Source organism: Sceloporus undulatus, chromosome 3 (genome assembly GCF_019175285.1).
Source record: "Sceloporus undulatus isolate JIND9_A2432 ecotype Alabama chromosome 3, SceUnd_v1.1, whole genome shotgun sequence".
Taxonomy (NCBI): domain Eukaryota; kingdom Metazoa; phylum Chordata; class Lepidosauria; order Squamata; family Phrynosomatidae; genus Sceloporus; species Sceloporus undulatus.
Window position 1 is genome coordinate 102,126,796 of NC_056524.1, and position 53,280 is coordinate 102,180,075.

General features: G+C 39.6%; 1 protein-coding gene across 2 annotated transcripts; it reads left to right on the forward strand.

Annotated features, from left to right (window-relative positions):
* Positions 1-13,899: 13,899 nt before the first annotated feature.
* Positions 13,900-32,159, forward strand: IL1R2 (interleukin 1 receptor type 2). 2 transcript variants are annotated; one of them, XM_042456419.1, is made up of 8 exons: positions 13,900-14,452; positions 14,568-14,826; positions 16,916-17,087; positions 19,054-19,228; positions 24,890-24,955; positions 28,488-28,623; positions 29,492-29,637; positions 31,398-32,159. In XM_042456419.1, exons 1-8 carry the CDS (start codon positions 14,440-14,442, stop codon positions 31,529-31,531), a joined length of 1,101 nt encoding a protein of 366 aa, XP_042312353.1. In that variant the 5' UTR covers positions 13,900-14,439; the 3' UTR covers positions 31,532-32,159. The 2 variants fall into 2 exon arrangements, with proteins under 2 accessions (XP_042312353.1, XP_042312352.1); XM_042456418.1 differs by having other exon boundaries at positions 13,900-14,826.
* Positions 32,160-53,280: the final 21,121 nt, after the last annotated feature.

Consider the following 53,280-nt stretch of genomic DNA (forward strand, 5'->3'; position numbering starts at 1 on the left):
TATGGTCTAACAACATCCCAACCCAAAATTGTTCAGTAGGATTAGTATGGTAGTGTTTCTTATCTTCATTAACACTGTACTGTACATCTGAATTTATTTTTTGCAATTTGTGATTGCTATATGTTACAGAGAATAGCACTAGGCTATTTATCCAATACAAGTATCGTCATGTCCCCTTTCAACTGCTTAACTCTATTCTACACTATCTTCCATATAACTTGGAAGTAGCAATATATATATATATTTCCACATTTTTGGTTATTCAGAATGTACAGGATTTCTAAAAATTATCTTTTACATTTCAATTTTTTTAGAGAATTGAAATTGCAAAGTTAATTTTTGGATGGCCTGTTTTTTGGATGGCCTGTATTATTATTATTATTATTATTATTATTATGTTCTGTTACATTTTCAGAAGCACTTTAGGGGAACAAAAGCAGAGGTTTGTAGGCTTGACATGATGACTCAAGAGATATGCTGTCTCCCTGGGGCAAAAATCAGTGATGTAACAGAGATGTTGACAAGACTTGTCAAGCCCATTACCATTACCCATTCCTTTTGGTTCATGTGGAAACAAATGTCACTACAGAGCATAGCCTTGAAGATATCACAAGGCTCTGAGTAGGAAGCTGAAGTTCCTTGGTGCACAGGTTGTCATTTAGTCTCTCTTCCCAATTAAAGAACATGGCCCAGAAAGAGAGAGAAGAAGAATGGAGTTGAACAACTGGCTCCAGAGATGGTGCTGCTGGGAATGATTTGGCTTCTTAGATCGTGGTCTGCAGTTTCATGAAGATGAGCTTCTGGCAAGCTTCTGGCAAGTGATGGATTGCACCATAGAGCAGTTGGCAGGAACATTTTTGCTAAGAGGCTCAAAATTCTAATCAGGCTTTAAACTGAGTTATGTCAGGGAGAGAGACAGTATTTTTGAGTGCAGGTGTTGAAATCCTGGAGATAATAGCACAAATGTTACAGTACAAGAACCCAACGATAGGAGGGTGAGAAACCTTAAATAAGCAGCTGAGGGAAAAACCCGTAGTCTTAGATGTCTCAACACTAATACACAAGATGAACTTGAACTCTCAACACAGCAAAGCTAATATTAGGCATCACTGAAACCTGGGTGGGATCAGTCTCCTGATTTAGAATTTTGTAGTACTAGAGGAATACTACGTATCTATTCTAGAAAAATTGACCAAATAGGAAATGAGGAGTAGCATTATATGTCAAAAAGTGTACACCTGTGAAGAGATCCATTCAATCTTGGAGGGCAGGGTGAGAGCATTTTGGTAAAATGGGGCAGAGGAACAACAGTGTATCATTATGAAGATCTTACAGACACAAAATGATGTTTTCACACATATTGCAAAAAGGTGGCCTTTGTTCATGAAGTAAAAGGAGTGATTATACAATACAGAATAAATTAAGACTGGAGAAAACCTTCCTGAGACAATATGAAGAGATGGAAGGAGAGGATGATGAGTTCCCTGTCAATATGGCTTTGAATCATTTATTGTGATTGCCAGCCAATACACACATCTGCTTGGAAAATCCACTTGTGTCTCAGAAGAAAGTGATGAATATCTGAAAAGTTATAGAATATAGAGTTGGAAGAGCCATCCATCAACCCCTGCCATGCAGGAACTCTGAAAGCATCCTGACAGTTGGACAGTTATGTTGCATCATTTGTTCAGTTAGCTGTATTCCTGTATACCTGATACAGCTGTGCCATAAACTCTAAATCTAAGGACAGCTTATATGATTGAAACCAAAGGTGGGAATTATGTAGCTCTAGAAGTTGTTGGACTTCATTTCCCAAGTGTTTCACCATTGGCTATTCTGACTCAGGGTTCATTCAAGTTTAGTAAAACAACATCTGGAAAGGCCCCATGATTCCCATCCAGATTTAAATTGATCAAGGTTTAATTTGCCAGATGACATTTTTGTCCTCAATCAGTCGTTAGGTCCAAGTGAATCTTGATTGCTAAAACAAAATCTAACATATTTGCAATAATGCTGTCTACAGAAGACTCCACCTTAACACTTTGTAAGATGGCAATAAAAGAATCTCCTCTGAAGAAATAGGAAAACTATCCAGAGTATTCAGTGCAGGGAGCGAGGATTAAAATGTGATTTTAAAAATCAAAGCAGATTGAGACTGAGGCCTGAAAACACTTGTGCCAAAAATGGAAAATGCAAAAACCCACTGTCCTCATACTCGGCATGCTAATCTAGTCTGTTTGCCAAATAGAGATACTATGTTGGAATTAGCAGTTAGAGATCTGGAATTGGGAACCAAAGCCAGTGAATGGTTTCACAGTTTTCAATGCTCTGAGTTGTTTTTGTCTTCCTATTCTTGGTATGCTCAAAGATTCATCTGGCTTTAAAATGAAAATAACAGATGAAAAGGATTTTGTTGACTTGAGTTATATGCAGTAGCACAAACACATTAGAATATAAATTTAAAATAGGAATAAAGATACAAAATACACTCTGGGTTACAATCAGTTGTCTTTTTTCAAAATACACCGTCAGCTAGCTAATACTGAATAGTGACTGCATGTAGCACTCCTTCAAATACGTCACTAATGTTCTGGCTGAATGAAGATACAATCAATTCCATGAATGGAGCAGCTAATACTAGTTATGTCAGTTCACACACAACTCCCATCAATAATGCCTGAAAGAGGCTTATTTAACTTTTGCTATACCTCTCCATCACTTGATGAGAAGGATGTAATCCATATTGCCGATTAATGTCACTGCTTGGATGCACAAGTAGTACTCCTCTGGCTTGAGCAGTGTTGAAGAGCACAAACACACGCACCCCAAAACAGCAAAAATTTGTTTTAGGTAGCCATAATAATAATTGTATTGGACAATCCCTGTCCAGCTCTTCAGAATCAATATTTTTTGGACAAATTTCAAAAGTAGCATCATAAATTACACATGGCAATCATCCAAATGAGAGGTTACCAGAACACAAAGCTGCTATTTATCTGTGTCCAAAATGGTGTACTGGTATATACATTTGAAAATATTTGGGAGTTTTTGGAAACTGAAAGCTGGAGAAAAGGAAAAAACCTATAAACTCGTGGTTGCATTTTCAGTCTGCTCTCATGTCATTATACCCCGAGGCAGACTGTATTTTGAAAGTGATTAGCCTCAGCAGTTCTTGAAACCTCTTTATGATTTTCTCTCACACTTCCAGATTTCACTTCCTTCCTTTTCCTGTTCAGATCCCAAATAACCAGGATCCTGTTTGGTGAATTTTTGTTTGCATTTGATAATGCCAACTCAGCATCCTTGCATATTTTCTCATTGAACTAAGTGAAAGAAAAGATGTTCCGTAGCCAGATAAAGCACAACTGCACCCCATTTTGCTGATGCAAGTCAACTCAGGTGGCTCAGTTCTTGTATCCCACAGGAGAAAACCTGTGGCCCTCCAGATGTGGGTCTCCACTTCCTATCGCGCCCTGCCAATCTAGCTAAACATGAGAAAACAGAGAGGAGGAGTGGGAGATTCATCAATATTTGGGAGCCATAGGCTCCTTGCTCTTACCCTATGAGATTTTCCTACTGCTCTTACTTGCATGCTTTTTCTGTGTTACTTGGACTTACATGTAAACACAACCTTTGTCTGACTTCATGTCTCAATGGCCATTATTTGATTAATCTGATGCATCTACACAGTAGAAATATGCAGTTGACACCACTGGCTGCATCTCACAAGAATTCTGGACTATGTAGTGTTGTGAGGTACCAGCACCCTTTGGCAAGAAGGTTAAAGAGCTTGTAAAGGTACAAATCCCTGGATTCCATAGGATTATTATTTTATGTTTATGTTTTTTATATAACGTCATAGGCTTTACATAGCGCTTTACAAAGGAGAAAAAAGGTGGAGCTACAGCAGTTAAATGGAGTCAAACTGCATTATTTCTACAAAATAAAGCATCCTTTTCTTGCAGGTCTATCTATTTACATGTGCTTAACAAAGAAACTGAAATGATGATCTTTATAATTTTTGCAGGTGGGGCATTCCTAATTTTCCCCCTCCCCCAAAAAAGCTTCCTTTTTTTACACAATTCCATTCACTGTAGAGAATATTCTCTTGTGGTGGGAAATTGAGTAAGATTGTGTAAAAAGCTTTCTTAATTGCTGAGTAACCGCAGCACATGGCTTAGACATGTTCCATTGCAACATTTTAGCATTTTGAAACTCTTGTTAGAAAATGTGGCTGCATGGAAATACATTAACATTTTGCTTCATTCACTTTGACTTTTAGAAGTTAAAGCAAGTTTACTTAAAAAAACATGTAATTGAATAACCATAAATGTTCATAAATTAATTAGAAATGAAGGGGCCGTGAAAGCTTGGAAACTATGGTGGTAATTGATCAGTACAATAAAAATAAAGATAGAAGAAACATAGTATGAATTCAGCTAGGATATACAATTGTGAAATGATGGAGAGTTTCTTTAACAAGCAGTTGCATTCAATAAATAATACTGAATTCAGTACACTCCGAGTAAACAACCAAATGTTTGGGTTGCAGAACAGGGTACTATTTGTGAAGATGCAATGAATTCCGATCTATTTAGTCAGAAGGAAATACAATGAACCTTTGGAGTGGGGAAAGAAGCATCAGCTTTGTTTCAGCTGACTTTTAGCTCACTTGTGTTGATGGTTCGGGTTTAGAATGAGACTACTGATATTCTAAAAAAGGCACTAAAAAGCAAAAATACCCGCACTCTGAGGCTACAGACCGATCCTAGTAGCTTTGTAGATACCCATGACATCTAACACTGTGGGACAAGAATGAAGGGCTGGTCTTCACTTCTAAAGACATGAAGTCAAGTCAGGTTGATCCGTAATAAAGGGGTAGCACTGGGGGGCAGTATGGCCCAGGTGACACCCTTAGGAGGGGTGACACCACTGTTCCCCAAAGATCTGCAAAAATCTTGGGCAAAAATGGGCTGAGGGGTTCATCTGTGCCCCTCTAAATGCTGGACAAATGGTGTGAATGGGATGAGGCTCAGTGAGAAAAGAAAGGAGGGCCTTGTTGTGTTTTTTTAAATTTTAAAAAGTATATTGTTATTTTTTTTAAAAAATCATATCTTACCAAATTTTCACTTTAACTGCATCAAACTATGTACATGTAAGCACATTTAGACCTGTGTGTAGCTGAAGTCAAAGGCTTTCACAGCAGGCTACATAGGTTTTTTGTAGGTTTTTCGGGCTAGCCACAGATGCAGGTGAAACGTCAGGAATAAACCCTTCCAGAACATGGCCACATACCCCAGTAGGCTTTTGACACCACTGTATTCCAATAGCACTGTGTTTTCCATGGGCCGTGACTACCACCCGGGAGCCGACTTGATTGGAAGAGCACTAATGCAAAGCACAGCTACATATTTCCATATCTGTGGTAAGATTTCACATGTTTTCCTAGAGCTAGGACTAAGTAATGGCACCTAAAGGTCCAGGAATCATCAGGAAAATTAAACGGGGCATGTGGCTTCTGTAGATCTTCCAGTGATGGTCACTCTAGTTTAACCAGGACTGATTTTCTGTCTCATATTCAAATGTTGACTCACTATTGAAATGAGTCCAAATAATCAGTTTCATCTGGTTATTTGGATCTGAAACAGGGAAAAGGAAGGAAGTGAAATCTGGAAGTTGAGAGAAAAATCATAAAGAGTTTCAAGAACTGCGATATCACTTTCAAAATACAGTCTGCCTCGGGGTATAATGACATGAGAGCAGACTGAAAATGCAACCACTAGGTTATTTTTTCTCCAGCTTTCAGTTTCCAAAAGACTCCCAAATACAATACGTTTGTATTGTACAATGCAATAACCAATGAGTAAAAAAATGAAATAAAACATAGAACCGCAAAATAGCCACAGGGTTTTTTGTGTGTTTTTTTTGCTTCAGAGAAATAAATGATTAATCTTTAGATTAGATAACTACCCTTCATCCCTGAAGTGCAGCCCATATTTTGTCTGCAAGAGCAGATTATATTTTCTGTAGTATAAATGCCCTGCCCACTGCCTGAATATTCAGCTAAACTGAATTAGGAAAAGATACATGGACCAAACTTCAGTGACTAACTTTATGTTCATCTATAGGAAGATTGCCTACCTAGCAGTCAAAACAATAGATAAAAAGGTACCACTTCGGTGGGAAAGTAACCATGTTCTGTGTGCCTTGGTATTTAGCCACACTGTTGCCATGGAGTCATCTTTAACAATGCTGGCTCTCTCGGCTTAGTAACAGAGATGAGCGCTGCCACCACCCACTCAGATATGACTAGAGAATCACATCAAAGGGGAAACCCTAACATCTATTTTTATAGGAAGATTCTCCTACACAGGAATCATAGAGGTCAGCCAACTCAGAAAATAAGAGCTGATTTAGAATGTCTCCAAATGGCAGGCAAAAAATGTTTACTGAGATATTCTTGTTATGTCTCTTCAAGTTGTTCCTAATTTATGGCAACCTCATGGGATTTTCTTGACAAGATTTGTTCAGGGGGGTTTACTATTGACTCCCTCTGAGGTTGACTGTGCCTTGTGCAAGGTCACTCAGTTGTGTTCCACAAGTGAGCAGGGATTTGAACCTTGGTCTCCAGAAGTCCTAGTCCAACCCTTCAACCACTGCACCACAATGGTTTTCACTGAATTTATTATTGTTGCATTTTTACAACCATTGAAGACAAGCTTTATTTCTACTGTTGGCTTCCATTCCGCAAAACAGTGTAGCTTGATCTAAGGCTTTTTGCTGGGGCAAGGATGCTATTTGCTGCGCTAGAACAGGGAGCCAAATGTCTTAGGCCAACCCTGGGTGGTGTGACAATGGAGTTTATCAGACAAGGGGAATTGGAAGTATAATCCAATGGCAATCTGAACGCAATCAGATTGTTTAACGTTATTGCGTGATAACACACTACACACAAATTCGGGCAATGGGAAGTCAGTCCGAATGCAATCATGTGGTTTCACATTATTGCGTGATAGACTGCCACATGCAAATTCAGGCAATGGCATGCTATTTTCGGGCAATGAGGAGCCAGTTCGAATGCAATGCGTATTCACGTAATTGCGCTAAACTAGCGACTTTAAGTGAATGCATTTTGGCCCCACTTCCTTTTCTTTCAAATTTAAGAGAAATTCCTCTCGTTTGATAAACTCCAATGTGAAGAAAATGCTCAGTAAGGTTTTCACATAAATCTGTTGGCTCTGTGGGACAGCCTGTGAGAAGCTGCCTTTCAAGGAGTCCAGATGGTGCTATTTGTGTTAATCTACGTACTTTAATCTTTAAAAAGACTGACCAAGTCCACTCTCACAATTAAGGAATTCTGTGAATCTGCTGAGATTTTTCATCTTCTGGGTCAAAAGAGATTGTCAGACTGCAGAGCTTAAAAGCCAAAGATAGTGTTCTCCAGTGAATCCAGCTGCACAAAATATCACTGAAAAAAGGAAACAAGAGACTGTGTGAAATTCAGTTCTTGACTGCTCAAGCAGAACTGCACATCCTTCTTTCCTCATTCAGTAAAAAAATAAAAATAATACAGTAGAACTTTGTTTATGAATGAAGGAAAAAAATAAGGCATTATTAAAAGTTCATAAGGACATTCTACTTCTGGTGCCCCTTATGGTTGAGAAAGGTTTAGATAGGACACACAGTTTTCCAAAGGATTCCCATGTGAGTACCTATATAGCAAAAGAAGAGAAGGAACTGGCAAAACCACCTCTGAAGATTCCTTGTCTAAGAAAATCCTATGAAATTCATGGGGTCACCATAAAGTCAACAGGCAACCCTAAGGCAAACCTACCATGGGGTTTTCTTGGCAAAATTTTTCGGAGGTCGCTTCCTGCGAGGCCGAGAGCATGAGACTTGCCCAAAGTCAACCAGTGGGTTTCTTGTCTGAGCTGGAAATTGAATCCTGGTCGCCAGGGTCGTAGTCCAACACTAAAACCACTGTGCCACATGTATGGTGTATAAAATGGGTTGCTCTTGAATATTCTACATAGCTTTCATCATTTCTGTTTGTGTTCATGTGGAACAATCTCCTTGGTGTATGCATTTGCCAGAGATCCTGCTGCGTACTAAGGGAACTGCTATTGCCATCTCTTCAGGATCTGCCTTTGCACTTGCTGCCAATGATCGCGTGAGAAAGCAACAATTTCTGCTGGTAAAGAAGTGTCAGTGGAAATGATCGCCCATGACAAAGCAGACGTGAGGTTTAATCAGCCAAGCACAGTGTGCAGAAACAGATGTGGCAAGAACCATATTATAAAATGTCATTTACACTTTAAAGATGTCTGAGTCATTTGGGGGGTGAGAGCTAATGACATTTTATTTTCCTAGGAACATTTAAACTGAAAATTTTTCTTCCTCAATTCTAGCTCAACATAAAACACTATTTATCCAGAATACAAACATATTGTCTATGAAATTATGAAAACTATGTTTTCCAGTTCTAGGGATCACAATTACATAATACGTTCATAATATTTTTTATCATATTATGAATGAGGAAGATTATGGGACTTGCAGTCCAAGGTGTGATATTTTTATATTGCAAATATTTTTTATATTTGGCAGACAGTGGCCTGAACCCTATTGGAAATCCCAGTAATAGTGTTATTGAGCCAATATTACATAAGTCCCATCAGTTCAACAACTCTGTTCTAGCTGGGACAACCAACTAGATCCTGGCCATTACTTCTACTTTTCCAAGTATCTATTTACAGTTAAATAAATTGAATACCTCTACTGAGATGCTGATCCATTATTTAACTAGGTAGTGAAAATTTTCAAATGATGGTAAGAATGTTGGAGGGCCCAAAGGTCTACCAAATCCAACATTTTGTTCATATAGTGGTTGGCCAACCAATGACCTATGGAGAACCTACAAACAGACATGAGTGCAACAGCACACTTATGGTCCACTAATTGGTATACAGAGACGCTCTCTCTCTGGTACTGGAGAGGGTGTGTGCGTATCCATTGAGTCTACCCAGAGTGACAGCTTCAGTGCCCATGAATTTACTCATTTCTCTTTTAAGGTTCCTTAGGTTAACAGCCATCTAGTGGCAGTGAATTCCACAGTTCAACTATGCACTGTATGAAGAAACATATCCTCTTAACTTTCTTTAATCTCCCACCATTCAACTTCATGGATGACTCTGGCTTCTAATATAGGTTGAGTATCCCTTATCCAAAATGCTTGGAACTAGAAACATTTTGGAGCTGGGATTTATTGGGGGGGGGGTGGTCAGGATTTTGGAATACACAAGTAGCATAGTATATACCTGTAGTATATTTGTGAGGCTAGAAAAAGATGTGAGGATCTGTGAAATGGCAGAAGGCATGGATTTTCACTGAGCACTGTACTTTGATTTCTGCCATTTTTGAGAGAACAAAGTGGGTGCTTGCAGTGTTCTCTCATTCATCTCTCTCCAGCCTCACATCTTGTTCATTCATTACTTGTGTTGTGTATGAGATATGAGGCTAGACAGAGACTGGGGATCTGAGAGACAAACAAGTAGGAGTGCTGCAGCCATTTCCTTGAAGTTGAAACCAGTCAGCCTGTGGCAAAGACCTTCAGGTTTTGGAGGTTTTCAGATTTCACATTTTCGGATACATGTCCTCAACATGTATTATGAAAGGAGAAAAATTTCTCCTCTTTTCCCACATGACAATTTATTTTATGCTTCTACATGCCTCCTCTTACTTGCCTTTTTTCTAAGTTAAACAGCGTCCAAGTTTGACCTTTACTTATGCTCCTTCATCATGTCAGCTCTAGATATCCTTTTTCAGCTATGGTTCCACCGTAGATTTATCCAAGGGCAGTATGATGATACTAGCGGTTTTATTTTAATTTCCTTATCTTATCTTCAATTTTATGGTAATACTGACTAGCAACAGCAAAGGCAATTGGTCTGGGGTTGTTTGCAACTTTGTTCCCCCTCTGGAAACAAGCAGCATAAAAAAAGGGAACTATACTTGTGTGTGTGTATATAGCAGTCATTTCCCTTTGCTTTGAGCAATATACTCACACATAGTCAGTGTTATATTTTCCCCCATAGCTACAGAGCACGGAAAAGGTGTTCCTCAAACTTCACTTGTTCTCACAAATCTTGATTGGGCAAATTGGGAAAATTCCCCTTGCGTTTTAAAAGTTATATATAAAACCATTTACTGAGATCCTTCCATTCAAAAGTGATGTAGTTTACAGATCTTTGAGAAATTCCTAGACAAAAGAATGAGGAGGTACAGGTAAGTGGGCATGGGGAAATGTTATTTTTAGAGGAGAAGGAGGAGAGATCATTGGAATGTACCTTTATAGACACCTTGAGTAACAAATGATGTGGAATTTATCAATTCAAAGATTTAGCAATCTTTTCAGTTATTTAGAGCCAGGTGTAGAAGAACATGGGCAGATGGATTCTTGTACCTATTTAAAAATTATAATAACTAGTCTGAAGCTTTTGTGGCTTCTGGTTTGAGATAGAAATATTAAAAATTAATATTACTATAAAGCAGTAGTATGCAAAACTTTTTACCCTTGGGACCACGTTTACATCTACATGCAGGTATTGTGCCCCCCGCTCCAACATAGTATATGAATTTTAAAAAAATATTTAGCATGCATATTTTCACTTGCACATTCACGTATATTCATATTTTAATGTATTATAAGGAAATAACGTTCAAATTAGAACAGTTTTATTTAAGTAAATTTAATATTTAACTCAATGCATGAATAAATGTTATATATAAAAATTTGGGAAGAGTAGACAAAGGAAAGGTTAGGGTTTCCAAGTGGCATGCCCCTGCTTGAGCAACTCCCCCCCCCTCCCCATGGATCCCATCCCACTGTTTGAGAACCACTGGTATAAAGTCTGACATAAGTCGAAGGATGGTTTTGTTTGGTTGAGGTACAGCATTAAGGCTATTTTGTGTTGCATAAAATTATTTGTTTTTGTCAATTGTAAGAGGTCAGAAAAACCTGGAAAATCAGGCACTCTTTTTAACTGTCGTTTTGGAAAACTTAATGGATTGTTGGACTGACAGTACAAGGCCAAGAAAAAAAAGGACAACTTTGATATTTAAAGGAGAGACACAGACTTCTAGTTTCATGTGTGCTGTCTCATTGATCAAGGATGTCTCTGACATGAAAGGCTGTGATGACATTGTGGAGATAGACAAGTTGAACATGAGTCAACACTGCGATGCGGCAGCTAACAAGGCCAATGTGATTTTAGGCTGCATCAATAGAAGTATAGTGTCTAGATCAAGGGAAGTAATAGTCCCACCCTGTTCTTCTCTGATCACCTGGAATACTGTGTCCAGTTCTGGGCACCACAAATCAAAAAGAATGTTGAGAAACTGGAGCATGTGCAAAGGAGGGCGACTAAAATGGTGAAGGGTCTGGAAACCATGTCTTATGAGAAATGGCTTAGGGAGCTGGGATGTTTAGCCTGGAGAAGAGAAGGTTAAGAGGTGATATGATAGCCCTGTTTAAATACTTGAAGGGATGTCATATTGAGGAGGGAGCTAACTTGTTTTCTGCTGCTCCAGAGACTAGGACCCAGAGCAATGGATGCAAGAGATTCCACCTCAACATTAGGAGGAACTTCCTGACAATAAGACTGTTCAACATTGGAACAAACTCCCTTGGAGTGTGGTGAAGTCTCCTTCCTTCAAAGTTTTTAACCAGAGGCTGGATGGCCATCTGTTGGGGATGCTTTGCTTGTGATTTCCTGCATGGCAGGGGGTTGGACTGGATGGCCCTTGTGGTCTCTTCCAACTCTATTATTCTATGATTCTATGACTGGAAATATATAACAAGAGTAGTGCATATATAAACATTAATTTGAGGGAGGAACAAGTAATTCTAGTACTACATCAGCATAAGATTTGCCTCAAAAATATTGTGACCTAAGTTTCTACACTTGAGAGCTTTTGTACTAGCCATTATCTCTGGGCTGATAGCATACACAGATTCATTTCACACCTGGAAATCTGATGGCATATATTCCAGGTTATTGCATTTTCATATTCTCCTCTAATCCTAGCTTTTTCTAGGGTGTATTTATAAATATTTATATCTCATCTTTCTGTGAATCCTTCTTAACATGGCTTTCAGTTGCTCCACCTCAACAAGCATATCTGCTGTTGTCTTGTTTCCCCAGCTTTCTCTTCTTTTTCTACACTATGTTTAATGACAGTGGCAAGACTTTCCTATATGTAGAGAGGGAAAATGGGGGTGGAGGATGAAGTTAGCCTTGTTAGTTCCACCAACATTTCCTGTTGGTATTAATGCTGAGATGCACACACAAGGCCTTTGGATAAAAGAGGTCCCCTTTGGGAGGCAGAAACAGAAATGGCATAGGCAGGAGACCAGATGGGTACCATTTGGATATAGAGGACTATTTTGACTCCAAAGGATTGAAAAGGAATTGGAATTGCTACTGAGAGCCAAGGTAATGTAGTAGCTACAGTGTTGGATTAGCATCTGGAAGATCCATTCACACCTTCACTGACCCATGAAACCCATTATGTGAGCTTTGACCAATCACTCTCCCTTTCTCTCCCAGTGTGACCTATGTCCACTGGATATTGTGAGGATAAAGTAGGGAAGAAAAGGAACAGGTGCCACACACCCTGACTTGAGTTTATTGGAGAAAATATGGAATATAAATATAAAAAACAAATAAAAAGTGGGAGGATTCTGATTAGGGCCCATATTGAGATGATGTTGAAAGCCACTCAAGCTGATGCCAGTGCTGTCAACATGTTTTACCTGATGCCTCACCCATTAACCTGTTCTACCTGCTTTCTTGAAATGTTTATGGGCTCTTCCTGATCACATTGTCCTAAAACTCCAAGTTGCAAGCTGGGTTTAGAAAAATGTAAAAGCATACATTCTGGACGATCTCCTTTCCTTCTGTCCAGATTTTCCATTTTCACTTGAAATCAGTTAATTTGGTCATCTCATTTGACTATCCCAATGCTAGAATTGACCATCCCAATGAAGTTTCATTCTACTATATTTCCACTTTTTAACACAATGCAAATTGTGTATTGCAAATGTTTTCCTTGTTGAGTTGACACAGGGGCTGTACAAAAAGCCACTAAGGGGCAGCATGCAGTCGTCCCTTCTTCAGCCGGATTGGGGCTGCAGCCCTGATCCAGCCTCTGGAGGGTGCAAAAAGCAGCTCCTCTTTGCATCCCCCAAAGGGCGCCATAGCCACGGTGGTGCGGGTATATGGCACCCCTTTGGTGCTGCTGCATCATCTGGATGCAGCACCAGAGGGGCATCATGGAGCCCTGGTGGCATTGTCCAGGGTGTGCGTCATCTGGAAGCATCACCCTGACTCCGTCTTCAGGCCAGCACAAAGTGCCAGTCTGTACAGGGCCTTGGTCTTAGAAATCATTGTATTCGCATTTGAGTTCTAGTCAATGTAGACATTTCAGACAGCCTTATTTACAATATGCCCCATCCTAAGAGCTCAGGAAGATGGTGGATAACCAGAATTTAAACATTCCAATTAAAGCAAATCCAAGTCTCTCTCCCCCCTCTCCATGCAATCAATTTGGACCAAAAATATTTTATAACTCTTCTAGAAGATGCTCAGCCCCGGGCTTTGGAAAACCTCCAAGTGGCAGTACAGTTGTTATATGGCCACTCAAAGTGTCTCATTCCTTGCTCTAGCAATTGTAACCTGGCAAATAGATGCCATACACTGTTGTGCTCTTTGAAGGATCAGTGGGATATAAATTTAACAATAGTTCCTTCCCATCAGAAGCCAAATCACAGTGTTTTGTACCAGCTGAAACTTCCAAATCAGCATGCAGTATGATTTTAATTCTATGCTACTGCAGATCTAGACTGTGTCACAACTAGAAACAAATACAGATGGCTTAAAAATGAGTAGAAAACCTGTTCACAATCAGCAAGAATAGGGCCTCACAAACCTAGGGAGATTATCAAACTGGGGAAAGTGACGGGAGGCAGCCATAGCAGTTAAAATTGGAATAATAGTGCTATAACAATGTAGTGTGATATTCTACCCAGTCTTGTGAAAAGTCATGTACCTTTGCAGCCCCATCGTCACCCCTGTCTTGGAGTGCTTTTGACTCTGGCCTACTAAGATGAGTGGTGTTTACCTGGAGAGAAAAAACAGAGGCTGGACTATAGCACAGCTAGATAGATTATCACACCGGTGAAAGTGACAGGAGCATACATTTTCCAAAAAGGGAGTCTTCATTATTTCTTTAGAACATGATCCCCTTATTTTCATTTGCAGATTTCCATGGCTCATCCCTCATTGTTCTCTTTCCTGTTTGCTATGGAACGTGGTGCCCAGGCTCCTATATATTTTCAGTGCTAATACACTGGATACATCTGCCTTTCGAATCCAGCCTATGAAAAGTTCAGGTGAAAACTATAATAGTCAAGACCAAATCCCAGGTCAGAATGTTCCACTGTTGTTGCTGCCACTCCTCTCCTCTCTTTTCTTTCACACCAAGGTTTATGTTTGTTTGTTTTGTAGATAACTGCCAAGATCATACCATACATTTTATATGGACCTTTGCAATGACAGGCGAACCTGTGGTCCTGAATTGCCCTCCTTTCAGATACAAACACATGGATGCTTCTGGTCTGCTCTTTAACCTCACCTGGTACAAAAATGGCTCAACAGAAATGATTTCTTCGGAAAGCAGAGGAAACAGAATATGGTCACATGGTGATGCTCTCTGGTTTTTACCAGCTTCTCTGGAGGACTCTGGGGAGTATATCTGCACCCAAAGGTAGGCATCAAAGCCATGAGAATATCAAAACACAGGTTAACTATGCATTGTGTGACTGATCATCTGCAACAGTCACTGAGGACTTACTAGTGACAGATTTTACATGGCAGATCTGACATGCTATATTGTGTGTTGATTTGTTTTTTTCTTTGGAATATTTTGAAGATTCTTGACTTCATAGTGCAAGTAATAATTCTATTGATGCATATCATGGCTGTTCCACATCCACAGTGTGTTCTTAGTTGCTGGGGACAATTCTTCACTTTCTGGCCCACCTTCTGTTGATGTGCTTCACTGTATGCAGTGAGGCTGGTCCTCAGACATCAGAGCCAGGGTTTGCAAGGGTTTGGACTCCTCAGTTCCCTCTGGGTTTAGGAACAGTCTTAGCAGAAGCCAGAGAAGAATTAGATTTTCTTAGCAATGAACGTTTTGTATGAGCTGTCCTTGTTGTAAGTATGCAGTGGTGGCTTGGGTGTTTTTGTAGGTAAGATTAACTAGCTTTGCAAAAGAACTTCTGCTGGAGATAAAAAAACAGCTGGAAATATTTTAGATATACAAACAGACAAATAAACAGATCAGTACACCTCCTTGCATTTTTGGACTGTTCTGGGTGATGTTACTATAGACAAGGAATGCAGAACTAGCAGTCACAGGAAAAGATATTGCAAAGGCTGTGGCACAGATGAATATGGATGTGCTCAACCTCCTGCGGAGTTAGAAAGTACGTAATGTCAAGGAAATATTACCTCACTGATCTCAACAAAACATGTGTAATGGAACGTATGCAAGACTTCCATTTAAATTCAGAGGAAGAGTAAGTGTAGGAAACTTTTGGTGACCAATTCAGCTATTTAGGCCAAACAAACATTGCTTCCATCCTTTGCTTTCCATGGACATTATTTTCTAATGGAAAGCTGAGTCTATGCCAGTCATTCCAGAGTAGTAATAAGCAGGAAAAAAAATATTCCCTTGAGCCTAAACTTCAGTATACAGAGGAAAATAGAGGAGCCACAGAATTAAGCTGGAATTATACCAATTGCCTACTCTGAAAACCACAGTTCTATCAGAGTCTATAAGGATATATATATATATATATATATATATATATATATATATATATATATTAGAGGGGAGTTGTCCTTGCCATCCTTTGAAGCTGAGAGAATGTGGTATGCCCAAGATCACCCAATGGGTTTCCATGGCCTAGTTCAGATTTGACCTCTGGTCTCCAGAATCCTAGTCCTATGCTTAAACCACTACACTATGCTGGCTCTCGTGTGTGTGTGTGTGCGCGCGCGCGCACGTGCACGCACATACACACATATACACATGCATATACTTCAACATCTATATCTATCTACATCAGTACATTTATCAGAACTTGGCTCCTAACTTGGCATATAAACCAATCTAAACATGCCCTGATAGCCATAGGTATGCACTTCTGAAATCTATATTGCTTTTATGATGCACAATGTTTCTTTGTTGTTTCAGATGCATATTTTAAATGGCTGGCTTTCTCAAAATAAAAACAACTTATTAAATCCAGGTTCATATTTTCTAGGGTGGAGGACGAGGAACAGGAGGTGAGTGGGTTGGTGAAAATCAGGTGTCAGGCCTGGATGAGCAAAAGCTTTTTCAGCAAAAGAAAAGTTGCCATTGGATGTGACATATTGGCCACCTGGGCAAGGATAGACAACTGGCAGGGCTGGAGGAGCCACATTAGCCCCCTACAGGGCATGTAAGGGCTGCACCCCCATTCCATTCTCCCACTCTTTATACTAAACATTGCTTTAAAAAAAAAAGACTTTGGAAGCACTTTTGTCATGATTCCTCCAGCTATTTTAGGCCCAGGAAAGGCCTTTGTTTTAAATTAAGAAGCAAACTGGAAGTAGACTGCTGATTTACTCCCTGATTTAAAAAGCACCTTTTCTGGGTCTAAAACAACTGGGGTCACATTTTGCCAACCCACAGCTAGAATATCTAGCATTCATATTTAATTTGGTTTAAAATATTAAACATGAATAGAGAGCAGTGATTTTTGTGTTTGCTGTACTTATCTCCTCTTATATTTTTCTGCTTCCCGCAGGAATTCAACTTATTGTTCTGATGTGTCGCTTCATCTAATAATTGTCAATAAAAGTGCTGCACAAGATATTTCCTACCCACAGAAGGCCTTTGAGTCAAGTTCTGGACATCTTGTTTGTCCTGATCTGGAAGATTTTATACAGGATACAGAGTATGAACTGAGATGGTACAAGGTACAACACTGACTACTTTCTCTGTGGTTATTAGAGGATTTGAACATGGATCACCAGTACTGAAACATACAGGATTAGAGCCATCTCAAGGCATTTTGTTCGCCATGGCTTTCTTGGGTGCTCTTGCCCCACTCATATTGACTTCGTATGTAGTAAAGCCAGTCAATCTATTTTCATATGAAGCAAATTCCATAAATTCCCCTAGCTGTCCCTGGCAGCAAACATGCAATAATAATAATAATAATAATAATAATAATAATAATAATAATAATAACATTAATGCAATAGTAACAAACATGCACTGATAACAATTTCCAGCCGTTTTACGACATCTGAAGCAGCCACATCACTCTGTCTAACATAGAGCACAATGTTGCACAATGGTTGGAATTAAAGGCAGATTAATATAGTAATTGCTTGTATGGTGGACGCCACACATAGTAAAATTCAGATTGCTTTGAAGCATGTCACAGAGCTTGGAAAAATTGCTTTTCTAGGCTGCAATTCCTAGAATCTCCGTAGCCAGCATGGCCCAAAGAGTAACATTTTTGAGCTCTAGACATAGAAAAGTCCATTGGTTTAAATGAATGTTTTAGCTTAGGTGTGCCTAATACTATAATGGATCCAGTTGCCTACTTGGTACAACAGTCAGTCTTTGTATCAACTAAACATTATGAGACAACATCACAGTTTCAAAAGAACTCTCTTTTTGTTTTCTGACACCCTCTGAAACCACAAGGAGTTTGAACCTAGAGTTTCGAGAAGTTAGTTTAGAGTTCTTCTGCTCTGAATATTTATTTTATCTGTTTATATGCTGCCTTCTCCTCAAATTGGACCAAAGGTGGGTCACAGGACCCAAGGTTTTGTGGAAGTGACGCTACTATTGAGGGGAAAAATGGACATGAAACATACCATTTAAAGTAAAACTTATAGCTATAGAAATGCCTTCTGCCCTGCTGTTGAAGGCAACAACTCCCTGTCCTCTTGGCCTTCCAGTCACATTACTCAAGGCTTAGCCATGTGTACATTAATGTCTGGGATTGGCAATGGTTCCCCAACCAGGAGGCACATTTGTGTCCCTATCAGCAGTAACTATAGATTGTGTGAGGATGTGAGAAAGGGCCTTCTCTGTTGTGCATGCCCGGCAGTTATGCCACTATGGAAATGGAGGGTGTGTGGACCACACCAGGTGACACCTAAAGGGTGTGTGTGACACCATTGTTCTTCAAACACCTACCTTTTGGCAGAAACAGGCTGTGGCATCTGCCTGCTTCCCTTTAAAATGCTTTAAGAGATGGTGGGAGTGGGGTGAAGCTCAGTGGGAGGAGAAAGGACAGACTCCAAAAAATTTTAAAATTAAAATTTCAATTATTAAAAAAATATTTTTAAATTTCTCTTTAGAAACATCACATTTTAACCAACTCATTACTATATATATGTAAATACATTTAGGTTGTGTGTATGATATCGTAATTTAAAGGTATAATTTTAATTTTGCTAGATGTTTTATATCACCACTATTAGCATTACATTCAGTGGTGTATGGGAATTACGATTTACGAGTAACATTATTGCTAAAAACATTACTAAGGATTCTGTAAGTGTGAAATGGGAAGAGGTCAATGGGGGGGGGGGTTACATCATGAGTTACTGCACCAGGTGACACCAACCCTAGTGACACTTTCCTTTCAAATATAGCCTATAGCACCCGGTGGGCTCCCATCCAAGTACTAACCAGGGCTGACCCTGCTTAGTATACCAGTATTAAAATAAGACTCAACTGCTAGCTCACTCAGCTTTTGTACATGGGATGAAGAAGAGGCACCATCTTGTCCTTCACTTCAGGGAGCAAACTATAATGAGCTGTCCCTATGTATCAAGAAATTATTTCCAGAAGAGCAAAAAATGAAGACATGTTGGTTGTATTTTAGCATTATCATTTTATTCTTTTTTATTATTGTTTTAGGACTCTACACTTCTGAATATAGACAATAAAAAGTTTAAAACTACAAAGGGCACCAATTACCTCACAATTCTTTCAGTGTCAATGGATGATTCAGGCTTCTATACTTGTCAAATGACCTTTGAGCATGAAACTGTGAAATACAACATCACCAGGACCATTCAGCTACAGATACTTGGTAATGAATTTATTACTGCTTGTACTACTGGAGGGCTGTGCACACTCTACTCTTTTCTTTTTAAACAAATATCCGAATTGTGTATGAAAGCAATTTGTGCTTTCTACCAAGACAAAATGACATCTTCCAGTATGCATGGGAGATATGGGAGACATTTATTCATTGACAGTGCAGAGGTCCTGAGTTCAAACCCTTGCTATTGTTTTCTAAGACAGAAAATGACACATCTTAAAAACCTTGGACAGTTGCTGTCAGTCAGTATGGACCAAGGATGGAGAATATGTAGTCTTCCAAAGGTTTTCAGATGCACCTCCCATGATCCCACTCCAGTGACCATGCTGGCTAGTGCTAATAAGAGCTGTTAGTGAACCACATCCGAAGGACCAAATATTGCCCATTGGTGAGGTAGTAGATTTGGCCTTGATATAAAGCAACTTGCAATAACATCCTCTGTATAGAGGGATGTACAAGACTGGTGTTTGGAAAGATCACTTTTTTGATCTACAACTCCCAGAATCTCCCAGCCAGATCTTTATGTCACAATATACTACACTTGATCTTAGCCAAAAGGCCAAGAAGCAATATGTCACAATATAGAAATGCTAGCTAAAGGGTTCTGGAAATGAAAATTCAAAAAAATAATATTTTCAGTCTTTGCACAGGACCCGCATATTGGCTATTGAGATCTTGCCTGCCCTTGATCTCTCATTTCTGTAGCCATAATAAACTGAATTTTGACTTAATTTAGAAACACAACCTTGAGATCTATGGTTTGCTGAACTGTGTGCCAAATATTCAACCTTGCACTTTTGCAAAGGAATTGCAAATGCATGGGCTATATGTACCCTTGACTATAAATAGAGTTCCTGGAACATGCTGTTCTGTCACTGAACTGTGAAAGAAAGAAAAAAGAAAAGAAAAAGAATCTGCCTACTCTTTCTTAGCATTACAGCTGTTAACTTTCAATGCTATGAACTTACTCAACACAACATTCCAGCTCTGTGTTTCCGATAACATGTGTTTTGAAATTGTACTACAGAGGACAAAAACCATTGGCTAATGGGTCAAGGGCAGTGTTGGGAACAGCCAGCCCTTGTGAGAAGGAGATGAAACAGTTCTGCTGTAAAAAGATGCATCTGTTTATAAAACTGAATAATTTTTCCCACAAGAAAATCCCAGAATGTGGCTTCAAACTGAATGGGAAACTTAATATTATAAGTGAGCAAAGGGGACAAAAGATGCATGTATTGCTTTTCCCTATTAAGAATTTTGGATTTTGTTGATTTTCCTGCCAGTATGCATGCTGACCAGCAGATGGCATTGATGTGTTTTATCTCTTCAAGTTTAGTGAGTAAACAGCACCCGTTTGCAAGAAAACAAACTCATTTTTAATTTCCCTTTAAACATGTTGGGAACCCCTGAAGATTATAGATGATCACATATATACATATACTTAGCAGAGTTTGGAGAATCGTCTTTTTTGGACTGGAGCTTCCAGAATCCCATGACTACTATAAAAGAATAACTTTTGCAAACTTTGATCCTGATTTGGGTGTTTGTGAGATGAAGGGCTCTTTTAAAAGCTGACTCTCCCTCCCTGCAACTTGCAAGATGAAAGGATGGTCCAGAGTTCCTTTTATGTCCTCCCAACTCCCAGCGAATGAAACCCAGATATGGCTTTCCACTTCACTAATGTAGGAAAAGATAATCATGACCACATCAGCTAGAATTGGAAGATGTATGTATTAGCTACATCTCCCTAGTTACGTCTCCTGTCATAACTCCTTCCCTCCAATCCACCTTGTAAGCAGCGCAGCTTTCAGTTACTTAAATCATATTCTCCATTAATCCACCTACATATTATAACCACAATTCTTAACCCTGCCTAGTCTACAACAATGTGTGTCTGTGTATTCTGACATATACACCAACAATACTTCATTTTAAATGGTTCTTTTAAAGATCTTAACATAAAATGCATTTCAGTTCTTTTAACTATATTTTCCATTAATCCATGTTGCAGCCAAAATTCTCAGTCCCTTTTATCCTACCATCCTTAACTTTTTTTTCCACTGTATACATAACCCATGGTTTCCCCCCTGCTATGCAAATTTAAACACATCCCTTTGCCTTTGCTTGTATATTATTTACCTAAATTGGTAGTATCTGAAGCAGAAACATAATCCTAAACAAAACAAACATTTTCCCCACAGACGTTTTCCCCAACAATGACAAATTTCATTTCTCCCTCTTAGCATATTTTTTTCAGTTTCACTTCACATCTTAACATACACTTGTTAGTCTTTAAAGTGCCACATGATTCTTTGCTGATTTACGTTACAACTGGGAAACTGGGACTGTAATATCTCCAACTAAATTTCTTCAATATAAATGATATATTCATAAAATCTTATTTTTGAAGCTGTATCAAGGTGATGATTTTGCTGTGAAAGAAACAGATTTACTAGTTATCTTATGCTTTAGGTTTCCATTAGTAAAGGTACTGAACCATATAGTTGACACTATTATCTAAAGCTGTGGTTCCCTAACTTTGGTCCCCCAGGTGTTTTGGGCTTTAGTTCCCATAATTCCTGACTGTTGGCCAAGCTGGCAGAGGTTTCTAGGAGCTGAAGTCCAAAACACCTGGATGATCAAAGTTTGGAAGCTACTGATCTAAAGATTCAACATCACAGCACTTTATTTCCTATCCTGTGGTCACACCAGGGACGTAGCCAGGATTTTAGGAAGGGGGGGGGGGTCCAGACTAAGTGCCACCATTATAATGGGGCTTGGGTGTGGTAGGGCAGCAGCACACATCATTCATTTTTCTAATGGAAGGGGGGTTCAGCTATGTCCCTGAACAATGTAATGCTTATGTCAGAGTTAGTATTATACAGCGCGCCCGCGCATACACGGGCGCGCCATACGCAGCCTTGAGTATATGCGCTCAAGCCGCAGGGCATGCACGGGGCAGAAGGGGCGGCGCGTCCCATTCAATTGAATGGGCGTGCACGCCTGTTGCGCCTCGCGCGCTCCCGTGCCGCCGCGCATGAGCCCCATTGTTTCCAATGGGGCTTGAGCATAGGTGGAATTCGCCTTACGCAGCGGGATCTGGAATGGATCCCCCACGTAAGGCAAGGACGGACTGTATATTAAAACGTAAAACTAACTTAGCCTCTCATTGACCAGTTGACAAACCAGTATATTTTATTACACTATAGATTTACACTTTTATTGTAATTGTGAGTACAGTAATAAAAGTCTTCAAAAGAGTAAAATATAATTCTTCCACTACAAATGATTTTATTTCTATATGCCAATTTGACAACTTTCACTTCTTTTCCTATAATGAAGTTGTGATACATTTAATGTGCTTACCTCTTTTGGTTTGCTGTCAGAACTTATTTTCTTTCTGATCACAAACACATCCATCTTGAACACTCAATATAAAAACTGTTAAACTATTTTAATATCACATCGCTCAGAAAAACATACGATGTGGTTATGCAACAAACATGGCAGGTCAGCAATAATGCACTGGATATCATTAAAACATAAACAAGACAGTCCAACAGGCCAAGGGATGAAGAGGGGAAAGATGTATGTCCTCCAGTGGAATTCCTGGCTGCAGTGTGTGTTTGTACCATACAGTTCCCAGAATTCCCTAGCACTGAGCCAGCCAGGGCAGTCTCAAAGTAGATTATTGCTGCAGGTTGGCTTAATAAAGTTACTGCAAATGTATGGGTTTTGGTATTTGTCATGTAAGACCCACAAGGTAAAATTTGTTGTAGTGGTTTGGGTGTTGGACTATGACTCTGAAGTCTGGAGACCAGGGTTTGATTTCCACCTCAGCCATGAAACCCAGTGTGTGACCTTGGGGAGTAAGTCACACTCTCTCAGCTTCAGAGGAAGGCAATGGCACAGCTCTTCTGAACAAATCTTGCCAAGAAAACCCCAGGATAGGTTCATTTTAGGGTTGCCATAAGTTGGAAAGGGCTTGAAGGCACACAACAACAACAACCACCCAGATCACAATGCACTGTAATGGAACTATATTCTGTTTTAACTTTAGCAGTGGCAACACTGTGAGCTACTACATTGTAGAAATAATGCAGTTTGACACCACTTTTAACTTCCAGGGCTACTAAAAAAAACAACCCCAAACCCCTGGGATTTGTAGTTTTGTGAGGCACCAGTACTCTTTTAGAAAGGAAAAAAATGCTTGTAAAAAATACAAATCCCAGGATTCCACAGAATTGAGCAACAACACTTAAAGTGGTATCAAAGGGTATTATATCAACAGTGTAGATTCCCCCATGCTATAGAATTGTGGGCTTTGCAGTTTGGTGAGGGGCATTTGGAAAGCTCAGCCAGAGATAGAGAGATGGGGGAGGTCACTGAACTACAACACCCATAATCCCACAGCACGTTGCCATGGCAATCACTCTACAACAGCCTAGTATGATAAAGTACTCAAGTTGCAGAGTTGGAGTGGAAGCCAGACTCCTATGGAAATGAAAGGGAAAGAGCTTGCTTTGTCTTTCCCCCTTTCCCTCTCCGAGCTCCGTGGTTTTAATGGAGAGGAGGAGGGGGGGGAGGAAGGAGCTTGAATGCCCCCAGGCCTGAGGGGGGACCAGACCCCCAACCCCCCTCTAGCTACGTCCTGGGCCACACCCAACCATTGGTTACATGTATATTTCACCTTTCCTCTGATTTGCTCAAGGTAGCTTACATGAAACTTTCATCCACTCCATGTTATCCTCACAACAGCCCTGTGAAGTAGATCAAAAAGGGAGAGAATGCCTGTCCCAAGGTTACCCAATGAACTCCATGGCTCAGTGGGAATTTGAAGCTAGATCTTCTAGCACTAGTCCAGTATTTTAACTATTACACTATACTAGTACCATGAAAGAGAACTTGAAAGACACTTCATTGCATGTTTTAAATACTCAGGATCAGACTTCAGATTTTATATGACCCCAACCCAGGGTTGCACAGTTTATTCTGAACTTTGAGTTTAGAACAGTCCTCTTTCCTCTCATGCTACACGACAAACCAGGGATTCCACTTTAACAGAGAAAAGACCAGAAGGTGTTGTTTTTTTATTGTTTCAGTTTGCTGTTTTGTTGGTCAGTGGGCTGCGTCACCTACCTGATTTGTTCTTCCTACAAAACACACATGAACAAAAGAAAGAAGCCCAAAACAAACCCTGCAATCTTTCTCTAGGGAAAAAAGACCCCTAAAATTGTCTGCTATACTGTATTCCAGTGAACCAACCCTGGGGTGAAGCTCCAATGGTTTGTTTAGGTGTTTTTGCTGAAAACAGCAGTGATTTAATGGTGCTTACTAGTACTCTACTTGTTCATGACATGCCAGTTTTCCTTTTTCATGTCATATGGATGAGCCAGTAGCTTTATTTAGTAGAATCACAAAGGTTTGTACTCAAAACTCAGTGCTGGCAGAGCAATATATTTTGACAGGGAATGATTCGATGTAACTTTATGGCACAACTCTTGATTTTTTACCATGTTGTGTCTTCTTGATAACGTACAGTAATTGTTCTTTTTGCAGTGAACAATGAGAAATGTGTATTGCGGTGAGTTTTTAACCTGTTGATTCACAGATCTAATGCATTTCTTCTCCACTGTGAATTCTTGCTAGGTCAGAAAAAGAAAAGCATACCCATGATTGTCTATCCAACTCAAAAGGTTACACTTGCAGTTCTTGGTAAGACCACAAACTTATTCAAGAGATTTCTAAATGCAAAGTGATGTTACTGGTTAATTACTTAATGTAAAGTAATTCTTTTTGGTGGAAGTATAGCATTAGAATTATAATGGGTCACACTGTCCAGTAAAATTCACTTCAAGTGTCTTAAGTTGTCGAACTATAACTCTCACCCTTGGCTGCTGGCCATGCTGGCACAATGACCTTGAATTGCACATGATCTGTTGTGAAGATTGTTGCCATCTTCTCCTCCTGCTCTCATACCCTCCAACATATTACAGATGAAAACCAAGGCATGCGTGGCCAAGCAGCATCAGAGTGTGGTCAAGGTGGCAAAAGGTATAAATGAGGAGGAACACATAAGCTAGGAGAGGCTATAGCAGTGTGCTTTTGCCTGAGTCTACAGGGAAGGACAAGATACTAGCCCTTCCTCTCTTCTGCCCATTGCCAAGTTAAGTGAGTGCAAGTCACTTTTACATTTTGAACTCAGTTTGCAGCAGTTGAAATAAGCTAAGGGCAAAGGGGGAAAGTGGAGCGAAAGAGAAACTGTAACATTTTAAAAGTAGCTGAAAAAGCAGGACAGTTGTAAAGTATGTACTGAGAGTAATACAGACTCAGGCAAATGAAGCAAATAGCAAGTGAACCAAGTCTATATAAAACCCATATCAAGTCTTGTGAGAGGAGGGCTGTCATAAAAGTTCCACGCTCCCATGAGATCTCTGATCCTGTGGAAGCCTGGAGTTTTTGTGAAATAACCTCCACTTCTGAGACAGGGACATAGCCAAGCGGGGGGGTTCTTGGGGTCCGGACCCCCTCCTTCCATTACAAAAATGAATGGTGTGTGCTGCTGCGCTGCCGCACTCAAGCCCCATTATAATGGTGGCACTTAGTCTGGACCCCCTCCCCCCTTCCCAAAATCCTAGCTATGTCCCTGTCTGAGATTTGAGGGAAGCTTTATATTGACCCACCTTATTAGTAATAGTCAGTTCTGAGCTGGCTTGGCAAACGACAGGGCCATCCTGTATTGCTGGTTGTAAAACTTGGTATAATTTGTGCCCCTCATATATACCATCAAGTATCTCTTTTCTTTCTTCTTTTGTCTGGATCAATATTAACATCTCTTCCTTTCTTGAGAAATAGATGTAGCTCATGGCAAAGGATAAGCACAATGCTAAACTGATCTCTACTATACTTTTTCCAGTTGCTGTTGCTGCTGTTGTTGTGTGCTTTCAAGTAATTTCTGTCTTATAGCAACCCTAATGTAAACCTATCACAGAGTTTTCTGAGGGCTGAGAGTACATGACTTGCCCAAGGTCACCCAGTGAGTTTTCATGACCAAACTGGGATTCAAACCCTGGTCTCCAAAACTGTAGTCCAACACTACACTACACTGACATTTTCTTAAGTGTCATTGAAAAAAAGGTCTTGAGGAAGTAAGACTGCTGACTATTTTGTATTAGAGTCAGGTGGGGTAATTGTCTGTAGATTGCTGGGGTTTTATTTGGCATACCTAAGCAATTTTTTCTTATCTTTGCCTTTTTGTCATTCTGATAACTCTAGTATTTGATGCCCTTTTTAAAGAGCTGTCTTCAACTAGTATTGCATCTGTAGAGGACTGATTACATAAGAGGCTCTGCTGATGTCATAGAACATTCTTATGCAGCAATGAAATATTCCCGGACACAAACCACCACACTTGACTCAGGCCAATCTGGATTATTGGAAGGCAGCCCTGACTCAAGAAGGATGTGGTTAAACCCAATATTGCTAGCCAAGATAAACAGAGAGGGAGATCAGTTCAACTATCTTGATTTGTTTGCCACAGTTCTACAAGGATTGTATAATCATTACAGACACAAATAATGCAAAGTTTTGTATCATCTTAAAAACTAATGGCATTTTTATTTTTGTTCATTTGTTTCTGCATATGCTGTTTTATGTTCTGTAGTCCATTTAATTGTGCACATGATCAAGCAGGCTTCAGTCCATTGAAAGCTTACACAAACTCTATAAGATGTCCCAAGATTTTGCCCTACCTCACCTCACAAAATCACAGCTAAAGGCGCTTACCAAATTTAGATGCTGATTTTTCCAGCTACTTGCCAACATTCTCTTACAGAAAAGGATGGATGGAGAAGTGTTTACTTCTGAGACTTTGGCCTGTTACAGACAGCCAAAATAAAGCTGCTTCGAGTCACAGTGGAGGTATGGTGTTTCAATGATGCATGCGTCCTAAGAGTCCAGAAGTCGCACCAAAGCCATGCTCCAGCCCTAAGGACTGGAGTGTGGCTTTGGTGTGGATTCTGGACTCTTAGGACGCATGCATCATTGAAACGCCATACTTCCACTGTGACTCGAAGCAGCTTTATTTTGGCTGTCTGTAACAGGCCTTAGAAATATTGTGGGTTTTGGGGGGCTCTACTAGTCTGTGACCCTGTTTATATGACTGAAGCATAATTCTCACTTTAATATAAACAGTGTATGGTATTTAATATAATTCCTTCAGAGAAATTATGGGATCTACTGACTTTTCTTTGCCTCACCATAACACACTATAAGTGGCTTTCTGATTTTCCTTCAAACCCCACTTCTCTGCTAGTGCTGCTTTTTTCTGTGAGGTCTATACATGCTGCCAAACCTTATTCGTACCCTTGGGGTGGGTATTTGAAAAAGATTTGAGCAACCAACTGGTCAGTTGGTTTTGAATAATACTTTAGTATAGTAAAAGCATAAGTTTTATCAAAACATACATACAGACTGCGAATAGAGGATACAATTTAAGATTGTAATAAAGCAAAGTGACATAATAGGTAGTCATATGAGGCTCCCTGAATCTTGCAACACAGTGTGGAGTAAATGGAGTGCAAAGGTGGCTTCCATGTCAATGGGGCAGGTAAACCACTTTGATTTTCCTAAATCGGATAGCTTCCTTACAGCTACTTAAATCCTGGAATGGATTGCCTGATCTTTGCCGTGGACCATTGTTTGTGTTTCTGTTCTCAGGTTGGGAGATGACTGCAGTCATAACAGGTTGCTGTAGGCTCAGTGGCAAGCAGCCTTTGACCCTTGCCCTTGATAATTATTGACACAACAACAACAGCAACAACATTTATTTATAATGCCCTTTCCACCAAAGGGTGGTACATCAGAACATATACAATAAAAAAGAATGATAAAATACCCCACTATAAAATGCTAAAATACTAAAATAATATACTAATATGCTAAAAACAAAACAAACAAAATTCTCACCAGTCGCTACCTATCTTGGCCACCTTAGGTGCACTCAGCAACCTAATCTGGTGAATCAAAGAGGAAGGTCTGCAGTCCTTTATGAAAGTGAATCAGATCTTCCTCCAGCCAGAGTTGCAAAGTAAGACTGTTCCACAAATGTAAACCCTCATAGTCTTGACAGAGCTGTATGCATGGCAGAACTGCCAATGAAGTATGCAGAATGAAGGAGTGGTGCTATTCATTGCTGCACAACATACAGCTCTGTTTCTCTTAACCTCTGATTTTCTTTTTAAAACAGATTCTCGACTGACCATCCCATGTAAAGTGTTTGTTGGAGCAAACAGCCATACTTATACTGATGTCTGGTGGCTAGCCAACAAAAGTTATATTGGTACAATGTATAAACAGGGGCGAGTTACAGAAGGCGAACCTCTGTAAGTACTGTTGAAAACGCATGCTATGTTTTCCTTCCCAGTTGGTAACTTCATAAAAGTCATCAGCTTCAACCTTACTTTCTGTCAGGTAGATGCAACGATTACCTCAGTGAAGTATGGAACAGATCCCATTTGGAAAGAATGTGGAGAAAGTGATACTTGCCACATCATAAAACAACATTTGAGACCTCTTTAAACATATATCCAGTAGTAAAAGTGTGACCCTTAGGCTGCATGCAGGCCTTGAGATCTCAAACTGCAGCCCTTGAAACCCTGCATAGCTCCAAGGCCCCTGATATATTTTTTGCCCCCAAATAGCTCAAAATAGATGAATCCATATCCACCCTGCAATATAGGCCCCATATAGAGAGGCCAAAATAAAGCTACTTTGGGTCACTTTGGAGGTATTCTGTGTAAATAATGCATGTGTCCTAAGAATCCAGAAGCCATGCCAAAGCCATGCTCTAGTCCTAAGGACTGGAGCATGGCTTTAGCGCAGCTTCCGGACTCTTACGATGCATGCATCATTTAAACAGCATACCTCCAAAGCAGCTTTATTTTGGCTTCTCTATATGGGGCCATAGAGTGATAATAACTACACCCCAAGGTTCTCTCTCTGAACTTCATTCCCTGCATGGAATTTTGAACATGGTTTTTCGTGACTAGGGATGATGCCAGATTTAATCGAATATATATGGAGAACTTGCTGTTCTCAATGCAATACAGATAGGTTTATTAGTGAAATAAGTATGCTCTCATGTACTGTACTGCAAAATTGCTGCAGCTAGGGATGTTTTCATCTCTATCTATCTATCTATCTATCTATCTAATATAATATAATCCTGTAAATTGCTCTTTCTCATTTTAGAAAATTTTTAGAAAATGACAACAATTACGTTGAGGTGCCACTGATTTTTGACTCTGTCAAGGAAATGGATTTCAATACAGATTTTACGTGTGTTGCTCAGAATAGACTTGGGCATCAAGTGCAGGCAACACAAGTCAAGCCGGAAGGTATCTGTCTTTGTACAACTACAATTGTTGCCACAATTGTAATTTGTGGCTGTGGGTTTAGCTCATCAGATTTATTACTGGAATCATTGCCCCACCATTTATTGCACATAATTACAGTTATATATCAATTGCATTTATGCAATGTTTAGTGGGGTTATTAAGCTTTCAAATTCTTGTGGTGGGTCTGCAGTTCTTACCTTTCAACTCATCTGTGATTGAACCCTTTCAGAGTATCATTTTGCCTGTATCTGGAAACAAGATGAAGGCTAGCCTCACTCCAAGTCTACCAGTATCTCCTGGGCTATGTCATGCACATAGATGTATTAATAGATTTCTCACCATTTGGTTATAGATTTCCATTTCACATTTCAACCCAGTCTTCCATAAAGAGAAGGGAAAGAAGAAGAAAAACAAAAGAAAGGCAAAAGATGCACATGTTTAGTTGACCAATATTGCCAAGGGCCAGTTAGGTGCATTACCTCTTAGTTTTGTCACTTGGGTTTCTCTTTGGTTGGGCTCCATATCACATTCAAAATATGTGAAAGCACTAATCATGTGGGTCACTCAGGTGATTTGGTTCTGGATCCTTTGGTTAGTTCCAAATAGAGGCACAGAATCAATAGGACTTGTCTGTATTGAATTCCCAAATTACATTAAAAATTGGGGAAAAAATGGAGGATTGACACAAGTTGAATTACCATGTTCCCAGTTATTTTTGTATGGGGCTAACAATGAGATTTAGGCCATAGCTTTCCAGGCCAACATGGCATCCAGCATATAATAACGGTTACAAATATATTGCCAAAGTAATTTAAATACCAAATAAATACTAGACTCTTCAGACGTAGTGCCTAAGAACACTTGCACACTATACAACAGTGCTATATTCCACTTTCATTGCCAGAGCTGCATCCTACAGCATCCTTGGATATGCAGTTTGTTTAATCAGCTTCTAGGGCTCTCTGGCTGAGAATTTTAAATTGCCATTCCTAAACTGCAAATCAAGGATTCTGTAGGACAACCATAGGGCAAAAACCATAGACTGGAATAATTGTGCTATAATTGTCTAGCATGAAAGGCCCTACCTCAGACTAGCATCCCCTACGGTGGTGTTGCAGAGTGCAAACAGTCCTTCATACCCAATGTGCACCTAAATTTTTGTGTGAAATTTGCCTAAAATTCATCAAAAGTCCCTGAAAGCAATGTTGAAAATACCCCCATTCCCACACAAGATTGAAAACTGGCTGAAAATGGAAAGTGGAGTTTGCTTCTGAATAAAAGAAAAAGATCTTAAACGGCAGGTTATGTATTTAATACAGTGTATAGTTAATATTTGCTGGCCGCTTTGTTGAGTGTGAGGCACAATTTATCAGTCTCCCTCCCAGTCTTGGGTGGGTCCTGATTGGGTCACATCTTAACATTATTGTTGACTGGTGAGTTTCTACCCTGTTTACTGAATAAGAGACTGCACTATTCTTTGCTGCACGTGGGATGCTGGAGAAGACTGCCTTTGCCCTGATCTAGTGGGGCTGCTCTTGCTTCATAATCTTCTGCATGTTAACAAAATTTCTTTTTGCAAGGATAGAATATTCTTCCTGGTTCTTGTTTATCTTTTGTGCAACTTTCCATTTCTGGGAACAGACTGCTCTGTTTGAGGAGGATGGGATAGTTAGACAAATAATACCCTTGCTCCCTGATTTAGACTGAGTGAAGTTCAACACCTAATTTTGTGACTGAGTTTTTCTTTTCTCTTTTTATAGACCGCCCTTTGTCTTGGTATGTGGCAGTCATCCCTGTAGCTTTAGCTGCTGCAGTTGTGGGAGGAGTGTGTATGTATAGATGCTGGAGGCAAAGATATGCCCGAGGATATACTCTAGCTCCTGCTCAGTCCTAAAGAACAACATTTTCTTTAATTTCCCAAAAACATATCAGAAGATCTGCTGGCTGAAACTAGAAATTCTGAAGAAATGGAGTAGTAACTTTGACAGAAAACCCAGACACTATTTCTTACAATGGTAAAAATACAATTGACTAAAAACATTGCAGTTTCTTGCCTTTAGTTGTACTTTCCCAAACCCTGCTAAATAAGATGGACTTCCTCATCTTATTTAATGGTTAAGCCTGGAAGAAGAACTTTTCATATAGAAACATCTTGCAGAGACTATGTTTAAAATTAGGAACATGGAATTAACACCACCATCAACAACAAATGTAGATCAGATTCAAAGTAGTGATGAAAAGAATATGAAATATTTGAAAATGGTCAAAACTCATATTTTTCAAGTGTTGAAAAACCCCGATGAGAAGAATCCTGGAAGGACAATAATTTTCACAGTTTGGGACTTATTATGCACAAAATTTGCATGTGGTTGTTTTGCTCAGGAAACAACATTGTATGATACTTCTAGCTAAACTACCCAAATTGATTTATCTGTTCTTCCACTGACTCTCCTGATGGTCCTTTGGAACTAATTTGATCTGTACTGACCCTTGGTTATAGAATTGGGAACTACGTATATTGTGTTGGGAATATTGTACTGTTATTTGATGGTTATGTGTAATTTTAGCAGGAGATGGGAGGGTAAGGGGATTAGGGTAATTTTACTATTGTCTGTATATTCATTTGATTGGATGGCTGTTACCCGCCCAGATCCCATAAGGGAGGGGCAGGATATTATTATTATTATTATTATTATTATTATTATTATTTCTACATTTCCTGCGCAGGGATTTATTCTGTGTAAAATTTGCACATAGTTCATTTCTATAGAAAACACTGTTTTATGCTCAGAAAACAGCATTTCTGATTATTTTTTAGCACTTTTGTGCCTAGGAAATGCTGTTTTCTTTGCAAAACAACCATGTGTAAATTTTGTGCAGCGGAAGTCTCAAATTACGAATAGCCTGGAAACACTGATTTTCAGAGAGTTTCTCAGAACAGGAAGAAAATCACTGAAATTACTCATTGCTATAGTTGCAAAGAAACCTAGTGAAGAATTACACCCCAACTTCAAAAGGAGGTTAGGCTAGTAGAAAGAGCTACTGTACTCTTTTCTTTTCTATGTTCCATTGCTCCTGCATCACAAATTACCTTTGAATTTTCTCTCAGTACCAAAATCAGTTTGTTATAAGGCAATGGGTGCTAATAGACTCTAGAAATAAATTTCTCAGATATTTGAATCCTGACAAATGCATACAATGTCATGTTCTATATTGTCTTAGAGAGATTTGTTAGCACTTTAACTATATATTCAATAATTAAGGAGCATGTACTGTAGGAGACCCCTGGGATTTTTTCTAGTGGATATACTTAAATATTTGAAAAGGTTATATTAAAAGCCTTTAAAATTAGTTCTGAAAAACAGAGGTGCACCAGAGACAAAGGTGAAATATCTTTTTGCAATGATTGCTTTTGTGAAATAAAAGAATAAGAAAGGAAGGAAAGAAGGGAAGGAGGGAGGAAGGGATGGAGGACAGTTTTCATTCATGCCTATGACTTTCACCCATGCCAAAGACTGGTGTCATAGCGTGCATACACTGTGCCTTTACATAGACTTCTCCATTATTTACTCAGTGACCTCAGTCTACGTTGTTCCATTTTCAAAATATTTATTTAATGACTGTGCATTAGTTGGATTGGAAAGTGTAAACAGATATAATTCATGCTTGAGATGATAATAATAATAATAATAATAATAATAATAATAATAATAATATGTTTTATTTATATACCGCTATTCCAAAGATCATAGCGGTGAACAGCAAGTAAGCTAATTAGCAAGTACACTGGTTTTGTTTTGCTTTGCTTTAGACCAGAATCTCAGAATGAATAAAATACAACCATAATGTTAAGTTCTTTATGTTTTCAAGGGGGGCGGAGGAGGAGTGTGACAGAAGTCTAGCTTTATTTTGAATGGGAAAAATATCTACATTTGGCTCACTGGCTCACTTTCAATAAATGATGTGATCACTACTATAAATTACTTCTGGTCTCTTTTTGAAATCTCCAAATGCTACTGAATCATCTCTATATCCACCAAGGTGTTAGCTACTTTAAATAGATAGATTTGGATGTTTTAACTTTGTGGTTCTCAGGATCTACCAGCAGTCACTTAGACCAACAAACAAACAAACTGGAAATCAGACATTTCTGGAAATGGGATATTGTTTTGAAAAATGGGATATTGTTATTATTAAATGGTGTTTATGTGGGGACCCTGCAATCTGCTCCTGAAGGTTTCCAGGAGCAGCATTTCACTCTATTTTCCAAAAAAGAAACATTAGTAGAACGTTTTTGGGCTTGAAAGATTAGATGTCTCTGCTCAGGCTGCATTTCCATGGTATCAAATTATGACTTAAAAAAAATTGGCACAAGGAGGATGTGGTCAGAGCCCTTTTTGTGACAGTGGAGGAAAGACAGAAACCACAAACCCTTAGAGAATATGTTCTCACACAGTATTTGCATTTTTTAAAATTACTTCAGCCAAGAAAAAAAATAACAGTGTAATGATTCCAAGGTCATCTGCCAATGATTGTTTGCATATGTTAAACTTGGTCAGACTGAGATTCCTTCTGGATACAATAACATGCATGTTATAGAACATCTTATAGGCCGCAATTTTATTTTATACTATTTTTTTGCTCAATTATTTTAATTGTTTTAATTTTTTTATTGTAAAGTTTTAAAACAATTTTATTTGTGATCTGCCTTGGGCCCCTTTCGGGGTGAAAGGTGGCATAGAAATGAAATGAAATGAATAAATAAAATACCCTGTGCTAGGTTCAGTTTAGGGTACCCATAAATCAGAAATGACTTGTAGTAGGCACACAACAACAAATGTTCCAAGACTGATGGCATCTTTAGCAAGAGCACTCCTGCTGAGGATATGAATTCCACTACTTCTAGTTTAATAGTAGATTCACAATATCTTTGTAGTTAGAAGTCTATATACGATAACTTTAAAGCTGTACCTGACACAGGGAAAAGGAAAGAGCAAAAAATGATCACATGTCATTCAAAAGTTTGTCTGAGTTCATTTGCCATGTTGTGCAACTTTCTTGGTTTATGACGACACCTTCTGGCAGTGTGACCAGCCACAATTTCTGGTTTTATTCCACCGTTTCCAGAGGATGTATGTACTTTATTGAGAGAGTTAAACAAATTTCTAACCCAAAAGTTTCTCTATTAGTGGTGCTATTTCCAAATGCAGAGGTTAAGGAAGAGAATAGCAGCAATGTATTATTTGCATCTGTCTCTCCACAGATTCCAGACACTGAGGAAGAGAGACTCCTTCCTACTGCTGTTGATGGAAAGTGATTCTCTAGTCACTCTCCCATGTGGTTTCCACAGTAAAGTAAAATAAACAGACCAGACTGAGCATGTTTTCCTGGAAAAGGAATATTCCAGTTTTGTGCCAGAAAACTAATAGTTCTTCCATTTTTTAGTTTTGGAGTTTTGTGGTGCTGTGTCCCAATATATTGATGACACCCAATTCTATTTCTCCTTGCCATTGATTCCAAGGAAGCTGTCTTGGTACTGAATTTATTATATTCTTATTATTATTATTATATTATTATTATTATTATTATAACCTTTATTTATAAAGCGCTGTAAATTTACACAGCGCTGTACATACAATCTTTTTAATTGGACGGTTCCCTGCCCTAAGGCTTACAATCTAAAAAGACACGACACAAAAGGAGAAGGGGAAGGGGATGAGGGCCAACAGTTCTTCTCTACCTCCGAGGCCTGGATCAGGGGAGATGGATTGGAGGGAGGACATAGCAATACAGGAAATGATTCAATAATACTGAACCATTGTCTGTTGTCAGTAATGGACTGGCTAAGGGCAAACCAACTGAACCTTTTTGCTAGAGGAATTTGTTGTAAATTGAAACACTTTGCTACAGGAATTAATGGAATTAACAGCTGAGTCTAACTCTAATGGGGAAAAGGCATTTTCAATAGCATGTAATGAAAAGTCCAGTTGAACTTCAATAGCTTAATAATCAGAATAACACAGTTATTTTCCTCAAATAAAGAAATGTCAAAGCGGAGCAAAGATGATTCATGAAACATGTACTGTTTTTTATCTCAGTCAATCCATATTTTTTCCCTAGTCCTCATTCTTTTGAGTTCAAGGGTAGGTATCTGTAGCTCACTGGGAATGTAATTATTTCATTCACACTTCTTCATTCATGATAGAACATTTTGTTGTTGCCATCTTGTCAGTCTGAAATATCATTCCCCAGCCTGCATAAACATTGGAATGATCCAATGTTCAGAGCAAGAGTGGAGCCAAAAGCCACAAATGACTGTTTAGGTGTCATGGAAACCTGGTTAAGCAGCAAAAACAAACAAATGAAGAATCATATGGTTAAAAGGGTCTAAAAGGAAATAACAGGACCAGGAGGCAATCTTCCTTTCTCCTTTTTAGCAGGATACAGTATACACGAAGACAGACACACTGCAACAATTATTTAAAACTACATAATAAAAAGCGGACTGTAGCTGCCACCATGTGTAGCATCCAAGGGGAAAGGGAAGCTGTATCCAGGAGATAAACACTTCAAAAGCTCGAAAGCATGTTAAGACACTGCTAGCCCTCTTTCCCTCTTACCTATGGAAGGGAAAATCTTGGTTGCATTTCTCTGAATCCTGTCGCTATAGTAATGTGCCTTCTAGTTCACTCTGACTTATGTAAACTCGCTTTTCTTGGCATAATATAGTCATAGGAAGTTTACTATTGCCTCTTCTGAAGCTGACAGTGTGTGACTTGCCCAAGAGCACATAGTGTGTTTTCATGGCCAAGCAGGGATTCAAACCCTGGTTTCCCAGAGTCCCAGCGCATCATTCAAACAACTATACTGGCACATATTATTCTTAGTAGTATATTACTGCATTTAAATGGTAATTATACTATTGTCTTTTAATTTCAACAGATTCTCTAGCAAAGCAGTAAGAAAGGATCATCAAAATCTCAAATAGGAAAAGTATCAATAAATGTATACATACATACAACAATGGCCTAAAATCAGTACTACACTGGCTCTTGAATGCCTGTGTGACAAATGTTCTTTCCCTCCCACAAGTCTTTAGTTTAGCTTTTTGGAACAATAGGAGGACAATAAATTTTCAGGATTGGAGTTTACCCACATTTAAAATAATCTGAGTGGAGATTGCTAGAGGTTAGGAGAGAGATGCACAAATCACCCTTAGTCTGTCCCACAAGTGTTCTGTCTAGATGCATAAATCTGCTCTGCCATCAACCCACTTCCCCATTTTTTGCACAGATTTCTTTAAATTTTTGTACATATTTGTAAATATTCTTATTGTGTGAATGTACCTCAGTAAAGGACATATTTTACATATACTAAAATTATTAATTATTATTATTAATGTTTATTTATATAATGCCATAAGTCTAAAACATTTGCTGAAATAATTTAGGTGACCCATTGAATTTAACAAAACATCCTTCCAAGGCCTCCACCTGCAAAGAAGGTGTTGTTTGCAAGAAAGATTATATTCAGACCACAAAAATTTCATACATGAATATCATTTATTTTAAGAAAATGTGTTTGCAAGAAAAGCTTATGTTCAGAGTACAAAAGTTTCATATGAATTTTTGCTCCAGGAGCAATACAGCATTGTTACATTGTTGGGTTGATGCAGTAAGAAATTGAAGTCAATGAGACAGAAGCAAACTAATCATTGTTATTTTTTCGTTTCCTTTTTTACAGGATTCATGTCTCAGTCGACCAACGCCATGCAGCAGTACAAGACAGAGACTCTGCATTGAAAATTTCCCCTCTACTAATCATGGTTGGTTTTGTGCTGATGTGAGGTGAGTGAGCTTGATTTTAAATTTAGAATTACTGTATAAGCCAAGTTGCACAAAGACATCTACTGGCAAAAAATGATAACAATCTGTCTGTCTGTCAAACATCCAGCCGCTGGCACTTCAGTAAAGGAATTAAGTGAAGACAACAATTTTCATATCAGAAGCATGATGGAATAGATGTGAAGATGTAAAGGAAACACTTTGGTTCTTTGAAAAGTGCACATGTGTCAAATGGAATGAATAATGAGCGCGTATCTCACAACCGGCTCAGGAAGACGTCTTAGTGGGAGAGCTGGAGAGGACAGAGGAGAAGGATTGGCAAGACAGTGACGAATGGGAGACTGTGCATCAAGGTATGGAAACATTTAAAAGCACTGTATACTGTTACAGAAGAATGTATGTAAATTTCAGCAGTTATTTGATGATTGATGATGCTGTGCCTTGTAGGTTCTCGGCTGGCCAGTTGTAACATTTGGTTTCTTGGAACATCAAAAAATGGATGACCAAAAAAATAAATAAATAAATAAAAAGATTCCATACAGATTTTTCCAGCATCCCAAGACAGGTGTATACTGAACTGCCTTGTATGTCATTTTGGGAGAAAGGTGGTATATAAATCCAATAATCCAATAAATAAATGTGTGCATGGAAAGAGTGTCTGTGTGACCATGAATTTTCAAGCATATTATATAATCATAGAATCCTAGAGTTGGAAGAGGCTACAAGGGCTGCCCAGTCCAATCCCCTGCCATGCAGCAATCAAAATTAGGAATACATAATCAAAACACTCCCAACAGATGGTCATCTGGCCTCTGTTTAAAAACTTCCAAAAGAAGGAGATTCCACCACACTCTTGTGGCCCACATGTGAATGCAGCCACAAGCCAAGGCCCTCAGAGTTGAAAAAGCAGAGCTGAGTGAAGAAACTTGTCCAAGTAGTAGCTGTTGACTGACACACATGACAGAGTACATATAGAAAAACTCTAGCGCTCCCATGATGGATTTCTCTGTCTTCCTTGTTCAGTTGGGCAAGTTACAGCAGCACCAAAAATACCTCCTCACAAGATCCTGACACTACTTTCTTTAGCCTGAGCTGATGATTCATTCCAGGAACTGTACACTGTTTAAATATATGATGCATTTATGATGCATTTTTCTGTTACTTACAAGAGGAGGTTTTTTTGTAAAAAAAAAAACAACAATAATGGCAGAAGTGAATGAAAGGAGCATTTATTTAAAACACCAAAGTAATGTTTTTATTTAAGGCTACATGAAGGAAAAACCTGACTGAAACAGACACACCCTCAGCTGGGCTGGACAATGAAATATAAATAATAATAATAAACCCACACCCACTTGCCAGCATGCATTGCAGTGTGGCTGAGTAGAATGACTCATTCAAAGAAAAACTGATTTACTCCTTTACTTCTTTTTACTTCTACCTTCTGCTTCATAATAGAATTGTACGTCATACTTAGTACTAGGTACAGAATACTATTCCCATCTGCATTTCATTCAGTAGCTATAATGAATAAAAGTTCTGGAGAGATCTATAGCTTGCTCTTATCTGTGAGGCATTTTAGTTTATTCTAAGATTTTACTCTATTGTTTCTTTAGAACAGAAAGTTATTCAGTTGTAGAGGGAACATTCCTTCTGCTCAGCTACACAACATCTGTTTTGCAAATGTAAATTCAGTAATATTTGAACCAGAATATTGTATGGAACCACACTGTTAACTGGCTGCAGATGCAAGCAGAACTTTAATGATTTTTTAGATGGGTTTGAAAATGTACAGCCATATTTAACAAAGTTTAATGAAGTTAATGAAAAATATGACTAGTTAAAGAAAAAACAACATTTACAGTTAAACATTCAGTACTTCAACTGTTGACTAGTTAAAGCATATGTTAAGAATGAGGGTGAAATAGAAAAATAAAACTCATCTAGTTACATTATATACAGTTTGGCTAATAAACATAATAAATGTCAAGAGCCCTGGTAGTGCAGTGGGTAAATGCTTGTACTACAGCCACAACGTTGTAAGTTCGATCCTACAGGAGAGCTCCAAGGTCCACTCAGCCTTCCATCATTTCATAGACTGGAGTACCCAGCTTGTTGGGGGCAATTGGCTTATACATTGTAAACCACTTAGAGAGTGTTAGTTCACTGATAAGTGCTATAGAAATATACTTGCTATTGCCATTGCCATAATAAACTGCACTAGTGAGTAAAATAGAAGAAAACGCACACAAGTAGCATCATAGATGCAATTTGGCTGAGCAGAGAGATTCTTCTTTTTTCTTGGAAAAACTGATTTAGGGGCTGTACAGATTGGGAGACAGGGGCGGATAGAGGCCACCTCTTTCTCCCCCGGATAGAGGGGGAGATGTATAAATTTCAAAAAGCAAACTTTGATTTTGCTATTTTATAGACAAGACAGCATTTTACTCGGCCATTGTATTTAATGGAACTTGAGCATCCACCAATTTTGTTATCCACGAGGGATTCTGGAACCAAACCCCAGAGAATAACTAGGGCCCACTGTACAGTCCTTCCAACATCTTTGACCCAAGTTCTTCAGAATCATCAAGGACCTGTTTTTAAACTCTGTGTGTGTGTGTGTGTGTGTGTGTGTGTGTGTGTGTGTGTGTGATAAAGACCAGAATGAAGACAATATATGTAGCATACACAACCACCACAGAAGGGGCCTAATAATAAGTAGCTCAATTATTCTATAATAGTAACTAGGCCATATTCTGACAGGGGACCTTGAACAAAAAAACTATAAAGCATGACTGGGAAGAGAAACAGCTGAATTGGAATATACCCATAAACTCCAACCCATCAACAGTGGGTTGAATGGAGACAATGGCTTCCTGACACACTACACACATTAGAACACTGGTTAACATCCCAGCCTCAAAAGGGTGTTAGCACATCTCATTTCTGGTTTGTAGCTTGCACACGACATATGTATTTTCAAACTTCCTCCACCATTAATATGGTCTTCCACTCATCCTGGCCTTATGCAACATCTTTTCACCTTTATTTGTCCCTCAATGACCATAGTTAAAACTAAACTTACCACTTCATCACCATACCCACAAGTTTTGCATTTCTATGGCCATTCATATAATCTGATTATAAAGGTCCTTCTTGGACATGAGTTCACTCCATGCATCTGAGGAAGCAGACGAAGTCTATGACAGCTGGTGCTACAACTTCTTTTGCACAGTTAATCTCAAAGGTGCTACGTAGCTGATATCCTAGTTAACATGGACAAGATTCAGTAATTCTGGAATTTTCAAGCTATCATTGTACTAATGATCACATCATTTACTGAAAATAAAGCAATAACTAGCCAAATATTTTCTGGAAATAAAGTTAGGTCTGCAATAACATTGCACTTCCCTTTCAATTTTTCATGACAGGCAAAAAATTAACATGATATGTGCTTGTCTTTCATCTTCTAGTAGTCATCTTCCAGTATATAAAAAACAATCCTTTAAGCTCAACACCATATAGTTTTGGAATGGATAAAAATTGTTTATGTCTTCTCTGTTACTAATGCAAAACCTTAAATGAATACTTAGAAGAAAAATGAAATGACTTTAAAACAGAGGCCACTGAACAAATTTGGAGAGGTCTGCGGAAATACAAAGTTAATAAGTGGACACTGTGACAGAATACTTGGCATGAGAAGAAAACCTACTCTATTATTTCTTTCTTTTGTTCACAGAAAAAACCATTGTGAAATAGAGTGTCTTCTTGGAACTGAGTTAAGAGGCTCTCAATTACTGTAACCTTTTCAAATATTAAAGTACAACCATTGGAGAAATCTTGGGGCTTCAGACTTATTGAAGGCTGAGTCCCTTATTCAAAACACTTGCCACCAAAGGTGTTTTGGATTTTGGACTTCTTTGGATATTGGAATACCTATATTTGAATATAAATGTACACAATGAGATATTTTAGAGATGGAGCCCAAGTCTAAACACAAAATTCATTTATGTTTCATATACATTTTATACATACAGCCTGAAAGTAATTTTAAAGTAACCTAGCATGGGCTAAAGCAGTGATTGTGAACCTTTTAGAGACCAAGTGCCCAACGCAATGGTTTTTCCCACACTGGGGGGAGACTTCCGGGGGGTGGGACTTCCCCAGAGACTTCTGGGGGTGGGACTGACTTTCCCGGAGACAGTTAAAGGCATGGGGAGTGGGGGCTCCTCTTTCCCCATGCTCCCATGCCTTCAACTGTCTCTGTGTGCCCACAGAGATGGCTTTGCATGCCAGAGAGGGCACATGTGCCATAGATTCACCACCATGGGACTAAAGTGTTACTGGACTGCTTTAATCTCTAAACACCATAGCTGTGGAGGGGGGAAAGGTGCGGCAATCCAACAACATGTGGAGAGCCTTACTACTTCTAAAAAAAATCTTAGTAAATAGGGCATCAACAACATCTGTGCGAGTCACACAGCATCTTCAGTGCCTTCTCAGTCATGGCAGGCAGCTGGATTTCCCACATGGAGTATTTTCAACAGTAACCTTTCTACAAATTCACAGTTCTTCACATTCTAGACAGTGTTCTTCCCAAACCATTACAATACAATCCTGTGTTTTCCTTTATGTTCTTCCTTTCAGCCAAATGCAGCTGTGTGCAAATGTGTGGCTTCCCTTAAACACAATTGCAGTGCATGGGTAGTTTTTTGGTTTTTTTGAGGAGGGTATGTACAGAGTAGCATGATTGTCTTATTTGTAGCAGAAACGTGGTCAACTTCATTGATATGACTGGTGTCTTTATCTATGGCACGTTACAGACCGCCTGAAAGCGGTGGTCATGTCCACTCTCCCTTTCCCTTCATCCCTCGATAACATTTTCCCACCCAGAGTACAGCCACTAACCAACCGTGACCACCCAAATTCACCATTAAAGTGAAATGTAACTTCTACACTGCAAATTAAAACAGGACAGTTGTAGAAAAGGCAGTCATTAGCAGGTTTTTTTTAATATTTGTATAGAAAAGGGGTTTCACAACACTCCTCAGTGGGAGAAAACCAGGAGAGCAATGGTGTTGTGCAGTGAGACCCAAGCAAAGGTATAATTATCCAGTGGAAGTTCGAGTTTACCTTCCTTGTGTGATAATGTTCTTAGTTTAAGCATCTTTCTAAAGTTTTGTCAAGCTGTCAGATTTATGAATAAAGAAACTTTTTCTAAGACTATCAGTATTCCCTACCCTCATGTGCCTAGGCAGAGATGTAGCCAGGATTTTAGGAAGGGGGGGGGGCCAGATTAAGTGCCACCCTTATTATGGGGGTTGGGGGCAGGGGCGCGGCGGCACACGCCCTTCTTTTTTCTATTGGGAGGGGGGGGGGGGTCCGGATCCCAAGATCCCCCTCCTTGGCTACGTCCCTGGCCTAGGACAAGTACCATATTTCTGCCCACTGCCTATACAGTACGTAGTTGATTTTTTCAATTAAACCTCTCCAGGGCCTACTAGCCATTAGCTGAAACAATAGTCTTAATCCCTGGACCATCACTTTGAGTAACAATGTTCTAATGACAGAGAAGGTTAAGTAGGAGAGAGCTGGTCATTTTTAAAAATATAAAGCTGACAACTTTTCTTAGTGTAAGAATGTAAAACCTTCAAACAAAATTCTTAATCAAACAGCAGGAAAAAAGTCAATACTAAGAACATTCAGGTACTTTGAAAAGAAGAAAAAGGGTTATTTCTTTTTCTTGGAAGGTATAAAAGAGTACAATCAAAACAAGGTGTGATGTGGTTAAGTGACCTGATTTTGGATAAGTGTCAGGAAGCAACCTGATCTGATGCACCATTTTGCTTCTTTCTTCTCATTTATTCTCCTCCCCCCATCTCACATTAATGTGAGCCAAAACAGTTATGCCTGCCATAATTTTGTAGGTTTTTTGGCATTGTTTTCCTTTGCTTCATCATTTAAATCCTTTGTTGCATGTCTCTAAGTTTTACCCTTGACTTATCCAATGGTCATATCAAAAGCCATAATTTTGTCCCCAAAACCTGCCCTTGACTTATACATGAGGTTGACTTATAGTTGAGTATATACGGTAATAGGAATAAGAATCAGAATCCATGTGCGTTTGGGAACCATGTTTGTTCTGTCTGGACTTTCTGCTCTTGTTAAGGAATATGACTACACTGGTGTAGTTATCAAGCTGCTGAAAGGGCCTGTCTCCTTTTGGAATAAATTCCAAATATTAATATGGCATTTGGTCCCTGAAGTGAAAATAAATTTAGATTTAATTGCTGGTTCCAACTTGAGAAGATCTATTAACTCAAATGGATATACAGAACTGTTGTTGTTGTTGTTGTTGTTGTGTGCCTTCAAGTCATTTTTGACTTACGGTGATCCTATCATAGGGATTTTCTTGGCAAGATTTGTTCAGAAGCAGACTGCCTTTGCCTTCCTCTGAAGCTGAGAGAATGTGACTTGTCCAAGGTTTCCATGGCTGAGTGGGGATTTGAACCCTGGTCTCCAGCGTAGTAGTCCAATGATTAAACCACTACTACAATATGCTGGTTTTGCTCTATTTGGGATTCGTAATTGGATTTAGGCTAATGTTTTACAGGCATTTGTCGTTTATCCTGGTTCCAGTTCAGCACATAAATCACAGAAATTTTATGAGAAAATTGTTATTTACACTTAATAAAATCCCAAAGAGTTCTTAGTACAGGGTATTCTTTACAGATTCTAGTACAGGGTGTTCTTTACAGAGTGTAGCAGCATGCCAGTCGATCTTCTTTCTTGGCTCACAATATGTATGAATCAGTCTGTGAAGTGAGATCATATTAACGTCATCAATATGACAGCGAACTATTCTCCATGTGACCTGGGCTCCATGGTTGTGCATTGATCAGGGGCATGGTTGATGCAAATCCACTAATCTTTCACCAGATGGCCACCAGAATTTAGTGGGCTATAGTCACTCCAACAAGTCATGCCAACAACATTCCAATAATTAAAAAAAAAATCCAACAAGTAAGTGAAAATCCAATGTAATATTGTGTTGTAGAACCTGGAGGTAGACAAGTGGACAAAGTAAGGCATTTGTAGGTTTGTTGTTAAAAATGGAAAAGATTTTACATGTATATGTGTTTAATAGACAGTCAATGTGTCATAATGGTTTGAGTGTTGGAGATCAGGTTTTGGTTCCCAACTCAGCCATGAAACCCACTGGCTGACCTTAGCCAAGTCACAGCCTCTCAGCCTCAGGGGAAGGCAATGGCAAACTTCCTCTGAACAAATCATGCCCCAAAAAAGCCCATGATAGACTTGAAGGCACACAACAACAACACATGTTTAATAAAATGTATTAAATTGTTAAATATATTTAAACTACTAAGAATATATATAAAAAGAATATAATCATAGCTTGCTCCTGCAGCCATTTGGAATTGTACCAGCCAGTTACTGTGGGTTCCAGGAACTGTTTTCATCATCCCATGAATTGAATAATGAACAGCCATTTTTCTGCAACTCAGATTTGTTAACGGTATTTCATGCTTTCACCATCCTGAGGTGTGACTCCTGACATCCCTTCAGACTGAAAGCCTTTTGAAATGTCTTTTCATGCAGAAAATCATGAGTTACCAGTAATTTATAACATTTGGTTGGGTGGGTGGGTTGCTAGAAACATATCAGGCCAGAGCTCCATGACTGGACAAGTTTAGAGGTTTTAGATACCAGCAGGCCAAAAAAAATCTGATCAAACTTTCATCTTGAAGTGCAAGAGGTATGAGATTCCAAAACCAGTTCTCTTTAATACTAGGCCAGCCATTTCTGTCACAAGAAAGCTATCATTTCAATAAGGCAAAAATCAGTTGGGGAAAAATTGAAAACTTTCAACTTTATGGGGGCAACCCCCCTCCCATACACACACAAAAAACATGGAATTATCATTATCTCATTCTTCAGACTTTCCTTTTCCTGAGGAAGAAGTGCTTCATTCTAACTCTTCTGTATGTATTATATTTTGTTTTAGAGAGTACATGTGAGAGTGACTTAGGCTACATCCACATTGCAGAAATAATCCAGTTTGAGATCACTTTAACTGCCATGGCTCAATGCTATGGGATTCTGGGGATTGTAGTTTTGTGAAAGATTGAGCCTTCTCTCAGTCAGAAAGCTCTGGTGCCACAACAAACTACAGTTCTCAGAATTCCATAGCACTGAGCCATGGCAGTTAAAGTGGTGTGAAACAGGATTATTTCTGCAGTGTGGATGCAGCCTCAGAGAAACACTTCCTACTAATAGCAGCTTTATCTGCTGTCTCTATATCTGCAATCTATTCTGTATAAACATTAATAAAAACACTATATTGGTGAGATTATTTTATTTACCATTTTTGTGCCTGGGAACAATGGAGGAAGTTCAAGATTAGGTACATGTTTCACTTTAATTGGTGAAGCACTTTTATCTTCCAGGAATGTTGGAATGAAACCAGATACAGTACTGGATCTTGTCATGTTGCCACAAAGTGTCAGTAAACACCAAGAAAGTTGTACAACAACATGGATTAAGCCAAATCCTTGAATGACCCATGGATCTAAATTGTCTTGGTTAGTCTCACTAAGTTAATTGATGAATGCTGAGTCAACACAGATGCATCTCATTGATGCAGTGGATCTACTCTAATTGAGGTCGACAGTAGGATTTGGCCCATACAAATGACACTATTCTTTTTCAGCAGAGAAGAAAGAACTCAGTGTCTTACAGCTTTATCCCATGTGCAGGGAGAAATGGACAAATGAGAATTACATCTTAGCAAACATGCATACTATTACGCCACAAGAATTTAAAATGCGCACATATATTATGTTCAGATTGGCTGCAAATGTCTATTCCATGGTGAAAAACTATGGTAGTAATCCATGATAGGCTACACTGCACCATTTGGATGTAGTGCTGGAGGTGCATCATCATGATGCACGCCGTGTGGTCCGATGTGTGCTAAAATGGCGCCCTGGTGGTGGCGTTAGGGTGTGAAATGTCAGGATGCTCAGCCCTGACTCCGCCCACAGGCTGCCGCTTTTTGCTGGTCTGTAGAGGGTCTTAGTCTCAAAAATGCTATAAGATCCCTTTGCAGAGTGATTTTCTAGACCAACACAGCTATGCCTTTGCATTCCATACCATAGAATGAAGATATACCCAGTGAAGTAGATATCTGTTCAGAGGCATAAAGATCAAAATGCTTATTCATACTTCTGAGCAGCATGTGGGGTGTATGAGTTTAAAAATATAATGAAATAACTTTTAGGGAAGGTGAGGACAAGGATATTTCCTAATAATTTCAAAAGGAATCACAGTCTGTGCAAGCCTGAACATTTGCATACAATCATTGGCAGATGGTTTCTGAATCATTTGAGTGTTATTTTTTTCTTGTCCTGAACTAACAGAAAGAAAATGCTAGTACTACGCAAGAACATATTCTCTAGGGTTCATGTTCCCTGTCTTTCTTCGTAGATTACAAAAGAACTATGACTGCATCCTGTTTTTTTTAAACAATCACCACTCTCACTCTTCTGTGCACTTTAGTAGATTTAACTCAAAGCTTAACTAATATTATCATAATTAGAATTTGTACTACAGCTGGAATTCCAAATGAGAGGGGATGATTGAAGTATATTTTATTTGGAATAAAAACTGCAACTGCAAGTCACAAGTAGGAGGAGTGTTATGGGAAGAGGTGACAGTGCACCTACCCATTCTTCAGCATCACCTCTGTAATGCAGAGTACTGTATAATCACTAGACGTAGATCACATGTTGCTTTAGTTTTATTAGGGAACACCCCTTTTCTCCCCTTGTCTTGTTCATGGAGTCATGTAGTTCATGTCCATTCTTTTTCTACCCCTGACTAGAAATTAACACATGGTCTCATGCACTATTTGTTCTACCCTGTCATTTGGAAACCTTTCTGCATTTTTGAAAAATAATCAAATGAAACAGAATGGGGTTAATAGAGACTTAGCAGCCATGCCAACACCACACAACCAATTTGGCTGCTCCCACTGACATCTATGGTGGTACTAACTGTATCCAGAAAAGAACAAGTTGCCCTCTCTTCCTGGCCAAAACTGCCCCCATGCATCCAAAGCTTGGGAAGTTAACTTTTAAAACATAATTAGTTACAGTTGTGGCTCCAAGCCCCTTCAAATTTAGGGTAAGTCCTTACATTCTTCATTTCTCAAAGAAATGTGGCACAACACGAGCCAGCACTTGAACCTGATGATATTCCTTTCTCCATTGTCTTGTGTCTTACAGTTATATTATATTATCAAAATAAAGATAAAGTGATATCTCATTAAAGGGTTTGACAGACCGGCCTGAAGGCACGACAGGACGCTGCCCCTTTCCTACCCAGATCAGGGTTGTGGCAACCTCACGCCACGGCCCCAATCCAGCCTTTTGAGGAATCGCACCCTCAAAAGGCAGCACAGCTATATGGCACTCCTTAGGTGCTGCATTGTATGGATGCAGCACCGGAGGCGCGCCATGCTGTCACGCACTGTGTGAAGCAATACGTGGCGTCAGGGTGCCCTGGGGGGCAGAGTCGGGTGTGCATTGTGAGGAAACTACACCCCAACTCTGTTCCCATTCTGGCCTTTCAGGTCTGTAAAAGGTCTCAGTTACAGACATAATGTGAAGTTAATTCCTTCATTATTGGAAACAAGAGTGAACTACTGTACAAGTGACTAGTTATTTTGTAAATAGGTATAGTTGACCCTCCATATCCACAGATTTTGTATTCACAGGTTCAGCCATTCATGGCTGCAAAACATTAAAAAAATCAAAACAATAATATTCCAAAAAACAAACCTTGATTTTGTCATTTTATATAAGGGATACCATTATATATCATGGGACTTGAGCATCCATGTGGGGTCTTCAAACCAAACCCCAGCGGATAACAAGGACCAACTGTATTTTAAAGCTCACATACATCTTGCATAGACTTCTGTCAGATGCTTCAATCCTAGTCGCACAATGGCTATGTAGTGAATTAAATTTCAGTATAGCTTCCTCCTTAGCAAAAGGGGAGCATTGAAAAGAGTATTTCAGCATCTGCTCTGATGAAGTAGAGGTGTTTTTATTAATGTTTAGAATTCTGCACTTTCACATCAGTGCTGGCAAAAACAGAAGTACATGCAGCAGTGTGGAAACAACTTCAGGGGCGCTTGTGTCCCTTATCATCAATAAGCATCATCAGTAAGCAGAGAAGGAAGCGCCATGAGAAAATACAGGAAAATGGTACTGACTATCAGCAGCTGATACTGTTACCATTTATCTTTTCCAGGTGAAACAACATGGATCCAAGGAAACCTTCTACTGCAAGGAGGGTGTATATATCTGATTACATACCAATACTCGAAGAAAAAGAAAAGAGATTATTGGGTAGAAGAAACAGGAATACATGAGTTTGGAGGAACATGTGGTCTGGATTCGCAGGAATAAATGAGTGAGCAAGTGATGTCAAATATGGCAAAAAGGCTATTGTGAAAGTACTTGCTTGAAAATTCTGAGAATTAAACTCTAATGAAGGCTGCATCCACACTGCAGAAATAATCCAATTTCACACCACTTTAACTGCCATGGCTCAGTGCTATGGAACTCTGGGAAAGATAGTTTGTTGTGGCACCAGAACTCACTGACAGAGAAGACTAAATGTCTCACAAAATGACACTTCCCAGAATTTCATAGCATTGAGCCATGGCAGTTAAAGTGGTGTCAAACTGGATTATTTCTGCAGTGTGGATCGAGCCAAAATAACTTTTCAAGCCTCTTGTAATTCTTGTGGAAAGCATAACTGCCTATAGTGAAGGAGGATCTGTTGATGATGACGCCATGCTCTCTCTGCTACAACATTTCTGAGTGAGACCAAAACAGGGATGGGGAATGTGTGCCTCTCCAAATGTGTTACACTGCACCTCCCATAATGCATTACTATTGGCTATGCTTAGAAAGGCTGATGAGAACCACAGTCCAACAATATTTGGGACCTTATCTGGCTCATTCCCCCCTCCCCTGTTATGGGCATGGGAAGGGGCTGCTTGGGGCCACGCGAAGCTGAGAAAAAACGCATTTTACCGCACCTCAGTATGTCCTCAAAATGGCCCCATTTGGTCACCCGGCACCAAGCCGTTCCCATTTAGGGAAGTGATTGCAAAATCAATCTATTGCTAAATTCTATTGCAAACAAACAAACAAACAAACCAAAACTGATTCTGATCTGGCATTTCCCACTTACTGGGCACATATCAGAATCTATTTTTTCTCAAAAACCCACTTTGGAACTATTGTCAGGAAACCCAGGTTATTTGTGTGTGCCCCGCTTCTTTCCTCCTGGAATCGATCCAAGGAGGATCAGAATTGGGTTCAAATGGGAACGAAAGCCATTTGCCCCGAATCCTTCTTTGCAGCAAACTCCAGTGGGAATGATCCCTATGTCTTATAATGACCAAACAGTTTTAAAGGCAAACCTTTGGCTACGCTAGTGCAGCTGATCCTATAGGCAAAAACATCTAAATGTTGGAACCCTGCAGTGTTAAAATTATTTACTCACCAAGGGAAAGAGAACTGTTGCCGTAACCAACAAAGAAGAGCCTTTAGCTGTGATGAATTATTTTGGTAAAATGAGATCCTTGGGAAGTGAGAGCCTAATTTGGCACTTTGCTAGTCTAAAATAATTGGGGGGGAGGCTATATGTCCCCCCTTTTTCTTTAGAGAATAAGGAGAAGAAGAATCAAACCAAACCTACATGGGCAGTTATTGTGTGTGTGTGTGTGTGTGTGTGTGTGTGTGTGTACATGCCCCTAAGTTGCCTGTTGACCCCATGAATTTCATAGGGTTTTCTTAGACAAGGAATTACTCAGAGGTGGGTTTACCAGTTACTTCCTTTGAAATGTAGCCTACATCCCCGGGTATTCATTGGCGACCGTATCCCATTCAAGTACTAAACACATCCTTAAAAATAATTGTCATTGAAACAACACTGTCACCACAACACTAAATGGTCACTGAAACACAACACTGAAACAGGAAAAAAAATAATCAAGAAAGGTTTAGCAGGATATTTCTCAGTATGTGGTAGTTCTTGATTCCCTGGAATCCTTTAAAATAATAATCATCATCTGTGATGATGGCAAAGCCAGATCCCCCAAAGCTTAGAATCCTTTCCCTTGCCTTGTTTGTTTATTATAGTAATTGCTATGTTGTCTTTCTCTTCATGAAAGGTGGCTAACAACATTGTTCAAAGTGACCAGGAAACATCAAACAATACAGCTCCCCTTTCATGTAATATTATGTGGCCTTTTGCAAAATGAACTTCAGAAATTGGTCCCACTGGGGTCTAAGAGATTTTCTCTGATTTAGGAACTTGTCTGGCATACTCATCCCAAAGTCTCTCTCCCCCATTAAAAACAAAATGTGGCTTCTGAAGAAACAGAGGAAGAAGGACCCCAATGAGGCTTATATCCAGCAGCAGTGGTTTTGCTTTAGGTCACAGAGGCTGAGGAGTGACACTTTGGGGTTGACTTGGGGTTTCCCCCTTGGAAATCTCCTCCAGTAAATCCTGTGATCAGAGAGGCAGCCAGGCCTAGTGGTTTGAGTGTTGGACTCTGGCTACATGTGCACTGCAGAACTAATACAGTTTGATGCTGCCTTAACTCCCATGGCTCAATGATAAAGTTTGGGGATTTGTACATTTGTGAGAGCCAGCATGGTGTAGTGGTTTGAGTGTTTGACTCTTCTCAAAGAAAGCTAAATGTCTCACAGGGTCCCAGAGAAAGCTAAATATCTCACAAAACTACAGTTCCCAGAGAAAGCTAAATGTTTCACAGAACTAGTTCCCAGAGAAAGCTAAGTGTCTCACAAAACTACAGGGCTTGATTCCCAATTTGCAAACCCACTGGGTGACTTTGGGCAAGTAACACTCTCTCAGCCTCAGGGTATGGCAATGGCAAACCTCCTCTGAACAAACCTTGCCAAGAAAATCCCATCATAGGTTTGCCTCAGGGTTACCATAACTAGGGTGCAGTACACACGGCACTAAAGCGCCGTGCTGGTGCCTTACTAGGGTTAAGGGACCGCACAGCAAGCACACGGTCCCTAACTCTAGTATGGTGTGGCACCATAACAATGGCGGCGCCCTGTGTATAGGGTGCCGCCATTGTGACATGACAGACGCATAGCATCCACATGTTGCGCCACGTCTGTGATGTCACGAGTGCACCATTGGCACACTCGTAACATCCGCCCTGCAGGGCAAGGCACAGTACAGACCTCCCAAAACGGGAGGCCTACTGGCACCTGTTTTTCCTCCACAGGGAAGCTGCAGCTACCAAATTGCAGCCTCGCAGGGCGGACGTTGTGCGTGCACCAATGGCACACACATGACATCACACATGTGGCACAACATGTGGATGCTATGCATCTGTCACATCGCAATGGGGTGCCCATATACACGGGGCAGCGCCATTGTTACAGCGCCACACCATACTAGGGTTAGGGACTGTGTGGTTGCCACGCGGTCCATTAACTCTAGTATGGCACCAGCAAGATGCTTTAGCGCCATGTGTACCATGCCCAAAAGAACCCACTTTTCATCAATTCTTTTTCCTCCGCGGGGAAGCCGAGCAGTTGAGTGGCTGCGGCTTTCCTGTGAAGGAAAAACAGGTGCCAGCAGGCCTCTATTTTTGCGAGGTGTGTAACATGCCCAGAAAACACAACAACAAGCTATTTAGCCTTCTCTTGTTAGAGAGCTCTGGTGCCCCCCAAACTACAAATCCTAGGGTTCTATAGGATGGAGCCAGAGCAGCTAAAGCAGTGTCAAACTGCATTATTTCTGCAGATTCAGCTGGAATCCAACCTATTTCTGCAGAGCAACTCTGGTGAACAAGGTCTAAATCTCCCCCTGCCATGTCAACCCACTGGATAACCTTGGGCAAGTCACACTCCCTCGGCCTCAGAGGGGAAGGCCATGGCAGATCTCCTCTGAAGAAATCTTATCACAAACATCCTGTGAGAGGGTTGCCATAAATTGGGAACAACCTGAAGGCCCTACAGCAATAAAAATTCCACAAGTCTGTTTCTCTTTGGTCCAAAACACACGGCAGAAATAATCTGGTTTGAGACCCCTTAAACTGCTGCAGTGTTAGGAAATTCTGCGAACTGTAGCTTTGGGAAACATTTATTTCACCCCGGGGACTGAAGTTTTGAGACACGTAGCTTTCTCTGGGAATTGTAGCTTTGTGAGACATTTAGCCTTCCCTGGGAAGTGTCGGTTTGTGAGACATTGAGCTTTGTTTAGGAAGTGTAGCTTTGAGCTTTCTTGGGAACTGTAGTTTGTGTACATTTAGCTTTCTCTGGACAACTGTAGCTTTGTGAAAGTTTAGCTTCCCTGGGAGTGTAGTTTGTGAGACAATTGAGCTTTGTTTAGGAAGTGTAGCTTTGTAGCTTTCTTTGGGAACTGTTGTTCTGTGACACATTTAGCTTTCTCTGACAACGTTGTAGCTTGTTGTAGCTTTCTTTGGGAGGTGTTTTGGAGACATGAGCTTTCTCTGTGCAGCTCGCTCTCAGAGAGCACCACGTTTATTGGTGCCACAAGAAACTTCCCAAAAGGGCTCTAGGAGGCCAAAATCCACTTGCAGAAGTAATCCAGTGTGAGACCGCTTTAAGTGCCCTGGCTGGGTGCTAGGAATCCTGGGGGTTGTGTTTCCTGTGGCCCCAGAGAAGGCTCAAGGTCTCACCAACAAACA

Bases quoted from the DNA above. Each gene is read 5' to 3' on its own strand.
- IL1R2 (XM_042456418.1), top strand. From the start codon at position 14,492: ATGTTCCACTGTTGTTGCTGCCACTCCTCTCCTCTCTTTTCTTTCACA. The intron at 19,229-24,889 runs GTAATGAATTTA...AATTCTTGCTAG, and splicing joins CATTCAGCTACAGATACTTG to GTCAGAAAAAGAAAAGCATA. The intron at 24,956-28,487 runs GTAAGACCACAA...TTTTTAAAACAG, and splicing joins GGTTACACTTGCAGTTCTTG to ATTCTCGACTGACCATCCCA.